General features: G+C 37.3%; 2 protein-coding genes and 1 long non-coding RNA gene across 3 annotated transcripts; all 3 read right to left on the bottom strand.

Annotated features, from left to right (window-relative positions):
- Positions 1–15,317: 15,317 nt before the first annotated feature.
- Positions 15,318–25,120, bottom strand: LOC104212927 (carotenoid 9,10(9',10')-cleavage dioxygenase 1-like). The gene is made up of 14 exons (NM_001319332.1): positions 24,899–25,120; positions 24,123–24,193; positions 23,880–23,894; positions 23,142–23,253; positions 21,318–21,417; positions 21,079–21,141; positions 20,719–20,829; positions 20,174–20,358; positions 19,887–20,025; positions 18,241–18,361; positions 18,061–18,162; positions 17,536–17,787; positions 16,313–16,424; positions 15,318–15,347 (listed from the first exon to the last, which is right to left on the bottom strand). The coding sequence occupies exons 1-14, from the start codon at positions 25,118–25,120 to the stop codon at positions 15,318–15,320; spliced, it is 1,635 nt and encodes a 544-aa protein (NP_001306261.1).
- A 2,006-nt stretch (positions 25,121–27,126) lies between these two features.
- LOC104212946 (uncharacterized) lies at positions 27,127–46,941 on the bottom strand. Its single transcript, XR_011402100.1, has 4 exons — positions 46,286–46,941; positions 39,021–39,096; positions 37,806–37,899; positions 27,127–27,190 (listed from the first exon to the last, which is right to left on the bottom strand). It is a non-coding gene; the product is annotated as an uncharacterized lncRNA (long non-coding RNA).
- LOC104212936 (uncharacterized) lies at positions 36,066–37,482 on the bottom strand. The gene is made up of 4 exons (XM_009762315.1): positions 37,415–37,482; positions 37,232–37,306; positions 36,521–37,164; positions 36,066–36,430 (listed from the first exon to the last, which is right to left on the bottom strand). The coding sequence occupies exons 3-4, from the start codon at positions 37,013–37,015 to the stop codon at positions 36,362–36,364; spliced, it is 564 nt and encodes a 187-aa protein (XP_009760617.1). The 5' UTR covers positions 37,016–37,164; positions 37,232–37,306; positions 37,415–37,482; the 3' UTR covers positions 36,066–36,361.
- Positions 46,942–72,089: the final 25,148 nt, after the last annotated feature.

The following is a 72,089-nucleotide window of genomic DNA, read 5'->3' as shown; positions in this document are numbered from 1 at the left end:
TCCCACCATACCGCAAGGCTTCGAAAGAGTTGAAAGAGTTGAAAGAGTTGAAGGAGCAACTTGAGGAATTGTTAGCAAAGGAGTTTGTGAGACCAAGTGTATCACCTTGGGGTGCACCAGTGTTATTTGTGAAGAAGAAAAATGGGACTACGTGGATATGCATTGGTCACCATCAAGAACAAGTACCCGTTGTTGCGCATTGATGATTTGTTTGACTAGTTGCAGGGGCTAGGGTGTTCTCTAAGATTGACTTGAGATCGGGGTATCATCAGCTGAATATTCGGGACTCAGATGTCCCGAAAACTGCCTTCCATACTAGATATGGCCATTATGAGTTTCTGGTGATGTCCTTCGGCTTGACTAATGCCCCAGTGACATTTATGGATTTGATGTACATGGTGTTTAGGACTTATATTTATTTGTTCATCATTGTCTTCATTGATGACATTTTAATCTACTCACGTAGCCTGGAGAGCACGAGCAACATTTGAGAGTGATGCTTCAAACCTTGAGGGAACAGAAGTTGTATGCTAAGTTCTCCAAGTGTGAGTTTTGGCTAGAGTATGTGGAATTCTTAGGGCATGTTGTATCGGGCGAGGGTATTAAGGTGGATCCCAAGAAGATTGAGGTAGTTCAGAGTTGGCCACGTCCCACTTCGGTGACTGAGAATAGGAGTTTCCTGGGGTTAACAGGTTATTATCGCCGGTTTGTGCAAGGCTTTTCATCCATTGCAGCACCTTTGACTAGATTGACCCAGAAGGGTGCTCTGTTCTATTGGTCTGATGATTGTGAGGCGAGCTTTCAGAAGCTCAAGACAGCTTTGACTATAGCACTGGTTCTAGTGTTGCCTTCTGGTTCGGGGATGTATACGGTGTATTCTGACGCTTCGCGCGTTGGCTTGGGTTGTGTATTAATGCAGGAGGGGAGAGTTATTGCATATGATTTACGTCAGCTGAAGATTCATGAGAAGAATTACCCTGTGCACGACGTAGAGTTAACCACAATTGTTCATGCTCTTAAGATCTAGAGGCATTATCTGTATGGGGTGTCATGTAAGGTTTATACTGATCATCGCAGCTTACAATATTTGTTCAAGCAAATGGATCTCAATTTGAGGCAGCGTAGATGGATTGAGTTACTGAAGGATTATGATATCACCATTCTTTATCATCCGGGAAAGGCAAATATAGTCGCGGATGCCTTAAGCAGAAAGGTAGAAAGCAAGGGTAGCTTGGCATTCATTTCAGCAGAGGAGAGGCCACTAGCTTTGGACATTCAGTCCTTGGCATTTAGACTTGTGAGGTTGGACATTTCATAGCCCAACTGAGTTCATGCATGTGTTATTGCCCAGTCTTCACTATTGGAGCAGTTCAAGGCTCGACAGTTTGATGATCCGCACTTCACAGTTCTTAGAGAGATGGTACTACAGGGTAGTGCCAAAGAGGTTTCTGTTGGTGATGATGGTGTTTTGAGACTCCAGGGTCGTCTATGTATTCCTAATTTCGATGGCTTGAGGTAAAGGATTCTAGAAGAGGCACACAGTTCTCGGTATTCTATTCATCTAGGTGCTACGAAGATGTATTGTGACCTAAGACAGCATTATTGGTGGCGGAGGATGAAGAAAGACAAAGTGGAATATATAGCTAGGTGCCTAAATTGCCAGCAGGTCAAGTATGAGCATTAGAGGCCAGGTGGCCTACTTCAGCAGATGGTTATACCTGAGTGGAAATAGGAGCACATTACTATGGACTTCGTAGTTAGGTTGCCTCGGACCTTGTGGAAGTTTGATGTAGTTTGGGTCATTGTCGATAGGTTGACCAAGTCGACACACTTCATTCCGGTTGTGACTACATATACTTCAGAGAAGTTGGCCCAAATTTATATTCAGGAGATATTTCGGTTGCACGACGTGCCTGTTTCTATCATATAAGATAGAGACTCTCAGTTCACTTCACATTTCTGGAGAGCCGTACAAAGTGAGTTAGGGACCCGTATAGAGCTCAACACAACATTTCATCCACAGGCCGAGAGGCAGTCGAAGCGGATAGTTCAGATATTGGAGGACATGTTGAGAGCGTGTGTGATTGACTTTAGGGGACAGTGGGATCAGTTCTTGCCTTTGGTTGAGTTTTCTTACAACAACAGTTATCAGTCCAGCATCGAGATGGCTCCATTTGAGGCTTTATATGGTCGGCGATGTCGTTCTCCCATCGGGTGGTTTGAGTCGGGCAAGGTTAAGTTATATGGTACTGATTTGGTAAAGGATGCCTTGTAAAAGGTAAAGTTGATCCAAGAGCGACTTCGCACAGTACCGTCTAGACAGAAGAGTTACACGGATCAGAATGCGTGTGATGTATCATTTATGGTCGGTGAGAAGGTTCTCTTGAAAGTCTCGCCAATGAAGGGTATTATGAGATTCGGGAAGAAGGACCAGCTAAGACCCAGATTTATAGGCTCATTTGAGGTGTTGAGGCGAGTTGGGGAGGTTACTTATAAGCTGCTTTACCTCACAGCCTATCAGGGTTTCATCCGATATTCCACGTGTCTATGCTCCACAGGTATCACGTCGACTTGTCGCATATGTTAGACTTCAGCGCTATTTAGCTAGATAAGAGCTTGGGGTATGAGGATGACCCAGTTTCCATTGTTGCTAGACAGGATCACCAGTTAAGGTCCAAGAGGATTTTCATGGTAAAGGTTCAGTGGAGGGGCCAACCAGTCGAGGAGGCGACCTGGGAGTCCGAGGAGGACATGCAGAGCAGATATCCACATTTATTTAGCACTTAAGGTATGAATCTATACACGTTCGAGGATGAACGTTTGTGTAAGAGGTGGAGAGTGTAACGACCCGACCAATCATTATGCTTTCTAAAACCTTGTTACCCTAAATAATATTTCCCCTACTTTCTTTTACTGATTTATGACTTGCGGGGACGAGTAGTTCGAAATTTGGAAGAGTTTGGGTTGAAATCGGAACACTTGGTTCCTTAAGAATGGCTTAAAAGGCCAAGTTTGACTTCAGTCAACATTTTAAGTAAACAACCTCGGAATCGAGATTTGACGGTCCCAATAGGTTTGTATGATGATTGCGGACTTGGGCGTATGCTCAGATCGTGTTTTGGATGATCCGGGAATGTTTCGGTGCCTAATGGTGAAAGTATGTTCTGAAGATTTTGAAAGTTTTTTAAATTTGGTTTGGAGCGGGTTTTTGTGATATCGATTTCCAAATGGAATTCCAAGGCCGGGAATAGTTCTGTACTGTCGTTTAAGACTTGCATGCAAAATTTGGTGTCATTCCGAGTAGTATAAGTATGTTAAGGTGCATTGGAAGTAAATTGAAGAACTTGAAGTTCTTAAATTTGATTCAATTGGTTTTAGGGTGTGATTCTTAGTTTTAATGTTGTTTCGGGCATTCCGAGAGCTCGAGCGAGTCCGTTTTATGATTCCGAACTGGTTTGTACATTCGGGCAGGGCCCGAGGGGCCCCAAGCGTCAATCGGACGAGGCCTAGACCAAGTTGAAAGTTTGGAGCAAGAGCTGAAGCTCCAACTACTGTCATAACCGCACCTGCGGTTGGTCAACCGCAGGTGCGAGCTCACATGTGCGGGCCAGGCCTCACAGATGCGGCCCAAGAAGGGCAACCCAGGTTCTGCAGATGCGACTCCCTTTTCGCAAAAGCAGGACCGCAGGAGCGGAAGCCCGTCCGCAGAAGCGACCCCAGCCAGCCCAGCCAATTCCGCAGAAGCGGACCCTCGTTTGCATATGCAGCCAACGCACCGCAAGTGCGAAAATCGCTTGGGCAGTGCACTTTATTTAATACAGGAGTTAGGCATTTTTCTCCCATTCTTTACACACTTGGGTGCTTGGGGAGATCTCAAAGAGGGGATTTCAACCTAGCTTTTAGAGGTAAGTAATTTCTACCAAATGTGAGTTAAATACCTAGATTATGGGTAGATTAACATGTAAAAATTAGTGAAAATCAAGAGTTTAGAGAAAAACCTAGGTTTTGATAAAAACGATATTTGACCACAAAATTTGTTATGAAACTTAGTAAAAATCATACATTATGTTCCTAAGGTTATGGGTAACGACTTTCTTCAAAAAATTTCGAAATCCGAGCATGTGGGCCTGGGGTTGAATTTTAGGAATCTTGCAATTTGGGTTGGGTAATCACTTTAATAGTGTAAATATGATCTTTTGAGTATAAATTGATTGGTCTATGTAATGCTTGATTAGTTTTGAGCCGTTCGGCATCAAATTTGGAGGTTTGAGCGCATGCTTGAATTGGGAAGTAATCTTTGAGACGAGGTAAGTCTCCTTTCTAACCTTGTAAGAGGCAATTAACCCCATAGGTGAATTAAATAAATTTTTGTACCTATTTGTGGGGGCTACGTACGTACGAGGTGATGAAAGTCCGTACGTAGCTACTAGTATGCTATTGTCCGGATAGTTTAGGATCTACATCATGCTATAATTGGAATGTTTGTGTAACAACCCAATCGGTCGTTTTAGGCATTTATGCTCCTTTCAATTATTTGGAAGTGAGTAGTTTAATTAGGCTTGAAATGGCTAAAATAGAAATTTAAGTTTGGAAGTTTGACCGTGGAGTTGACCTTTTGATATCGGGATCGAAATCAGATTCCAAAAATTGGAATATCTCCTTTATGTCATTTATAACTTGTGTGCTGGGGTCAATCGCACGTAATCTAATAGGTTTCGACAACGGTTATAGAAGTTTGAGGTTTCAAGTTCATTAAGCTTCAATTGGTGTGCGTTTTATATTTTTTGTTGTTGTTTGATGTGATTTGAGGGCTCAACTAAGTTTGTATGGTGTTTAGGACTTGATGGTACCTTTGGTTGAGGTCCTGGAGGCCTCGGGTGTGTTTCAGAGTGTGAGCGAGTCCGGGCATTTCGGCACTTTGATATTGTTCTGGCACTTTTGGGGGTGCGGACCGCACATTTTGGGGTGCTGAGGCGAAGGAGAGGTGCGGACCACACATAAGAGTGCGGACCACAGCAGAAAAGTGCGAACCTCAGAGGAGGAGTGCGGACCGCACAATTCTGCCTGCGGCCGCACTCTAGGGAGATTCTGCAGATTCGCCAGATAAACTAGTTTTATGGTATTATTTCACATTTTGGACCTTGGAAGCTCGGTTTGTGACGATGTTTCGTGGGTTTTTTCAAGAAATTCATCGGGGTAAGTGATTCTAACTTAGATTTGGTTAATATACATGAATATATCATTGTTTTCATCATTTAATTAGTATTTTGAGATGAAATTGGGGGTTTTGGCAAAAAGTTCCATAATATGAAATTTTGAGTTGTGAACACTGATTTGGAGTCGGATTTGAGTAAAACTAGTATGGTTGGACTTGTAATTGAATGGTTTGTCGGATTTTGTAAGTTTTGTCGGGTTCCGAAGTGCGGGCCACGGGTCTGATTTTTAGCCGAATTTGAGATTTGATTTAGGATTCGATCTTTATGAATGGTAATTGATTCCTTGGGCTTTATCTGATGTATTTGAGTTGTTTTTGGCTAGTTTTGAGTCGTTCGGAGGTCGCTACGTGCATGATGGCATTTTTGGAGTACCGTTTGGCTTGCTCGGTGTTGGAATTGGCTTGTTCAAGATAAGTAACTCTTCTAAACTTAGTGTTGAGGGTGTAAAACCCCGAATTACATGCTATGTGATTCATGTGGAGGTGACACACATGCTAGGTGACAGACGTGTGGGCATGCACCCTGTGAATTATGACTCCGTTGTCTTTAAGGCACTGCAAAGTGGCCCTACTTTGTTGATGTCTATGCTTTTCACCATGTGATAAAGTAATTGAGTTGTATATCATGCTATATATCATATTTAGGTTTTATGCTGATATTTTTGGGACCCATAGTGGCCGTTTCTTGCTGTTATCTCATCGATTTTATTGATATTTCGTACTAAGTCGCATTCATGCATTCATATCATATCTTAGTCTCAGTTGTTAGTTATTGATACATCATATCATTATTCCGGGTCAGTTTTCATGACATTGTGAGCGTGTGGGTGAGACTTGAGAGATTGATGATTGAGTGAGGCCGAGAGCCTGATTATGAGTGGCAGTTATAGGATCGGGCTGCACGCCGCAGTGGTTATTCTGATTTATGATAGCGCTTGGGCTGAAGGAGCCCCTCCGGAGTCTATAACACACTCCCAGTGAGCGCGGATGATATTATTGAGGGATGGATTTCTCTGGACATGGATTTGTCCGAAGTATGTGATATCTGGAGATGGATTTATCTACAGAGTTGGATTCTCCTTTTTCCTCGGTATTGGGTGACTTCTAATCAGTGTTGTATATGTTCCGCGATGGATTTCCCCGGGCCGCATGGGCCATATACAGTACCGAGTGGTTGAGCATTTATATATTATTGAGGGATGAATTTCCTTGGATATGGATTTGTCCGAAGTACTTGATACCTGGAGATAGATTTCTCCACAGGGTTGGATTGCCCTTTTTCCTCAGTACTGGGTGATTTATAGTCAGTGTTGTATATATTCCGGGATGGATTTCCCTGGGCCATACAATACCGAGTGGTTGAGTATGATGAGTGAAAAATGTGATATAGTGAGGTTGAGTACTCTGAGAGTGTGAGTACATAATTTATCTCTGAGATACATGGCATTGGCATGCATATATGGCCTACATGCATAGAGACGCATTTTCCTCATGTTGTACGGTATCACATCATTCACGACTTTTTACACACATTAATATGTGATCGTAGAGAGGTATCTCACACTTGCTATTTGGAAAGAAAATGAAACAACTTATTTATTGTGAAGAGGATTTTAGAAAAAGAAATACAGTTTTTCAAACTATCTCATATTTCACAATGATTTCGGTAAATTATTTAGGTTTTCCACTGATATTCTTGAAAGGCTAAACTATTTTTGAAAAAAAAAACTGTGAGAAGGCTGAGCATTTTATCTCTGAGTTACTTCCGTATTTATATGATTTACATTGTTATGAACTTCTATTGGTTATTGGTGTTGGACCCGACCTATGTTTCAGCTCGTCACTACTTTCAACCTGAGTTTAGGTTTATTACTTATTGAGTACATGGGGTCGGTTGTACTCATACTACACTTCCTGCATATTGCGTGCATATTCCGGATGCCGATGTTGCTGTGTTCGATGGTTGCTGGATTTGAGAGTGTACTTGTGTCCCTGTTGTAGCTGCCTCTTGTTCATGGTAGCCATAGATTTATAAAACTCTGTTTATGTACTTTTCAAACAGAAGATGTATTTACTTCATATCAGCTTTATAAACTCTATTCTTAGAAGCTCATGATTTGTACTACTAGTCCTTGGAAATTGTATAAGATTCAGATAACTCATTTGTTTAATTGATTTATTACTATTATTGGAATTGAATAGTTATTAGTTGGCTTACCTAGCGGGTCGGGTTAGGTGTCATCACGATTGGTGGATTTTGGGTCGTGACAGTTTGCGTCCTTACTTGCTAATATAATCACTTAAGCCATGTTAGAAATTTATAAAAAGAATTGTATGAGGTTAAATTCACTTACGTGAAGGTTTGAATGAGATACTTGGCTGTAAATGAGAAACTTGTGTTTTCTTGAAAATAACTATTATTTGTGGATCGGGCTGAGTGCCTTGGTAGTAAATAGATGCATCTATGGTTTGCGTTGTTCGACCCTTCGGCAGTACACACTGCACAGTTTAATATTATGTTGGACCGGACCGTACGACCTCGACATAATTGCGCATGTTAATTATTTGGAACTCTCCGTAATTTATATGCTTAAATATCTTGAAATATAAGTTGTTAAATGATATGACTGAAATTGAAATTATATTGTGAAAGAAGAACTTATCACTTCATGTTATTGAACTGTCAGTATTATTTATGATATCCATGCTTAGCATAACACTTAAATTATATTATTGTTAGCCCTAGTAAGTGTCAAGGCGACCCCTCGTCACTACTTCTTCGATGTTAGACTGAATACTGTCTGAGTACATATTGTTTATGTACTCATACTACGCTTATGTACTTAATTGTACAGGATCAGAGGCAGGTGAATCTAGTTACCCGTTCGGCCCGTATAGTTGATCCCCACTTCGAGACTTCACGGTGAGCTGCCCTCCGAGCTGATCTGCAGCAGTTAGAGTCTTCTTTTATCTTTTACTTTTCTGTCTATTTTCTCTCAGACAGTAGGCTAGTAGAATTCTTTTGTATATTCTACTAGATTGCTCACACACTTGTGATACCAGATCTTGGCACACTCACTAATAGACTGTGATTTTGGGTTTGCTTACATGATTCTGACTAGTACTTATTGCTTCCGTTTATTTATGTTTCACTTGCAAATTTCTAAATCTTTTTAACAAATAAAGAAAGTATTATTACATAATAATTTAATTAAATGGGAAATCACTAGTTGATCGGTGTTGGCTTGCCTAACAATGGTGTTGGGCGCCATCACGTCCTATAATGGAAATTAGATCGTGACAATATATGATGAGTGCAGATTCATATATTTTATATACCTCCAGAAAACTTGACATACAATTAGTTGGTTTTTAAGCTTGTTAGAGCTTAAAATAGAGTGAATGTTAGTTGATCGGTGTTGGCTTGCCTAACAACGGTGTTGGGCGCCATCACGTCCTATAATGGAAATTAGATCGTGACAATATATGATGAGTGCAGATTCATATATTTTATATACCTCCAGAAAACTTGACATACAATTAGTTGGTTTTTAAGCTTGTTAGAGCTTAAAATAGAGTGAATGAGAAATGGAAGGAAAATGATTTTTTTTTGAATTTCCCTCCTTGACAAAGGGACATTGTCCCATATTGGAGGAAGAAAAGAGTTTTGATGGGTATATATATACAATTACACTTCTTCTAGTTCTTAAAGAGTTGAGAAGAAGGCAAGCTTCGCATCGTCGTCATCGTCGCTCGGCTCGGCTTTGGAATTGGATTTGGTCAAATGATTTGATTGATTAATTTTTTGGACAAAATTTATTTGTTAATATTAACGCAATATTAATTAATCCAAATTAGACCGTTTCTATAACGGTAATTTAATTTTCCTCCATTTTAATTTTCTCGTATAATTGAATTTGGCAGTTTGCAGAAATGGCCGTTTTATGAAACAGCCATTTTGAGTTGCAACCTTACATGAAGAGTTGTAAATCTTCAGTATAACCCAACATTTTTTGGCTATAAATACATGAATCCCCCCCCCCCCCCACAAATTTTCCTTACTAAAATTTTGATTTCTCCTTTTTCTTTATGTATTGTTTTAACAGAAAAGAAAGCAGTAAGTGTGATTTACTACTGTTCTTTGTCAGTAGGGTTTGAAGTACCGCTACACCAATGGGGGTAATCCGTTCTATTCTGGGAGGAAATAATTCACAACCTCGGGTACTAAGAATGGGTTAAGTTTCTCAAGGAAACAATGTGAATTCAGTGAGCTCGGAATAATTCTGTTCTTCTGCATTTCTGCTTATATAGCATTTTTATTTTTGAATATATTTTCAAATACAGATTACTAACAATCTTAAGGAACTTAATTTTTTTTTCTGTATTCATCTTATATTCTATTTGTGGGAGACTAAATCCTAGTGATTTCTACTCTCAGTTTGGAGACTAAAATCTTCGGATTTCTACTCCTTGGTTGACATTACGAGATTGAAATCTTTGTGATTTTCTTCTCATTCTGTATTCGCTTTGAAGAAATAAAATCTTCACCGTCGTATTTAATCTGTTTCTATTAAAGTTATTCGGTTTGAAGATTTTAAATACTTCACCGTTAATTAAATTTGTTTCTGTTTTGTTGTTAACAGAAATGACAGAAACAATAACCCCCGTGGTTGGATCTACGAGCAATGTTGCTACTTCCAGTCATTCTGTGCACCACTAACGGAAAAGCCTAAAAACAATTTTGGGATTGATTCTAAACGTTGGCAACAGAAGATGTTCTTCTATTTGACTACTTTAAGTCTACAGAAGTTCATCAAAGTGGATGTTCCGGTTCTGCCAGAATCAACTTCGGATAACGGACATTTTATTGTGACTGAGGCTTGGAAGCGCTCAGATTTCTTGTGCAAGAATTATATTCTTAGTGGACTGGAGGATGATCTTTACAACATCTATATTAATGCAAAAACTTCTAAAAAACTATGGGATGCGTTGGAAAAGAAGCATAAAATCGAGGATGTTGGTGTGAAGAAGTTTGTTGCAGCCAAGTTTTTGGACTATAAGATGGTAGACAGCAAGCCTATCGTTACCCAAGTTCAAGAGCTGCAAGTTATAATTCATAATTTCCTTGCTGAAGGTATAATCTGAATTAATGCTTTTGTTGAAAGTATTAATTTTGTTACTAGTTAGGAATTTTTCATTGAAGTCTTGGTCATCAATGAGGCATTTCGAGTTGCAGCGATGATTAAGAAGTTGCCTATTTTGTGGAAGGACTTTAAGAACTACTTGAAACACAAGCGCAAGGAGATGAAACTCGAAGATCTCATCGTTCGATTGAGGATCGAAGAGGACAATAAAGCTACAGAAAAGAAGACACATGGGAACTCAATAATTATGGGAGCAAATATTGTTGAAACTTTTCCAACTAATCCGAAGAAACGAAGAAGTCTTCTGGACCAAACAATTATCCCAGGAAGAAGAAATTCAAGGGAAACTGGCACAACTGTGGAAAGGTTGGACACAAAGTTGCAGAATGTCATGCTCCAAAGAAAGAAAAGAAAAAAGGTCAAGCAAATATGGTTGAAACAAATGATAATATTGATGACTTGTGCACTATATTGTCTCAATGCAACTTAGTGGGAAATCGTAAGGAATGGTGGATTGATTCCGGTACCACCCGCCATGTTTGTGCTGTTAAAGATGCATTTGCTTCATATGCTCCTGCTGGACCCGACAAGACCATTTTTATGGAAAATTCTGCAACGGCCAAAATTGAAAGTTATGGAAAGATATTCCTGAAGATGACCTCTGGCAAGGTGGTGACTCTGAACAACATTTGTCATGTACCTGAAATACGGAAGAACTTAGTTTCTATTTCACTTCTCGTCAAGAACAGGTTTAAGTGTATTTTTATTTTAGACAAAGTTGTAATAAGTAAGAACGAGATGTACTTAAGAAAATGTTACCTTACTGAGGGCCTTTTTCAAGATGAATTTAATGGTTGTTGACAATAATAAAATTTCAACTTCTTCTTACTTACTTGAGTGAAATGATTTATGGCATATACGTTTGGGATATGTCAATTATAAAACCTTACGAAAAATAATTAATTTGGAAGCATTGCCTAAGTTTGAATGCGACAAATCAAAATGTCAAATATGCATGGATTCTAAGCATGTTAAACATCCTTATAAGTCAGTTGAAAGGAATTCAAATCTTTTAGACTTAATTCATACAGATATTTGCAACATGAAGTCAATACCATATCTCGATGGAAAGAAGTATTTCATAACTTTCATTGACGACAATACTCGATATTACTATGTTTACTTACTTAATAGTAAAGATGAAGCACTATATGTATTCAAGCAATACAAAAATGAAATTAAAACACAACATAACAATAAAATCAAAATGATAAGAAGTGATTGAGGTGATGAATACGAATCTCCTTTTGAAGAGATATGTTTAGAATATGGAATTATTCATCAAACAACAACCCCTTACACGCCCCAATCCAATGGGATTGCGGAAAGAAAGAATCGTTCATTAAAGGAGATGATGAACATATTGTTGATAAGTTCTGGTTTGCCATAGAACTTGTGAGGGGAAGCCATTCTTATGGCTAACATGATACTAAATCGAGTACCCCATAGAAAAATGCAATCCATTCCATATGAAAAATAAAAAGGAAGGAAGCCCAACTTGAATTATTTTAAAGTGTGGGGGTGTTTGGCAAAAATTCATGTTCTTAAACCTAAAAAGGTAAAAATAGGACCGAAAACTGTTGATTGTTTTTTCATAGTATTGGCGACCAATAGTAAAGCATATCGACTTCTAGTTCATAAATTAGAAAATCCCGACATTTATAATAAAAAGGAATGTTAGTCGATTAGTGAAGGATCTAAAAGACCTCGGGAAGAAACAAAAGAAAGTATATATAATCAGGAGGATCCAAGGTGCAATAAACGTCAAAGAATGTCTACTTCATTTGTACCAGATTTCGTGACTTTCTATTAGAAAATGAGCCTCGGACATTTAAAGAAGCTATATCTTCTTCCGAATCATTATTTTGGAAAGAGGCAGTCAATAGTAAAATAGAATCCATACTGAACAACCATACATGGGAATTGGTTGATTTTCCACCGGACAATAAACCATTGGGTTCTAAATGGATTTTTAAGATGAAAATAAAAGATGATGGTACTATTGAAAAATATAAGGTAAGATTTGTGATCAAAGGATATATACAAAGAGAAGGTTTTGACTATTTTGATACATACTCTCCAGTTACAAGAATTACGTCCATACGAACGTTAGTAGCATTAGCTGCGGTATATACTATATAGTCTTGAAATTCATCAAATGGACATTAAAACGACCCTTTTAAATGAAGATTTGGAGGAAAAAATTTACATGGAATAACCTGAAGGGTTTGTAGTTCCAAGTAAAGAAAATAAGGTATGTAGACTTTTTAAGTCGCTTTACGGACTAAAACAAGCACCCAAATAATGGCATGCGAGATTTGACCAAACAATGTTGTCAAATGTTTCAAGATAAATGAATATGATTAATGTGTGTACATTAAAAATGTTACAAATCACATAGTCATTGTTTGCTTATATGTGGATGATATGCTGATAATGAGAATGACATTGTCAACATAAATGTGACTAAGCTTATGCTAACTAGCAAGTTTGATATGAAAGACTTGGGAGTTGCCAATTTAATTCTAGGTATTAAGATCCATAAGACTTCTCAAGGTATGGCATTGTTGCAATCTCATTACATTAAAACAATACTTGAAAAATTCAAGTACTTAGATTTTAAAGTTGCAAAGACTCCAATTGACATGAATATTGCACTTGCGAAGAACAAAAGCCAAAACATATCACAATTTGATTATGCTCGTGTGCTGGGATGTTTAATGCATATCATAAATTGTACTCGACCAGATATAGCTTGTGCTATAAGTAAATTGAGTCGATACATGAGTAATCCAGGCCAATCTCATTGGATGGGGATGAAATGAGTTTTGGGATATTTAAAACATAACCAAGAATTTGTTTTGCACTACAGTAATTATCCTACGGTGATTGAGGGATACTGTGATGCAAATTGGATCACCGGTTCAACTGAATCTAAGTCCACAAGTAGATAGTATTCACTATTGGTGGAGGAGCGGTATCTTCAATGTCATCCAAACAAACGTGTAGGTCGCTCTACAATAGAGGCTGAATTTATAGCCTTACGTAAAGTCGGTGAAGAAGCTGAATGGCTTCGTAATTTCTTGGAAGATATTCCATTTTGGCCCAAACCGTTGGCACCAATATGCATACATTGCGATAGTCAAGCGGCAATCGGAAGGGCTGGGAGCGTTATGTATAACGGTAAATCTCGTCATATACAACGAAGACCTAAAACCGTTAGGCAGCTACTCTCTAGGGGGGTCATCACAATTGGCTACGTAAAGTCAAGCGATAATGTACCGGATCCACTTACAAAAGGCCTAACTAGAGAGGTAGTTGAAAGATCATCGAGGGGAACGAGACTATGGCCGAGGACAAGTCATTGTGGCGGTAACTCTACCTAGAAGATTGAAGATCCTAAGATCTAGGTTCAAGGAGATAAAACAAAGTTATTAATGACGGTTCAACATTGTCAACTAAAATTTTTTGGTCCATTCTCGTGATGAAACAATGTTCAATACCAAGGATAAAGCAATAAGGGTTTTTAATGATTTCTAAATTTGATACGGGATATATCAAAGAGTGTATCTACGAGATGACACGTTGAGAAATCACCTATATAAGTGTGAAGTGTTAGCCGCTTCAGGGAAAATTTTGCAAGGCCAATTCTCTACGCATTTATGAAGCAAGTGGTGTTCATGGATGAAACGAACACAACAATGAGAACTAAAGACAATTGAGGGTTAGTTGTGTGACTTATGGTTGTCTAGGTATACACCAAAGTTCAACGGTTCAAAGATATCAAATCTACCGATTGATCGAGTATATCCGACATAAGTTCACTACGGAAAGTTCAAAGGGAAACCTACTTATCCAGATGCGATTAATCCTTGCTTGTAAATCACACAGTTTTTCATGCATATATCTGTAATATAGCCATTCCCCATTTATGTGGGGGATTGTTGGGTTTTAAGCTTCTTAGAGCTTAAAATAGAGTGAATGGGAAATGGAGGGAAAATAATTTTTTTTTGAATTTCACTCTTTCAGAAAGGGACATTATCCCATATTGGAGGAGGAAAAGAGTTTTGATGGGTATTTATACAATTGCACTTCTTCTAGCTCTTAAAGAGTTGAGAAGAAGGCAAGTGTCGCGCCGTCATCGTCATCGCTCGGCTCGGCTTCGGTTTCGGAATGATGTGATTGATTGATTAATTTTTTGGATCAAATTTATGTGTTAATATTAACGCAATATTAGTTAATCCAAATTAGACCATTTCTATAACAGTAATTCAATTTTCCTCTGTTTTAATTTTCCCGTTATAACTGAATTTGCCGGTTTGCAAAAATGGCCGTTTTATGAAACAACCATTTTGAGTTGCAACCTTACATGAAGAGTTGTAACTCTTCAATATAATCCAACGTTTTTTGGCTATAAATACATGAACCCTCCCTCAAATTTTCCTTACAAAAATTCTAATTTCTCCTTCTTTCTACATTGTTTTAACAGAAAAGAAAACAGTAAGTGTGATTTACTACTGTTCTTTGCGTTCGTTGTCACTGAGGTTTGAAACACCGCTACACCAGTGAGGGTAATCCGTTCTATCCTGGAAGGAAATAATCCACAACCTTGGGTACTAGGAGGGGATTAAGTTCCTTAAAGAAATACTGTGAATTCAGTGGGCTTGGAATAATTCTGTTCTTCTGCATTTATGCTTTTATAGCGTTTTTATTTTTTAATATATTTTCAAATACAGATTACTAGCACAATTATTATGTTTTAGTTAGCAGTGGCAACCTGCTTATAGCAGGTAGCATGAATATAGTTCCATAAATTACAGAAATTGATGATGACAACTGATATAGAGTTGCATGTTGCCGGAAGACTGGCTTGCTGATCCATTCTTCACAAGTGTCTCTCACAGTTTGGCCTGTTCTTGTATTTGTTCCTGTACAGAGGATGATGAACTGAGAGAATGGAACCAAGTATAAACCAAAATGTAAATTAGAAAAATAAAATAAAAAACAAGTCAAAAGAGTCACAACTGCTTGAACTTGCTGCTATGAGGGTCATCAGAAGCAACAAATTGCAAGTCCACAGAAAGTCAAACTAGATCACATGACCAAATCATCTAAAATTTCACACACTCTTTAGGAAAACCAAGAATGAATGGAAAAGGGTGAATGGAAGAACGGAAATTGAGTCTCATGTTTGCTTTGGTTAATCTTTTCAATTTTGTTGATTCCAGAAGCACTTAGCATTATAAGTTTGCGTCCTCTTAACGGAAAAGAATACAGGTTCTTATCTACTCAGGATTTTAACAACAACAAACCCAGTATAATACCACAAGTGGGGTTTGGGGAGGGTAGTGTGCACGCAGACCTTACCCCGACCTTGAGGGTAGAGAGGCTGTTTCCGATAGAACCTCCGCTCAAGGAAAGACAAAGAAATCAGTAACAACAAGCAATACCAACAGCAAATAACATGATAATAAGAGAACAAGCATTATCAACAATAATATAATAAGAAAACATGTAGTAGTAATCAAGGCTGTCAACTACTTAGGAGTTTAGGTTACTGGAAATACTTGGCATCTCATATTTGCGACAGTGAGCGTAAGCTATGAAATTAACACAAGGAAGTAAAGAACTCTTCCTCGAACATTGGGAAACAGAGAAAATCTAAATAACTAACACATAATAAGTTAATCATGATAACATATAAAAACTATTAGCAACTATTTATCAGCAAAAATCTTCATTTAGGCTAAATCCTAGTTTAAGTAAGGCTAGTGATATAAGGAAAACTCCAAATCTAGGAAGGACACCACCCAGATAAAAAGTTAAGGTCACTTATTATACATAAAAAAAATTAACCAACAACCAGCAGAACAAAGAATGTTATGATAACTACCTCTGTGACAAAGAAGGCATGGAATCCATATGGAACTCTTTTGGGTAATTCAACAACTGCTACAGGTTCGGCTGACATTGTTTTCGCGTCAATTACATTCACTGATGACTTTCTGCATAGTGTATCAGAGAATGGAATTGGTCAGAAAATATCTCAAGTTTCTGGCACAAAATAATGTACCTTAAAAGTCACAATTGCTTCCCTGAAAGGGAAGGCATTAGATTGGTCATTCTCCTATTTAGGACTGAGATTTTCTTCAACGGAGAATTCTCCTTTCTGAGCATTTGTATCTTATTACAAGAATAACAGAGAGCCATTTTAGGCTTACGCTAATCTTATATTATGTCCCAGTAGGAACGCAGAGAACCCATTATTGCCAGTGTTATCAAATGCGAAAAGCGCAAAAAAGCTCTAAGGTCCGTTGGGGCTTTAAGCGCAAAGCGCAAATAAAGTGCGGGCTTTAATGAAAAAAGCACAACTGAGAAAAAGTAAAAATATGTATATGTAATCTAAGACTAATAATTATAAGCATGAATAACAAATATATGGACAAAGAAATTGGAAAAGATTTACGATAAAGTGAAATATCAATTGTTAAGTGTTGCCTTATTAGGATTACACTCATTGGCAAGTAAAAGTATGCCTAAGAGCGTTGATGCGATACTAAGCCCACAAAGCGAGGCGGAGCGTTCAACATGTTAGAGCCTCGCTTCAGGGCTTAAGTGCGCTTTAAGCGCGTCTTTGACAACATTGATTATTGCTTTAAAAGACAAATCACTTGCCAGTTTTGCAATAAAGTGAACCCAAATAGAGAGGAATATACAGAAGACTCATAAACCTAACTAGTTCGAGAGTGCAGTGTGTTTAACTGATTGAATGAGACTTTCTTTTATTTTGATAGGATTTGCGAAATCTTGGAAAACTTTCAGCAGGAGGTTACCTAACACGGCATCTTATCGATTTCCAGGCCATGCCACAATCTTCAAATCATAATTGTGAGGCAAGTTGCATTATTATGCTCTTTTACTTAATACTTGGCTTGAAGCAGAAAACTTTGAGATGAAATCTACATTTCCGTTCCCACTTTATTCTTGATTTAAAACAGTAAATTCAACCTAAAGACACTCAATATCTCTATCTTTTGGTCTCAAACAGAAAAGGTCCTTGTTATAAATAATTGTGTATTTTGTTTATGCGACGAAAGAGAGTGGTAGATGAGGTACCCAGTGTTCTCATCATGTACGAACAATATCAAGTAGCCATCATCCTCTTCACATTCTGTCCCAGGCTGACAGGGAACAAATATTGCCTCTGAGCCAAATCTTCCAGGTCCAAGGTCGAAGATTCCAAGAACGTTACCGCCGACTTCGAGCTTTGTTTTTCCAGTCTCTGGTTCCGCATGCAAATCAAATTTGACAACTCCTGTTATCTTGGCCATGTGGTTTAAAATGGTTCCATATACATAGCGTTGCTTCCTAAAGTTTACAAAAGTCACTATCATTATGACGGCACAAGGAAGATTTTCTAAACAAACCTCTAGGCAGACAAGATAAGAAATGAAAATGAGATGATCAAGTCACTACAATTAAGCATTCTCTCAACACTATGAAAAAAAAAAGATGAAGCAAAATAGACAGCCAGCAGATGAAGGTACTACGCAGAACTTTAACATCCATTAATCCACATCCTGTCTATTTTATGTAGTGTAGGAATTTCAGAATTAAACTGAAAATGTTGTAACAGCTGACCTTCCAGTGTAGTTCTCGTTGACCCGTGGAAAATCAACAGCAGACTCTGAAAGTTTCTTCTGTGATGCTAGACCAGTCTTCATATTGAATCTCATCTCATACCTGATAATTACGACTAAAATCAAGAACATTCAAAGATAATTAAAGTCAATTAAGATCATGAGGTTACAGTTTCCCTACAGCTCATTTGTGAAACCGTCACGCTGTTGTTCTTTTTCAGTTCCATTAATCGCATCTAAATCTGGATTCTGGAGACGGCAAGTGATCAAGACCACATCATCTCCTTCCTCCCAAGCATTGGCTGGTAAAGCAATCAAACAAAACTCAGTTTGGATCGGTTCGTAAGACTTTGGCATTTATATCTTGTGACTTGTTGAAGTTACGAATGGTGCTAATAAGAGTGAAACATTTTTTGTGTTTTTGCAGTCTATAACAGAAGTTACTCAAAGCCAGGCAGTCATTATGTCTAATGAGACGATCTGAGAAGTGCAAACCATCTACATTGAGTACAAAGTGTATCCATCTCTTCAAAGCTGTAGAGAAGTATATCAGGAAGCGGGTTTAATGAACTCCGCAGGTTGGTAGCTATGTTCTCGGTTGGTCTGTAGAAATCTGGTTATTCAGAGCCAGCAATTTGCTGACGAATTTCATCCCGCAACTAGAAAAGATGGTTTCGGGGTCCCTGTGGTGTGGCTGAATGTAGCGCAGTCCGCCCACAGCCTTCAGTCAGTAAATTATTTAGAGCTTCGGAAGATGGTCGAGGTAACTTGCTTCCAAGCCACTGCACTAGATAGGCATGTAGTAGTCAGCCCAGAATGCTTTTCTTCTTTACTAAAATACTATTTCTGATAAATGGGGAATTACGTCGTTTTGTGCAGCATAGACCCAGCATGAGGCTTTTTAAGGTATCCACCTACGTCGCTATGGAAATATGTCCAAGGTCAAACATCAGGACTAGAGACACTACAATCTTGGTGAACCCCCTTCTATCTTTCTTTCAGTTTGGTACTTTAGCAAAAGGAAATTTCCATGAAGGTACTCAAATTCCTTTTCCACCAAAGGAATTAATTAAAAACTTAATCGAGCAACTTCTCTTTCAGGAGAACAGTTGTATGCAGATAAATCCGTTTCTTTATAAGTTTCACTTATACCGTAAGTTGCTTATGGGTTAATTCTCAGTTTTCTTCTTATCTCAAGTCCCAGCAGGGCAGCATAGTATCAGTGAAAGGCTCTCTCACAGAAGTTAATTGTAGCCACATGCCAGTTTGAGTGAAGTGAAGTGAGCAAGCACAATAAGATTTGCAAGAAACTATTGCCAAGAAAAATAAGAGAAGTTGTAATGTCTATATTATGCACTCGTAACAGGCCAGTAGCACATACCAAGCCATGCTTTTAATCAAAAGCTTACTTCTTAGGCATAGCCAAAAAATGCATTTCCATTTTTTTTTTTTGGCTTTCTCACTCAAATCTTAATGAGGTTAATTTCAGACTAGATTTATCATCATTAAGAGTTACGGATTTCCTGCAGATATTATCTAGCCATCCAACAACTGTGGAAAACATGCGAATTTTGGCTGAAAGAGCGAAGCACAAAGTGAAAAACTTCATTGGAAATAAACCTGCTCAACATGATAAATTTTTTCCTGTAACCAGTTTAATGGAGATATTCCATAATAGGGATTATCAATTGAAGTGAAACTTGCTCCTTACAAAAGTCAATTGAACTGAATAATATATATATTAAAATCCTGGCTAGAGTCTGTTCGGTTTTCCAATAAAGGGGAACTCAAGGCGAACAAAAAAATTGAGATCTCAAAATTTCATACCATTGTGGAATATGAAGCAGTTAGGAAGCTCGAACCACTTGATTAGGGATTCATTCTTCGCATAGCGTGGAAGAATTCCAAAACGAGCCTTCTTTGTGGGGTCAAAGCTGTATACCAGCTTTTTATTTTTCACCATTTCCTAAAAATACATAACTCATTAATCAGCTGAACTCACTTTCATAATTAATTTTGACTGAAAACATAAGGAAAATTTCAAGTGGTATCAGGAGAGTAAAGCTACTCTCTATAATATAAATTAACAGAAAGAAGCTGTAAAGGTGGCATACCTTTGGTTTGAAGTACAACGGAAGATCCATCATAATTGAATAATTTTCAGTAATAGCAAAATCATGCATCATAACAGATGCTGGTATAGTTATTGGAACAGGATCTTGCATGACACCATCCTTGGATATGACTCTATATGTAGCGTAAGGTGGTGTCTGCGAGTATCCAAAAGTAAACATTTCCCCTGTATGCAAATATATCCAAGTCAAACTATATTCCCATTCCAAAAGAAAACATATATTTTCCAAAATAATATATGAATAAATAAATCATCTTTACTCCCAAGCTTTATTTTACATTCATATTTGGTTTCGTTGTACGCTTGAACAAAATGCAGCTGACACAGTAATAGCATCAAGTGGAGGAAGCCAGCACATGAAATGGAAAGGATACAGGGGAATGATGAGTGATACCCACAGTTGATCGTTGTTCCATTTCTTAAAAGTTTAGCATAGCATTCTATATGAACAAAGGATTGGAAGCAACAATAATGTCCTATTTATTCCCATAATTTGTAGGCAGATTCACACGACTGTTCTCTTACCAGTTACAGGGTCAACCTTCGGGTGAGCAGTAAAGGAATGTTGCAACCTTTTATCATAATCCAGCATGCCAAGCGTTTGAAGGTCTCCATCCTCCAGAACTTTAACAACATCTGTGAACGGGATTTTCATTTTGCCAATACGTAGAAGGAAAACAATCAAAAAAAATCAAATCATTGTTTGGCAGTTTGAATACATATAAAATAATTTCTGAGACTTAAAAGGGTACAATATAAATGGAAAAAAAGTGATTAACTCTAAGATGTCAAAGAAAAATTGACAACATATTCAGGCTAGCAAGCAATTAGATTATAGATAGCTTAAATTTCTCAGTTAATAGATCAAATGGAGAAGAGACTTACATGGTTTATCACCCTCATGAAGAGCCAAAAACTTCCCGTGGTGATATATCATAGCTGTATTAGCTGAAAGAAGGTGAAAAAAGCTCATTTCCTCTTCCTAAGTCTCACACAGGCATACAAAAAACACACATCTATGCATATCATTCTTCAAGAGATTCAGTTCCTTCATAACAAAATGTTGTTGCAAATATAACCAGCAAGATAACAACATCATACAAGCTCAAACCTTGTTGACCTACCTGCGCCATTTCCGTAAGAAGTGTCCAAAACTTTCAGCTTTTCCCTGAGCATGTAAATGTATACTGAGAACAACCCGAACAGCCCTTTAAGATCTCCAATCTGCAAATGCAGTAGTAAAGACTAAACAATATACAAAGAAATTGCTGCTTGACACAGTAACAGCATCAATTTGAAGATTAAGAATGCATCTAACATCAGAATGTTCCAGGTAAGCAATTGGTTCAGACCATTCTAAACATCTTTTTACTCATAACAGGTCAAACTAAGAACAATTTGATGGTTTAACATTGAATAAGAATGCATCCAATTTAGCTATGAGGTGAATCCAGGTAAGTGATTGGATATTCAGAACCATTCTATACGTTTTTTTACTCATAACAGGTTAAATTAATAACAAGTAGACCAAGAACTATGTGTAGGTCATTTCAGTGGAAAATCATTTTAATTGCAAAATTACCATAATACTAATGTGAAGACAGAAATGCTGAAAGTTGTCTCTTTCCATCATTTCATCTTTTGAAGCATAATGATCCTTTTATCTGGGAGAGCAATCTCAATAATCATCAAATTTCAACCAGCTTCTCTTCCCCCGATTCGTCTACTCTGCTTTCTGATTGCCTAACAGGAACTTTCGTTTTGTAAAAATTGCTTTCTAAAACTTGTAGACCGTAATAAAGCACAGCAAATAACTAATACTCACCAACCTAAAAATTTTGGTAGTGTTACTGTTCATCACACCAAGTAAACTTTCCAACATTTAATTTTGGCATTTTTAAGTTTTCTAGTTTTATTGCTCATATTGAAAAGATTGCCAGTAAGACTCAGATGGTTCGGGCACATTCAGAGGAGGAGCACTGATGCACCGGTGAGGAGGTGTGAGCGACTGGCTGTGGTGGGCACGCGGAGAGGTAGAGGGCGACCTAAGAAGTATTGGGGAGAGGTGATCAGACAGGACATGGCGCGACTTAGGATTACTGAGGACATGGCCCTTGACAGGGAATTATGGAGGTCGAGCATTAAGGTTGTAGGTTAGGGGAAAGTTGTGAATATTTCTACAGCACAATAGAGTGAGACTAGCCAGTTAGGAGTTAGACTAAGAATGTCATTGGTCGTCTATTGATGCAGGGCTTTACCTACTAGTTTTACTATACCAGCCATCTATTTCGTATTTCGTATTCTGTATTTCATATCTCTTGTATTGCTGTTATTTTATTATGCATTTTTATGGTACTAATATATCGGCTCATGTTGCTTTTTTGAGCCGAGGGTCTCCTAGAAACAGCCTCTCTACCCTTCGGGGTAGGGGTAAGGTCTGCGTACATATTACCCTCCCCAGACCCCACTTGTGGGATTATACTGGGTCGTTGTTGTTGTTGTTGTATTGAAAAGATTGCCAGTCTTTACATTCTCCTTCAATTGAGTCCCAAAAGAAGAGGTAAAATTTCTTCTTCACTATTCCTTCAGAATATTGTTGACATGCTTGAACTACATTCTCATCCTGTATTCTATATCCTCTTCTTCTTTTTTTCCATTCCCTACTTTTGGTAATGATCCTTATTCGATAAGATGAGGATGACAGAGTATGTCATACAACATCTGAATGTCACATGTTGATTTTCCAATACTTAGTTAACAACTTATGCTAGTTTTCTAGATAAAGGAACCTCAATTATGCAAGAAAAGCTCAATGGTTCAAAAAATAAAGGACAGATGATTACATTAAGTTCAAGAAACTTCAAATGTATATTGTTTGATGTTCCATAGAATAAAAGATTAACAAAACAAAGAAATTTGAGAGTAAGAACTTCAAAACAAATGTACACCTTCATAAACTTAGCTCCTCCAAAGAACTCTTCTTGCTTAAGACGAGATGTCCTCACAAAACGTGAGACATATGTTGCTTTTCCATCCTTAATTTGCAAGCCATGAATCATGCTGAAGGAAAAATAAAGTTAATCAAGGTAACATTTTTCTTGATGTCATACAATACGAGGATATTTTCCTTCACATTCAACATGTGCTCCTCCACATATCAAAAGCAGCATGAAACACAGAAATGTAGATACACCAAACAAATTTTGTTGTCACTGGAAAAAGGCAAATTGAACTAAGATAATGAACAAAGCTGGCCATGATATTAAGAAATGTGCCAATCATCAATCATTTTTATTCAGAATACCTAGCAACAAGCATCTTCCCCTGTATACCATATCTGACTCTGGTTAAAATGACATAGTATTATTGAACTAAAAGTTTAAGGAGCCACACACAAGGTCGACAAATCATACGAAGTTATCACTTAAGAAAAGAGTACAACAACATGAATGAGTTCTTCAAAGATTAAAAGGTTATCAAGTGGGGATTCCTTGCCTCATTAAATAATACCAGGTAGCTGATTAATCACATGAAATGCAATAATCTAATCCAGTTTCAGCAAAATAAATTGACATTGTTCTTGCTCAAAACGAGTGCAAGAGTAGAATACTAGTGGCACTTCTTTTCCAAAATGATTTGTGACAATTTACTATGTAAGTGAAAAGCCAAGTCTGCAAAAGACATACCCATCACCGTCAAACCTGCACAGAGAAAAAGCAAGGATGAGTTTCAATACTAGCAATTTTTAACTGAATCTCTTCACTAACAAAGAGCGCAGAAGAATATAATATATATGTCAATGAACAAGAACGACAAATTCTTTTATTATGTAACCTCAGAGATTGTATTTGTTTTATAGTAGGAAAGGGGGAAGAAGAGAAGGAACGAAAAGATAGTGATGGAAATAGGTTATGAAGCAAAGAAAATACCAGTGATATCCAGCTACTGGAGCAAATTTTGGATTTGGACCAACCCTGACAAACTCACCATTTAGGCACTCCTGTCATGCAAAGTTCATCATGGATTATTAGATTTCAGCGAAGCCAACTAGCTTAATCCATCATATAATGAAGATCTTAGAACTAAAGTTGTTTCGGATATGTTCTTCTTTATAATAAAGATTAAGGAAACAACAATCTGTTCACCCCAATCAGTTTTCATAATGCAAACCTGAAAGAATTATGGGGACAAATGGAAGTGGAGAAACAACCAAAGGATGAAATATCAACTGATTAGTATTTTGTATGAAGTAAAACCTTTTGTTATTCATCTTATTTTTCCACCCTTCACAGCTGATAAATATCAACTGATTCATTGCTACAGCTGAAGTTCTTGGCATGTCACATACTCCCATATTTACAATCAGGTTAGGTTACATTGTTGGTCCTTATTATGAACAAATGGGTCATGAATTGAACTCCCAAAAGCACACTTTGAAAATACAGTTTCAACAAGCTCTTGGAGCAAAGATGCATATTCTGCTACTATGTAGAAACCGAGAGTCTATTACACTCTGCTACAAGTTAACTTCAACAAACTTGTTTTTTCTAAATGGTGAAAACATATTTGGTTTATCTTAACGATATGTCCTATTATATATTCTAAGAATCTTAAATTTCCGAAAATTGCTTAAAGTACGTAAGAATGTAACTAAAGAGAAGGAGCTAGGTGGAATAGGGAAAACTGTGAAATTAACTGAACTGACCGGAAGATGGCCTTTAACGGGGAGGTTGGTAAGAGGAGGAGTTTCATCAGTGGGTGCGTAATTTCCTTGAAGAAAGGGAAGTGGCTTGCTGGAGTCGTGCATCAGCTTCACCATCACCCGCTCTAACAAATCTATGGCTTTAGCAGTTAGTCCAGTTTGGGGCTTTGGGTCAACCACCACTACTCCTCCCTCTATTCTCGCCACTCCATTAATCCTCCCCATTTTACCTCTGTCTCTCTTAGACTCAGAGTGGAATTAAGCTGAAATCCCTGTGCTTATATTATTTATTTATATACGTAATTGCATGCTATGCGTGCCTGTTTATTACTTAATCTTAAATAATTCATATACTATATCTATGATCAATTAACCTATTTTGGTGAATATATTAAGCAAAGGGGTGAAAGTTTGATCAATCATGATGTTCCTCTTGATACCGTTAAGCTGGTGGAGATGCTGCTGCCACGTGTCGCTATTTTCTTCGAATTTGCTAGGCGGAGCTTCGCTGGAGTAACTGTCAGTTTGTCCCCCTAATTTCCAGCTTTTCTTTTATATTTTTCGTTTCCTACGATAACATTTGTAAAATGGTTTAGGGGATAAAAAAAGAGGGAACAATTACTTCAATTTTGGAATTCGGGTGCGTTTTCAGAGGGAGAAAAAAGAAAATTTCCCATAAAGTATTTTATTTTTGGAGATTATTTTTAAATCTCAATGCGTGACTGCCCATTGGATAAAAAATATGTGACACATGGTAAAAATTGGATATTTACACGTCGTTCTCTTTCCTCATGGCATGGAAAATACTTTTAGGTAAACAAAAGGTTGAAAAATTGATTCATCATGGAAAATCTTTTTAGAAAAGTATTTTGTGCCATAATAAACACACTACATAACAAAAAAATAAAAAAAATCTTACTTTACAACAACGACACCAAACCCAATATATTTCTATAGGTGAAAAACTTTTTTCTTGCTTTATTTATCTCAAATGGAGCGACAATTTATCCAGGATTGAATCAACGGAAAATTAAGGACTTAATAAACTAATGCTCTATATATGTTGTATTTTATATATCAAGGATTTTATTAAATACTAAAATATGCAGTACTATTTTCAAAGGTCAAGGATTATTTGCTTTCACATACTCATTTTCATGACCTATCTGTTTGCTTAGATATAGGTAAAAGTCTTTTAAGTAAAATGACATAAACTTGTCATAATTAATCTGGAAAGTAAACCAGATGCAATATCCACATTTATAGAGAAGAAAGAAGAAGACTACAAAGTAAATCATTTTGAGAAAAGTACTTTTCGAAATAAATTAATTTTAAAAACTTGGCCAAACATGTTATTGGTCTGTTACCATAAAAATAATACGCTGCTCAATTCAAACCACTCTAGAGACGAGCAAAAAGAAACTTGAGTAAATAGGTTTAAAATGAAATTAAATAAAATATTTTTCTTCATCAAGTTTTTCCTTTGTCCCCGGCCAGCTTGTTCTATGCTTTGACTACTAGAAAACGTTCGATCTGTTTAGACTTTAGACTGGTTAGGATTTATGTCTTGTGATCTTTATAAAATAGCACATGCATCATTAAAAATTCGAAATGTTTGAGGTTATTTACTTTTATTCTATCGATCATCATAACCACTAAAAGTAACAAGAAAAATAAAGTAAACTACGTACGTGTTAGTATATAACATGAGAATTTATTGTGAGAAAATGTTATTTAGGGGGAGTACTTACAGGTAAGTAGCCTTTAACAGGAAGGTCCTTGCAAGGAGGTGCAAAGTTAGTTGATAGAAAATTTTCAAAGGCACTATTGTACATTAATTTAACAATCACCTTTCGAACCAATCTATGGCTTTTGCTCCAAACTTCTTGTTGTAGCTTTACGTTTGAGCTACGTCTAGCCTTGTAGAAAGTGGAATTGAAGCATATGCTTATTTAATTTGTCTATTTATGAATCTCGACGGGGCTTTAATTTTGGGGAAATCATTTTCCTAATTATTTTTTGTATGAGGTCTATAACTCTAATCTTGCGGTCATTCGATCAGATTATTAGTTAAGTTAGTACTCCTATCTTTCAATGGGAAAAGCACAATTTGTGGAACAAAGAAATAACATGAGACAGGAAAAAAAAAATCCAAGTTGAATAAGTGGAAATTAAACACATGCTTACATAAGTGTAATTAACCATTTGATTTTACCTCAAAAGCTTTTGGCTACAAGAAGTTTTTTCTTTTGTTTGCACCCCATATTTGATATCCACACTGAGGTCCTTAATAACCTAAATTTGAATTGAGATAAAGTTTATAAGTTTGAATCGAGAGACAAAAATATTTTGAATTAATTTAAAAAATAAGATATATTCTTCTCTCTTTCCCTATTTGTATTCGTCTCACTGATCATTATCAATTCACACAAAATAAAAAATATATAATAAAAAAATTATTACAAGAAACATAGTAAAAAAAATTAAAAATCATAACTTTATATTAAAAATAAAATAGAAGAAAAGTCTAATTATTTATTCCATATAATGTAGAAGAAAATATTAAAAATATTGATATAATTTTTATAAAATAATAAAAGAGCATATATTTTGGACGATGTAAAAAAACAAAATTAGTATTAAATATAAAATTATTTAAGTTATAGATTATAGATAAAATACTAAATTTAAGAAATAAAAGACAGTAAATAAATAATACTTAATATATTATTGATAAATTTAGACAATTGAAGAATTAAGCAAGCTTGAAAGTGAAGCCAAGTGGTACTCAAGCTTGATATCAAGATAATATATTCAAAGTTGTCTAAATTATATTAAAAGGCTGGCAATCAATATTTATTTGAAGCCAAGTGGCGTATCGAGAAAAAGTAAAACGAAAAATATAGAATGGTGAGACTTATTTAAATTTGAAATGAGAAAGTTGTATAAGTCGAAATCTGCATTACAATATTTAAGGCAAGGTATCACTAAGGAAAGAATCAGTCGAGGTTGACCAGGAAGCAGCAAGACTCGCGGTCGATATGTCAACAATGGTCGAGGTCGAGCACCGCAGATAGAGCTGTAACGGCTAATTTTTAGAATAGAATATTAAAGAGACTATTCTAGAAAATATTCTCGCCACTTGTACTATTAATTTCGTGCCGAACCAGGTCGAATTGGTAGAAATTCTCATAGGTGAAGCAAATCAAACCAATTTTCAGAAAAGAAAATAAAAAAGAAAAGTATAGTGGCTAGGAAAGCTCCAGAGATTCGCCCCACCATGCTTTTGGCAGCCATCATCGCAGGGATGAACAGATTCCCAAGACCATAACTATAGACTCATTTTGCACTAGCCCACTAATAAAACAAAAGGTGTTTGTTAGGGATATGCCCCGCATAAATAGGAAAAAAGACAATGAATGAGGGCATGTGACATTCACTTGATAAGAACAGACTTCTAATAAAGATTCTCTCTATCCTGTAAAGATACAAAGACTATCTTTTTATCAAGATTCTTGTTCATATTATTTCACACTTTTTCATCATATCCGAGAATAGTCCGAATATTCTATGATTTATATGTCACTCATCATTGTAAGGAGGAATAATCATCTAGTTCATTCTTTATTGGGTGAACCACTTCTCCTATTTACTTAAATGACATTTATTGTTATTTATTGCTAGTTACCTCTCCATTATTGTTCATACTTTTTGGAATATTTAATGAATGCTATTGTCAATCCCCCACTAGATCTGTTTAATGTTAGCCACATTTTCAGAACTCACATTTAGCGATATTATCATTAACTAGGTTTGATCCATTATTACATAAATATAATCATTTTAACAGAAAGTTATACTTTTTGATAAAACAATTTAGCGCCATCTATGGAGATTTACTAGTTAAATTTTTAGTTTCCTCTAGATCTATAACTAACATTGGATTACTAACGTAAAAAAAAAAGCAAGAACAATATCTTTCTTTGCATGCACAAATCCAATATGGCAGGTAACAGAGAAGAAAGAACGAGAATAATAAGTGACCTCTCAACCAACCTCATGAATGTCATCAATGAGAGCTGTGAAACAGCAGACGGAGACACAACGCCCGATGCCTCCCCTAGTCGAGATGGATCACCTCCTTCTCACTGCAGCATCACGAAATCTCTTGGTAAGGGAGTCTTCACATCTATGGCGGAAGAGACGCTTCCAAATGTAAAAAATCTCCTTGAGGCTTGGCTAATTGATACGCTAACCAGCGTCCTCCATAAGCCCGCTCGGGACACAGCTACAGAAAATGCAAGGACTTGAGTAATACAACCAGCAGACGAGCAGCATGACCAATTTCCTCCCCCTCCTCCAACGACAAGTATTACTTACATGTCATTAATAGTGCAGGTGACGACACTCTCACAACCATTCTGAAAAGGATGGAGAAAATGGAAAATAAGAACAAAACATTTCAGGACCAAATGAGAGAACAACAAAAGAGGGTCGATAAGATACCGGGCGCCCCTAAGCTCTTCCCGAAGAGAGATGCCAGTCGATTTGTCGAGTAGCTGTATAGTGTGCCCTACATGCCATACCAAAAACCTTTAAAATGCAGCCCTATCTGAAAATATATGATGGCACGACCGACCCCGAAGACCATAAGACTCACTACGTCATCGCCGTGAAAGGAAATAATCTCGCCAAGGAACAAGTATCCTCTATTTTGTTGAAAAAATTCGGCGAGACCCTCATGGGAGGAGCGTTAACATAGTATTCACAACTGTCTGCGCGTTCCATTGAAACTTTCGAAGAAATGAATGACAAGTTCGTATTGGCCCATGTTGGGGCCAAGAAGGCCAAAGCGAGAGTAAATGACATATTTTCTATTAAACAGTCTCCGGGAGAAGGATTCGGGGACTTCCTTGCCCAGTTCAACTGAGTAAGAATGAACTTGCCGAACGTATCGGAAGGGATGACGGTCACAACTCTTCAGAATGGGCTGAGCAGAAATGGTTCAAGGGCAACAAGAAAGTTATTAAGTCGGCTTTTGAAGTACCCCCCTCCCAACTACTTTAGATGAAATACACAACGCGTATCGTGCCGAGGTCCGAGCAGACGAAGACGACCTCAATGGACCGACTCATCGATTGACCTCAGTACAGGCCGAATCCAGAAAAGATCGAAGAAATGATATCAGAAGGGACCTCACAGCTCTACGACCCAACATGGAACGACATCTACCTTATGTTAGAACCGCCATTGCCTCCTCCACCCGCCACGAAGAGGGCCCACCCAGATCAAGGACAAGGACTCACCGGAACAAAAAAGGTATGCCCTCTTTATTATCCACTCACAAGTTTTGTGTGTCACCTACAGAAATAGTCTATGCCTTGGAGAAGCTCGGACCAAAGGTGAAGTGGCCAGAAAAGATGAGGTCTGACCCGATACTAGAAAATCGGACGCCCTTTGTGAGTTCCACCAAGAGTGAGGGCACAAAACCAAAGATTGCATCACTCTAAGATAGGAGGTCGTAAACATGCTATGACAGGGACACCTCAAAGAGTTGCTGAGCGAGCGGGGAAGGACCAATTTTTCCAGAGGATATGAACAACATCAAGGACCGCCGAAACCGCCCTCGCCAACCCGCACCGTCCACATGATCATCAGTGCCGGCGATGATGTTTCTATCAACACTGTGAAGTTCACCACAACCCACAACCTCAGACGGTCAATCATTCACGAACGATATGATGAACTTGAAGAAAGTATCATCTTCGATAAGTCATATACCAATGGTTTGGTTTTCCTTCACTATGATGCCCTTGTTATCACTTTACAAATTTTTGATACTGATGTGAGGCGCATTATGGTAGACGATAGGAGTGACACGTGCATTATCCATCCTCGAGTACTTGCACAAATGAAACTCGAAGATAAGATAGTGTCGCGTGATACAGTTGAGCGAACATCTGGCAAAATCGCACTCCCCGTCCTGGCCGGTGGTGTAATTCTGGAAACCACGTTGCATATCATGGACCAAGACACAGTGTACAACGCCATAATAGGGTAACCATGGATACACACCATGAGAGTCATCCCTTCCAACTTGTACCAAGTCATCAAATTCCCAACTCCATGGGGAATATTCAGTATACGAGGGGGAAAACACATATCTCGGGAATGCTACCGCATCGCCCTAGACTGCACGGTCACTCAACAAAGAAAAAGAGGCATAGCAATCAGCAGGGTCGAGGTCGATATGTGATGATAGCAAGGACTTCATCAGAGACCCCGATACGGTCTAAGTTGTGGGATCGACCATAAAAGACCTCAACCCCATTCAAATAGACAGTAACGACTACAACAAGAAAGCTTACATCATCTGCAAACTTCAGGAACTAGGTAAATTTCATCAATTCTTAACTGCTAACTGGACTTGTTTGCTTTTAGCCAAGCAGATATGCCAGGTATCCCAAATGAAATCGCCACGCACAAACTGAATGTCGATCTATTCCGCCCCCCGGTTAGGTAGGTGAGGCATAAGTTCAATTCCATAATTAATGACGCGTTAGGCGAAGAGGTGGAAAACTGTTGGAAAATGGCTCCATCAGGGAGTCGAAATACCCCCAATGGGTTGCCGACGTGGTCATGTTGAAAAGAAGAACGGAAAATGGTGGATGTGTGTAGATTTCACAGATTTGAACAAAACATGCCCCAAGGATTCATTTCCATTACCCCATATCGACCAACTCATCGATGTAACGGCCAGGTACGAACTACTGAGCTTCTTGGACGCCTACTCAGCCTATAATCAAATCCTCATGGAAAAAGAGGATCAGAAGAAAACCAATTTTATCACCCATTAGGGGACGTACTGCTACAGGGTCATGCCTTTCGGGCTGAAAAATGTAGGGGCAACTTACCAAAGGTTAGTGACAAGGATGTTCAAAGACCAACTCGGCAAAACAATGGAAATCTACATAGATGACATGCTAGAGAAGACCACATCGACCACCTGAGAGAAACATTCGACATACTCAGACGATACGGAATACCATCGAAGGGATACCAGAGATGACATGCAAAATACTCAGACGATATGGAATACCATAGATGACATGCAAAATACTCAGACGATACTGGTCAATCTTGATCAAATCAAATCCATCGAAGGGATACCAGAGCACTTGACCACCAAAAAACAGGTTCAGAAATTGACCGGCCATATCACTGCCCTTTCAAGGTTTATTTCGCGATCGTCAGATAGGTGCCACAGATTCTTCGGCGTACTCAAGAAGGATAACAGCCTCCAATAGACTTCTGAGTGCGTCCAAGCCTTGAAGGAGTTAAAAGCGTATTTGTCATCACCGCCATTGCTCTCAAAACTAGAATCAGTAGAATGCCTCCTTGTCTACCTTGCTGTATCCGAAGTAGCTGTGAGCGCAATCCTAGTCCGAGAAAATAAAGGTATGCAGTTTCCTATCTGTTACATTAGCAATACACTAGTCGACGCTGAGACGAGATACCCTCACTTCGAAAAAACTAGACCTGGCCTTAGTCATAGCTTCACGAAAGCTTAGACCCTATTTCCAGTGCCACGCCATCTCAGTCGTCACGAATTTCCCCCTAAGAAATATTTTGCATAAACCTGAGCTATCGGGAAGGTTGGCCGAATAGGCCATCAAACTAAGCAAACACGATATCACATATCAACCGCGAATAGCGATAAAGTCACAAGTTCTTGGTGAATTCGTCGTCGACTTCAGCGCAAAAATAATGCCCGAAGTTAAAAGAAAAGCCGCCCAAACTTCTCCCCAAATATAGGACCTTTGGGTCCTGTACACTGACGACATGTCTAATGCAACAGGGTCCAGACTGGGACTCGTACTCGAAGTTCTGACCGACGAAGTGATTTTCCAGTCCATAAAGTGCCCGGACATGACTAACAACGAGGCCGAGTATGAGGCCGTAATTGTTGGGTTAAGGCTAGAACTCAAATACGGGGAAAAATGGTTAAGACTACACTACTATTCGTAACTCGTTATCAACCAAGTCACATGGACTTTTCAAATCAAGGAACAAAGGTTACAAAAATACCAGACTGAAATCTGCAAGCTGTTGCCCGCGTTCGATGAATGTCAATTTGACCAGATCCCCCGATCATAGAATACCGAGGCGGACGACCTCGCCAAATTAGCCGCAGCCACCAAAAACATTACAACCGGAGACAGAAATGTAGTCCACCTATTCAACTCATCAATAGACCAAATCGAGGTAAGAACAATAAATTTGACTTGGGACTGGTGCAAGAGTATTTCTACATACTTGCAGGATGACGTACTCCCAAGCAATAAAAAAGTGGCCAAGAACTTGCGAATGCAGCCAGCCAGGTACAACATCATTCACAATGATCTGTACAAAAGAACGTACGACGGCCCTCTGGCGAAATGCTTGGGCCCAAATCAGATGTGGCGCGTCCTTAAAAAGGTACAGGAAGGCCATTGCGGAGCTCATTCAGGCAATCAGGATTTAGTTAGATGCCTTATACGGGCAGGATATTACTGGCCCACCATGAAAAAAGAGGTCGCGGACATCGTGAAAAAAATGAGAACAATGCCAAAAGTGGGCCCCAATGATTCACCAAGCAGGCGAAAACCTCCACTTAGTCACTTCCTCTTGGCCATTCATCAAATGGGGAATAGACATCGTGGTCCCCCTCTCGGCAGGGCAAGGTAACGTTCGATTTCTTTTGGTTTTAACTGACTATTTCTCTAAATGGGTAGAAGTAGGAGCATTCAGCCAAATACGTGAACATGAAGTGATCGCCTTCATATGGAAAAATATTGTATGCCTGTTCGGCCTCCTTAAAGAGATCAAATGCGACATCGGACCCCAATTTACAGGAAAGAAGGTTATTGAATTTTCAGGAAATGGCATATCAAAGGAATAGTCTCAGCACCATACCATCCCGCGAGCAACGGACAAGCAGAGTCCTCCAACAAGTCAATATTGAACATCATAAAGAAAAAACTTGAAGACGCCAAAGGGTTGTGGCTGAAAATATTACCAAAAGTACTCTGGGGCTACCGAAGACAAGCATAGGAGAAACACCTTACTCTTTAGTCTGTGGGACTGATGCAGTAATCCCAATCGAAGTTGGGGAGCCCGGACTAAGATACTCCCACGAGAGTGGACCAAGGAACGATGAAAGTAGAAGTCAAGAGCTCGATGAAGTCGAAGAACGACGAGACATGGCCTACATAAGGATGATCGCCAAAAACAAACAAGCAGAATGTTATTATAACAAAAAGCCAAAGGTCAGGCCGTTGAAAGTCGGGGACTACGTGCTTAAAGCTAAAACACAAGCAAGCAAAGACCCACAGGAAGGAAAACTAGGAACAAATTGGGACAGCCCATACAAAATCACGGCAACAGCAAACAAATGATCATTCCAAGTAGAAACAACGGAAGGAAAGCTACTACCAAACAACTTGAATATTACTCACCTCAAGTACTTCAACTTTTAGGAGGTAAAACATCCCCAAGTCATACTATTTTTTCCTCACTAGAGTTTTGTCCCAATTAGGTTTTCTCAAGGAGGTTTTTTAACGAGGCGATGAAGGGGACACTTCAAGTCGAAGTACGCAAAGATGGAGGCACAAGACGGCTAGTTCATTGCTCGACCTCTCAAACCTTCTCCAGGTCGACCAATGAAGGGATTAGATAGATTGGGACTGGGGATGGAACGCCAACCAACGCCAAAAAATTTGTAAATTTCCCCAAATGTATGAACAAATCAACAATGCATGAAGATTATTTCTATTTTTTCCAAATGTACAGCAAAAGCAACAATGCTTAAAGTTTACGATGTCGACAAACTCTGCACCTAGAAGCATATCTTTCTAAACATAGGTTATGTTCGACCTTGTTCGAACTAACACCTAATGGCCCTCAGCCATAGCTAAAACATAGGTTATGTTAGACTTTGTTCGAACTAACACCTAATGGCCCTCGATCACAGCTAAAACATAGGTTATGTTCGACCTTGTTCGAACTAACACCTAATGGCCCTCGGCCATAGTCAAACATAGGTTATGTTCGATCTTTTTCGAACTAACACCTAATGTCCCTCGGCCATAGCTAAAATATAGGTTATGCTCGACCTTGTTCGAACTAACACCTACTGGCCCTCGACCATAATTAACATATGACATGTTCAACCTCGTTCGAACCAACATCTACTAGCCCTCGGCCATAGTTAAACGTAGGGTTTGCTCGACCTTATTCGAACTAACACCTACTGGCCCTCAGCCATAATCAAACTTAGGGTTTGGTTCGACCTCATTCGAAGTAACACCTACTGACCTTCGGCCGTAATTAAACTTAGGATATGTTCGACCTTATTCGAACTAAGTGATTATGGCTAAGAAAATCAAGGCAACCAAGCGACAAAATAAAAAAATATACAAGTACGAACCACAGGAAGAGAATCAGGTAGAAACAACAAAGTTGGCATTTCATACTTAGAATATTTTTACAAAGGCTCGTAAAGATGCCTACCAAAAACGCACAAGTTTACAACAAAATAAAAGAAGGAAGAAGAAAAATTACTGGTCGCCGCTAGGATTATCAGTGCCAGCAACCTGACCATCCAGGCCATCTCTATTTGCCCCCTTATCATCACCACCGCCATCGGGGTATGCATCCTCGTACCAGGCATCCTCTTCAATCTAATCCACACCCACATCCCTCTCATCGTCGCTGACTTCCAGCGTAGTAGGATCATACCCGCAAGCGATTCGAGCTTCACGGGCCTTAACATGAGCATTTTCAAGGGCGACCCCAAGAATAGATCCCGCCGCATGCAAATCCCAGAACACATCCAACTGAGCCTCGGCGTGAATCTATTCCTCGTATAGGTCCCAAGAAACGCTTGGGAAATCTAAAGTATAAGAAGATGATGGTTGCGTAAGCATTTCAGTCTTCTCAGCCTCTAAGGTAGCCACCTGGTCCTGAAGGAGGGAGTTATCTCTCTCCAACTCCCCAATCCTCTCATCAAGCCGCTCCTCTTTAAGTCTTTCCATCTCTAAATCACTCTCTCACTCAAAATCTAGAGTCCAGATCACTACCTCTTGGGCCTCTTCAAAGCCGCCAACCGAGCAGACTTCGCCCGCTCCAGCTCATTCTTCTTCTTAGTAATCTCGCATGAAGAACCTCTATCTATAGGTGATACTCCTCCAACTACTTGCGCAGCTCGACCACCTGTGCGTGGATATCGCCACATTGAGAGCTTCCATGGACCTGCTAACCTTGAGCTCTTCCTCTTTATTTCTTAACGTCCTTGAGCTTTTTGATGACCATCACTAGCTCATCATCCTTCTCCTTGAGTTCATCCCGAAGGGCTTGCAAATTGTCGTCTTCACTAAGCTGCCTACAAATTTCTCGGTACTTGCCACGGTACTCGCGGTATTTTCGTTATAACTTCATAAAAATAGCCTTACACCTCTCCTCTCTTCGGGTGCTTTTAAATTCCAAATCCACGGTCTGAAAAAGAAAGAAAAAAACAAACAGAATAAGAACGAAGCCTAAATGTTGAACATAACGAGCAGAAACGAGAAGAGTCAAAAAACTTACCCTAAGAGTGAGGTCGGCTATGCTCCTCGATAAAGTAACATCATCCAGCTCTTGGAGGGTTTTATCCTCCACATTGAAGCAAAGGGGACCGAGGGCAAGAACCATGTTCTCCATAACTTTTAATAAATCACGATCCATGGGGATCGCAATAGTCCGCGTGGAACCCTCTAGTCTCACCTTGAGCTGGGTAAATCCTTCCTCCATCATCCTCATCTCATCAGCATCGAGATCAAAACCCGTCTCGTAGCCATCATCGGCAACGCCCTTGCCTCTCCCATCGGCTGGTGAAGGAGCATCATTAGCCAGCTGTGAATTCAACGACCCATCCTGCCGCAAATTATGAGAAGCCATAGCGACCGACCATTCGGCTCCCACCGCCGCAAACGGAAGATGTACGCCCTCAACTACCTCCGCCAATATCGGAACATTAGATGCCAGCTCGAAGTTATCCTCAAGTATTATAGTCGCTGCCTCGCGGATGACGAAATCATCCATTGCTAAATCTATAGCCCAGGCGACCCCATTACCAACATCTACCGACTTTCACTTTCAAGGAACCAAATTCTCGTCGCTCGATGATGATTCCTCCTCCTCGTCCACAAGATGGAACAAAGGGGAAGCCGAAAACTCTGTTGTCAAAATATCTGCAAGCGAATAAGAAACTGAGGTTGAGGCAACACTAGATGAGCCGAAGATCGAGCAGACCTATACCTAACCGTGGTTGTAGAAGGGATGAATGCCAAAACGCAAGAGGGGGAGCCTTCGACCTCCTCGAATATCCTCGGGCTGGAAAAGAAAGAATCTAAATGAGGTTATCTCCATCATCAAGATCAAACTATAAGAAGTAAGCGACTGAGATGCCAAAGCAACAACAAAATACATAGACGAACTCACCGGTTGAGCAAGGAACTGTCACGATCCAAAATTAGGTGACCGGCACTCGTCACACTATCCAATACGGGTGAACCAAACCTTACAAGAATGTCCATCTATATGCAAAATAAATACATGTGGAAGCCTTTTTGAAAACACAACCATTTTAAATGATTAAAACATACATGAAACAAGATCTTTAAATCCATTATTTTTCAATAATTGAAAAATACAAAAGAATAATAATATTTCTTTCATGCATGACTTACGAATAACTCTTGATTACAACTCCAATAGAATAGCAGTTGTCTATGGAATCTCTAAGACACAATGATGAAGTAAATGCTTGGGACAAACCCAACCAAAAGTAAGTAAGCTCAACATGAAGACTACCATAAAATAGAAGTGGTACCTTGCTATATTCTTCGGAAAGAGAGTCATCCTATTGCCCCATCAGTCATCATGTACCACGTCTCATCCTGAAAACATGTAAAGTATGTGGGACCCTGGAGAGGGCCCCTTGAGGGATAACTACACCACGGCGGTACTTAATAAGTGTCATAGACTCTCTCTAACTCAAGTTCCTGGGACAAGGCTTTACAAAAATAATGCAACCAACATTTGATATAGAATGATACAATTATATCAATTTATGCTCTTTTTCACTTTAAATGAAAAGACTAGAAAGATGTAAATCATGATACAAACTTTTAAAACATTCATACCAACCCATGATTCTAATAAAAATCATGTAAAATTATTTCAACTTCATTAAGTCATTGAAATCACTTTCGGATCCTTAGGCCTAAATATAATAAAATCATCTTTTACCTTTTCACCGGGAGTACTATACCGATACCGACATAATAAATAACTACTAGGTGATCGACCTAGCAACAAGTGTTTGATCCTACTTATCTGGGTGGCTTCCCATAGTGCCGTATGAGTCGACTTAACCTCATTACTTTAAGTAATGATTATTTGCCCTCACAATGGGGGACTTTATCCCACAAACCTCGGCAAAAGACTTGGAATATGTCCCTACACCGACACGTGTAGTTCCATGGTAACGAACTCAACATTCAAACCAATCTCGGTGATCTCCACTAGTAACTCCCAAAATATTTGATATTTCAAAAATAGATTCATAGCATATTAGCCTCAAAGGATCTATTTTTATCAAATCATTTCTCATGGCCAAACTAAACCATTTGAATAAAACTATCAAACATATGCTCTTTTTCATGTTAAAGTCATTAGCAAATTAACATCCATCTTTCAAAGATACAACGAGTACTATCCATTAATCAAGTTTCAAAAGGAAATACTTTTCATAAAAATACATCTTTAGCACTCAAATATTTTATATTCTTTCCAATACTCAAGTTTGAATAAAACTTATAACATTTTCCTCAAGCATCGTTTGACATCAAATCTTTAGAAACAAGATTTTCCAATGGTAAAACAACACAACTTTCTTTATGAAATACTACTCAAAATACATGGTGACATCCTTTCCCGATTGTCCCCACAAGTATGGATGCACATTTACAAACAAACTCACGAAATAACTCAAATATGATTTTAGAGAAAATCCATCAAGAAGAGTAAGTATTAATCAACTTACCTCAAGTCCAAGCTTCAACTATTACTGCGAAGCTCCAATTTGTTTAAAGTCCGCAAATGCCATCACAAGTCGATATCTACATTTATGAGTTCACATAAATCATTAACACGTCACAACAATACCAATTAAACCAACTAAGCGCCTAGCACTTAGTTCCAACTTCACAACTTTCATAAAAATCCTTATTTCACCTGTCACACCTCCTTTTTACCTACAACTCGCGGAAGGGAGTATAAGGGAGTTTTTTCCAATTTAAAGTGACAATCGAAACGGGATTATTTTTATTAAAAATTCAGAGTCGCCACTTGGGATAGTTTATGGTGTCCCAAGTCACCGGTTCAAATCCCGAATCGAGGAAAAGATTGACTCTGTATTATAGTCCGCGAACTAGAAATCCGGGTACAGAATTTTGTTAACCCGGGAGAAGGTGTTAGGTATTCCCGAGTTCCGTGGTTCGAACACGGTCGCTCAGCTGTTATAATTGGCCTATTATCTAATTTTAATACATTTTTAGCCTATGTGCATTTTATCCTTTTAAACCGATTTTATTTAATTATTTTTAGGAGAGATTCAACGTTATCTAAAACACGTCTTGAACCACGTCACATAAATGCACCCGCAGTCAACGACACATTTTATTTAACGTTGTTAGGATTTTGATTTGTGTCACATAAATGCGCACCCGAGTTTAGGAAGGTAAATTTAAATTATGCGCCTGGAGCAACTACGCACTTTTAATTATTCTTCCTAAACTTTGAGATTATTGTGTGGCCAAAAGTATATGAAAAACAAAATTGGGTCAATCTTCTAATTTCAAATCCATACAATTCATTAGACCACCCTACGATCAAATTAACGAATCACTACTAGAATTCGGCCAAAAAGCGACCAAATATTGGCGACCAAATTTGGTCTGTTAAGAAAAGCGACCAAAGTTGGTCGCCAAACTACCGAAAATAATAAAAAAAATATTTGAAATAATTTAGCGACCATAGTTGGTCGCTATTTGGACGCAAATTTAGTCAAGCTGTTGACTGGACTGGTCAGACTTGCTTGGTCAAAGATACACTGAGTTTAGCGACCGATGTTGGTCGCAAAAGTGGGACCCACACAATTTTTTTAAACAATTTTATTATTATTTTATAAAACTTATAAAATATAAATATGTATAATTTAAAACATGCGACCAAAGTTGGTCGCTAACTGAAGGATAAGAAGATAGCGACCAACTTTGGTCGCTAAAGTGGGACCCAGTTATAATATGTTAATAAATATATATTTATGTAAAAAATTTATAAAATATAAATAAATATAATTCAAACTTTAGCGACCAAAGTTGGTCGCCAATGTGGGACCCAGTTCTAACGTTTAACAATTTTTATTATTAATTTAAATATTATATAAAATATAAATAAATCTGATTAAATTTTAGTGACCAAATTTGGTCTCTAATTTAAATTCATGTACATTTAGTGACCAACTTTGGTCGCTAAATTAAATTCATTTAAAGTTAGCGACCAAAGTTGGTCTCTATATGGTCAAATTTAAAAATCACTTTTGTGTTTACTATGTAAATAATATAAATGTAAGTCGTTAATAATTTTGTAATACAAGGGATGAATAGTACTACGAAGCGGGCGTGTGTGTCTATATATACAATATATGTACTTACGCTATACTATGCACTAAGTATAAGTGTATGAGGTAATACCGTATCGAATATAGCTTATATATATATAATATATGTACTTACGCTATACTATACACTAAGGTAAAAGTGTATGAGGTAATACCGTATCGAATACAGCTTATATATATAATATATATACTTACGCAATACTATGAACTAACTATAAGTGTATTAGGTAATACCGTATCGAATACAACTTATATATATATAATATATATACTTACGCTATACTATGCACTAATTATAAGTGTATGAGGTAATACCGTATCGAATACAGCTTATATATATATATATATATATATATATATATATATATATATATATATATATATATATAATATGTACTTACGCTATAATATGCACTAAGTATAAGTGTATGAGGTAATACCGTATCGAATACAGCTTATATATATAATATATGTACTTACGCTATACTATGCACTAAGTATAAGTGTATGAGGTAATACCGTATCGAATATAGCTTATATATATATAATATATGTACTTACGCTATACTATGAACTAAGTATAAGTGTATGAGGTAATACCGTATCAAATACAGCTTATATATATATACAATATATATACTTACGCTATACTATGCACTAAGTATAAGGGTATTAGGTAATACCGTATCGAATATAGCTTATATATATATATATATATAATATGTACTTACGCTATATTATGCACTAAGTATAAGTGTATGAGGTAATACCGTATAGAATATAGCTTATATATATACAATATATGTACTTACACTATACTATGCACTAAGTATAAGTGTATGAGGTAATACCGTATCGAATACAGCTTATATATATATATATATATATATATATATATATAATATATGTACTTACGCTATACTATGCACTAAGTATAAGTGTATGAGGTAATACCGTATCGAATACAACTTATATATATACAATATATATACTTACGCTATATTATGCACTAAGTATAAGTGTACTAGGTAATACCGTATCGAATACAGCTTATATATATATAATATATGTACTTACGCTATACTATGCACTAAGTATAAGTGTATGAGGTAATACCGTATCGAATACAGCTTATATATATACAATATATATACTTACGCTATATTATGCACTAAGTATAAGTGTACTAGGTAATACCGTATCGAATACAGCTTATATATATATAATATATGTACTTACGCTATACTATGCACTAAGTATAAGTGTATGAGGTAATACCGTATCGAATACAGCTTATATATATACAATATATATACTTACGCTATATTATGCACTAAGTATAAGTGTACTAGGTAATACCGTATCGAATACAGCTTATATATATATAATATATGTACTTACGCTATACTATGCACTAAGTATAAGTGTATGAGGTAATACCGACCAACTTTGGTCGCTATTTTGGTCAAACGGTCAGAATATAGCGACCAAAGTTGGTCGCTATGTCTAAAAATTCAAAACTGTTTTACCCACCAAAATAGCGACCAACGTTGGTCGCTATTTTAATTACATAACTCTCAAAACCGGGATCCCCTCCCATTCTTTCTAAAAAATTCCCAAAATCCCTCTTTTCTCTCTCACACTCAAACCCCACCCCCTTCCAACTCCCACCACCAGGCCCCACCCACGCCACCAACGACCACCGCTCAGCTGCCGCCGTCGCCTCTGCCGCTGTTGCGTCTCTCCTTCTCCACCTCCTAAAAATTCAAGGTTAGAATTACAAACCTAGGGTTTCAATTAGTGTTTCAATTGTTTATTGTTTCAACCTAGAATTAGTGTTTCAATTGATTATTTAACATTGTATTTTATAGAAACCTAGGGTTTAGATTGTATTTATCATTATTTAACATTTTATAGAAATCTAGGGTTTAGGGTATGGGTTGAATATTTAGGCTAGGCTTTATTGAGTATTTCTCCTTCAATATTTTAGTAAGCAATAGATACTAATTTAACGTCAAAGACTTGATTCATAGGTAGATATATATTAGGGTATAAATTGAACTTTTAGTTTAATCTTGATTAGTTTATAGGTAGATATTTAATATAGACACATGATAGTATATTTGGATTTTCTCTTAAAGTTCAAGACAATGTTAATGTTTAAGGCCTTAAGCGAATCGTTGCGTGGCTCTTGTTTGAGTACAACGAGTCGCCCACTTTTAGGATATAAATTGAACTTTTAGTTTAAGTTTAAACTCGTAGGATACGAATATAACTTATAGTTTTTAGGTTTTGTTCTTGTGAATTGAACTTGTAGGATATAAATTGAACCTTTTAGGATACGAGTTGAATTTTTAGGATATGAATTGAACCTTTTAGGTATGAGTTGAACCTTTAGGATATAAATTGAACTTAAACTCGTAGGATATGAATATAACTTTTAGGATATAAATTGAAGCTTTTATGTATGAGTTGAACCGTTAGGATATGACTTGAACTTTTGTGGATATAAATTGAACCTTTTAGGATATGAGTTGAATTTTTAGGATATGAATTGAACCTTTTAGGTATGAGTTGAAGCTTTTAGGATATAAATTGAACTTTTAGTTTAAGTTTAAACTCGTAGGATATGAATATAACTTTTAGGATATAAATTGAAGTTTTTATGTATGAGTTGGACCTTTAGGATATGACTTGAACTTTTGTGGATATGAATTGAAGCTTTTATGTATGAGTTGAACCTTTAGGATATAAATTGAACCTTTTAGGTATGAGTTGAACCTTTAGGATATGAATTGAAATTTTGGTTTATGTTTTGGAATTTTAGATTGCGGGAGGATTTTGTAGAAGAGGTTGATGACGTTATTAGACATGCAATGGAACTTCCACCAAGAATAACTAAGATAAAGTACCTGGCAGAATGTGCCTTTAATTGTTATTCTCATTAGCGACAATGATGATGAGAAGGCAATGGCATGTGTTTAAAATAGTGATTGTGTAGGTAGGAATTTAGTATTTCCTAAGTAGATAAAAGAAGAGCTTATAGAGGAATTCTGTACTTCATTTTCCATAAGGAAAAGAAGTTTGATTGAGAGTGACAAGGTTGATGAAGACGGATGGTTTTCCGTTGGTCGTCGCAGTTCCCATAAAATGGGGATCATAAGACTCTATGATGACAGAGATTATAGGAAGTTTTGTACTCAACTTTCTTTCGAGTCTGATCCGTACAAGCTTAATGTGATATTGGTTCGGATTCAGATAATGATTTGACCGACAAAAGTATGGAAATGCTCTTAAAAAGAATTAAAGGTAAAATATTTTTTAGCTTCCTTCTCGACCAAGAAAAACGTTTTACCTTTAATTCTTTTTAAGAGCATTTCCATACTTTTGTCGGTCAAATTATTGTCTGAATCTGAAGAAATATCATCCAATATCACATTAAGCTTGTACGGATCAGACTTAGAAGAAAGTTGAGCACAAAACTTCCTATAATCTTTGTCATCATAAAGTCTTATGATCCACGTTTTATGGGAACTGCAACGACCAACGGAAAACCATCCGTCTTCATCAACCTTGTCACTCTCAATCAAACTTCTTTTCCTCATGGAAAATAAAGTACATAATTCCTCTATAACCTCTTTTATCGACTTAGGAAATGTTAAATCCTACCTACACCGTCACTTTTTTGAAACACATGTCGTTGCCTTCTTATTATCATTATAGCTAATGAGATAAACAATTGATCAAAGACACACTCCGTCATGTACCGTATCCAAGTTATTCTCTGTATCAAAGTTCATCTCGAGTAATAGTACCACGAGGATAATCACCAAAGCCACCAGACAACTTTATGATGCCAATGAAGCAAGATGAGCTATTCAATGAAACTCGTATTATAAAGAAGAAGAAAGAGACTAATTCAGAAAGGAGGGTCGAGCCTCGACTACATACATGTAAGTTTTTTACTTTTCATTAAATCTTTTGATTTGCTTTTATATAAATTTTAAAATACTAATTCAATATAATTTTTCATATAGGTTCAATTCGCTTCACATCTGACGTGGTGGAATTCATACGCAGTCAACCACCTAATGAGCCGAGCGAGGCAATCCAACTTGCAGACGAGGATGATGGAAGAACAATCCTTCAGTACTTTATATACTATTGTGTTAGTTCTATTGTGTAAGAACTAATTTACATTGTGTTAGTTCTATTGTGTTAGAACTAATTTACATACCAATTTACTATTGTGTTAGTTCTCTTTAGTTCGAATGAGCTTGTAATAAGCGTTAACTTAGTTTTGTTAGCTTAATGTGTTAGTTCTATTGAACTTTATTCTTTGTTGCTTTTAATTGCTTTTTATTGTTGTTGTTGTTGGCATAAATGCATATTTAGGAAATTGGTATGGCTCGCAGGTGGTGTAGCTGCAAAAACAGGCAGTTTCTGCCAAAATAATACACAGAAAAGCGACCAAAGTTGGTCTCTATTTGGTCGCTTTTCATGTTAAAAAAATAATTTTCTGGAGAATAGCGACCAACTTTGGTCGCTATTTACCCAGATTTCTACAAAAAGCGACCAAACTTGGTCGCTATTTCATTAAAAAAAATAAAATTTCTGGTGATATAGCGACCAAAGTTGGTCGCTAATATTTAAAAAATAAATTAAATCCATGTATTTAGGGACCAAAGTTGGTCGCTAGTTTAATAAAATAAATAAATAATTGAATACAAAAGCGACCAAAATTGGTCTCTAGTTTCCAGATTTTAAAATATAATATTTGGTTTAGAGACCAAAGTTGGTCGCTTTTTAGTGATTAATAATAAATAAATAAATAATATATTTTTTATTTAGAGACCAACTTTGGTCGCCAAATTTATATTATTAAATTAATAAAGCGACCAAAGTTGGTCTCTTTAGTCAATATCCGGAAAAAATGGGTCCATTTAGCTTAGAGACCAAAGTTGGTCGCTAATTAGCGACCAACTTTGGTCCCTAAATAAAAAGGACCATCAATATAGCTACCAGGCACTTTTGGTCGCTATTTAGCCAAAAAGCGACCAAATCTCTTTTTCCCAGAATTCTAGTAGTGAATTCAGCAATGGCTTTCCTACTCTTTTAGTTCAATCAACCAAATAGCCCAGTGAAATACATTATTGTCCAGCATATCAAAGTAATATAATTTTGGCCTATTTACTATTCAAACTTAGCACCGCCTCTAGGTTGTTATTAGGAACCAAGGACAGAATGATCTTATATCATAAGAAACACAATGAACTCTTAAACAAATTCATCATCAAACATGACATGGCCTCAATGGTCTTTGTATAATATGTGTGACAAGAAATGTACGTAGTCTTCAAAAAGTTCAACTAAGAGAGAGATCCACACAGCATTGTTAACATTTCCAATAGAATCCTTATTACCTCATGCAGTCATACTCATACAAATCACTAGTTTTAATGGCGGCATCCACATTCATGAGAGGCTCCAAATAAACAAAATAATCCACAAAATATAGCTATGAACTACTAGCTCAAACAATCCATACACAAGTAATAAAAAACTGCCAAAATTAACTAATACATGATGTCGAACTAAAATAGTAATGAAGAGAAGATAGAATGGACCTTTTGCAGCCAAAATTCGAAATAAGCCTTTGAATACAACCTGAAGCAAAATCGAACAAAGAACCCGAACAAGACATGCGACAGGAGCACTCGCGCGGCTATCTCGACGACCTCGAAGCTCGCTGGAAACCTCGAACTAAACTAGAAAAATGAAACCAACGAACTATATGATAGTAGCGGGTGATTTGGAGTTGTTTCGGGAGGTTTCTCGGCGAAAATGGCAGCCATTCGAGCTATTGTTCTATGCGAACATGAGGCTGTTTTCTTGTGTTTTCAGCTACTTGTGGTGGAGTTACGGCTGAAAACGACAACTAGCTAGGAGCTGGGTTCAGCGGCAAGAATGGAGTTGACGCCAACAACTCATTTCGGGTTGTTGTGATGAAAGCGGGGTCCGTTTTTGTGTGATGGAGAAGACAGATCCGATCAGGATCTGCGGCGGATCTAATGAAGAAGCAGCAGCAGCTCCAAGTTCTTTGGAAGAAGAAGGAGCTCAACCCTTTTTTGGTCCAAGCCGTGAAGAAGATGACGCTGGGGGGAGCTGGTCGTCTGGTTGAGGAAGACGACGTGGGGGGCGTGTTCTGCGTGTGTTTATGGCGGGAGATGAAGGATGAAGAAGATGAAGGTTAGGGCAACGACTGCTTCTCCATTATCTTAGGTCTTTTAGGTCTTGGGTCTTTTGGTTGGAGAAGAAGCTTCAGAAAACGGCAAAAAAAAAAAAAAATTCTACTTTTTTTTAGGGTGTAGGTACTATTATATAGGAGTAGGAATTAGGTTAGGGGTATGGGCATAGGAATTATGGGTTTGAGAATTATGGGTTAGGTCCAAAATTAAACCTAAAAATGGGTTGCTCGAGCCCCAAGTTTTATCCTCTCCCTGCGAACGAGATTAAAATACGACCTCATTTATTAATTAGTCCTACTTAAATAGAATAGCTATTAAAATAAGACTGACCGTTAAAATAAAATTATTTTTGGTATTTTTTAATATTAAAAATGACTACAAAACATTAATGAACCTATTTTTGTATTTTTTTTTTTAAATTTATGAAAGATCCATACTAAAATATTTTTTGTAATTTTCATTTTTCTTGTAATAAAATAAAGTAAAAGAGTCAAAATGAGTTGAAATAGCTATATTAGGCCTTAATTAAATATTTACGTGCTAAAATATAAAAAATCTTGGGGAGGGTCAAAAATTACATGTCTACAGCTGCCCCTCTTTGACTGAAAATACGAAGTATATTCAGACAAAGAATGACTAGACAGGTTTTTTGACCCGACCCTTATTTGGGAGAGACTAAAACTAAGAAAAAAAGGGAATGTGACCGAGCCCTGGTATCTGAGCTGCCTACATATCCTTGGCTATAAAGGAATCAGGTCACGTGTAGTTCAGAGGTGAGTGAGATGATGGAGTATACCGAGGTGGAGAGCCGGTCGAGGTGCCGTTCCGCCGAGGTTCCGATCTGCGGTCCTGTTATTACATCAAAATCAAAAATGAAAAAGACTAACTAAGTCTGTCAACTATGAGTTACAAGATTCCTATCTATAAGTCTTCTGAAGCTTGATCTTGAGTCTTGAGTGGTTCTTCATGCAGACTTTAGATTTGAACCTTGACGCTTGCTAGTTGTAGGTGCTAGTTCATCCTTCTTCAGCTTTTCGGATCAAGACCAGGTATGCAATGCTTGTGACCTCGGCCATGTCTTGAGCAACCCATATCTTTCATCAACTTTTGCATTTGGATTCAGTTCTTGCCTTTTTTTTTCTTATCTTTATTGTGACTAACTTCTGTTGATCACCTCGGACTGTTGACTCGCATTCTTTCCGCGAGCCTCTTTTGTTGCTCACTTGAGTTGCATTCTGAAGCTTTTCCTTTTCTCTAGGTGGACGCCTGATTGCCGAACTGGAATTATAATCTGAGACTACTATGAAGCTGTGATTTCACTATTGCTGCTGCTGCTACTACTGCTTACTAAACCCCTTATTACACCATGATAAAATAAAAGAAGCTAGATTAAACTATGATCTATGAATTACAAGAAATCCTATCTATATCCTAAACTTGATCTTGCAGCTCTTGTTGCCATGTTGACTTGTATTTTCCCGGTGGAATTCCTTTGTTGTCGACTTGAATTGTAATCTGAGATGTTTTCCCTTTCTCCAGGTGAACGCCTGATTGCTGAAACTTGAATGTATTCCCTTGTTCTCCAGGTGGGCTCCTGATTGCTGAACTTGAAATGTATTCCCTTGTTCTCCAGGTGGGTGCCTAATTGCCGAAACTTGAACTCTATTCCCTTGTTCTCCAGGTGGGCGCCTGATTGCCAAAACTTGAACTGCATTTCCTTGTTCTCTATTTGGGTGCTTGATTGCCAAAACTTGAAAGTGTATTCCCTTGTTCTCCAGGTGGGCGCCTGATTGCCAAAAACTTGAACTGTATTCCCTTGTTCTCCAGGTGGGCTCCTGATTGCCGAAACTTGAACTGTATTCCCTTGTTCTCCAGGTGGGCGCCTGATTGCCAAAACTTGAACTGTATTCCCTTGTTCTCCAGGTGGGCGCCTGATTGCCGAACTTGAACTGTATTCCCTTGTTCTCCAGGTGGGCGCCTGATTGCCAAAATTTGAACTGCATTCCCTTGTTCTTCAGGTGGGCGACCGATGTCATTAAAACAAATGAAATTTTCTGCCCCAGTTTGCACTAGGAAGATTTGTGAGTTGTTAGCAATATTATAAACCACTTATACTATTGATGCAATGATGAGAGTAAACTAATGACTAGACCAGGATGTGCGTCTCCTATGAGTAAAACCAAAAACTTTGGCTAGCAAATGCGTCTGCTAAAAATAAAACCTGAATGAACCAAACTAGGAAGTGCGTCTCCTAGGGGTGAAACCTGAATGAACCAAACTAGGAAGTGCGTCTCCTATGAATGAACTCTCAATTTAGGAAGTGCGTTTCCTAAAAGAATAACTTGAAAGGTCTTGATTAGGAAGTGCGTCTCCTACATATAACTTCAATGAACTAGACTAGGAAGTGGGTCTCCTGGGGGAAAATCTCAATTTAGGAAGTGCGTCTCCTAAAGCAAAATATAACCCAAAAGACCCAGATTAGGAAGTGCGTCTCCTAGGGGTGAAACATCAGTGACTCAAACTAGGAAGTGCGTCTCCTAGGAATGAACTTAAATGAACCAAATAAGAAGTGCATCTCCTAGTGGTAAAATCTCAATTTAGGAAGTGCATCTCCTAAAGAAAAAATATAACCCGAAAACCTAGACTAGGAAATGCTTTTCCTAGTAGTGATGTGTGATCTTCTCAATAGCCTTTGCGTAAGCAGAATTGGGGCATTACACCTGAAAATTTCAACCTTCCAAGCTTTGATATGAACATAGCTTTCGTCCCTATTTCAGACAAAGAAAACTTGTGAGTTTAAACATGGTGGTTGGTTTGTGGCCTTGACTTTGCGGCGATTGCTCCTTCACTTACCATGATAACTTTGATTTCACCTTGAAAGACATTGCTTGCTTATTGACTAACCAATTTCTCTATCACCCTTATCACAGAAAATACCTCTTCTCCGTTAGACCCAATACCCTCTATCTGTTGCATTGCTCATGAACTGACATTTACCAAACCTTTGTGTTTCATATGAATCCCAAAACACGCCAATTGCCACCCACTCAGTGCGTATGTTGTTCTTTCTTGACTTAAACCACTGGCCTTGGCCTTGAGGCCTTTTACTCATTCACTTGCCATGATAACTTTGATTTCCGCTTGGAAGACCTTGCTTGTCTTTGGTTAACCACTTTCTCTGTCAACCTCATCACAGAGAATACCTTTGATCTGTTCACCCAACATCCTCTATCTGTTGCATTGTTCATGAATTGATATATACCAAACCTTTGTATTTCGCATAAATCCCAAAGCATGTTGACTGTTAACAACTCAGTGCGCACGTTGTTCTTTCTTGACTTATGTCACTTTGATGTGCTAGCCAAATTCCGTTTTGTACAATTGGAAAGTTGGTAGAAAATTTTGAAGTCATTTCTCACTTGTTCTAACCAAATAGACTTAAGAAGGGTAAGTAAACAAAACAAAAGGAACAGAGTAAGGACAATGGAAAGAGATGATTCCTAACAAGAAAACTGAACACTTATCAGATGTAGATACCAACTCTAATGACCGTGACATGCACCTTTGGATTAAATGGCCTAATCTGCCAAGCAAGTCCGATGTTCAACCCTTATTGTACCTCTTCGCCGTGAAACTGGGTTTCAATGCTCTGATTTTCCAATCTGATTCATGATCCTTACTCGACTTGTAGTGCCCGAAGGGTTTTCACCATCAAGCCTCTCTCATTTTGTTCTTTCTCTCAACTTACTGTCGCCTTATGGTGCCTGTGAAGGTTTTTACCGATAAGACTCTCTCATTTTTGTTTTCCTTGTGTAGAACAGAGTGTTGCCCCTGATATGAATCATACCTCTAACTCGCTTGCCTTGGCCCTACATAAAGATTAATCGGAAGGTCTTTCTTTGGACCGTAATGTGGGCTTTTGGATGGGGTTAGAAAGAAAGGGTATCATAAAGGCTCAAAAACAGCTTAAAAGGGCTCAAATTTACAACTTTTGGAATCAGATCTCTTACGACAACTACAACTTTTGCCCCAGTTTCTTTGCTTGGGGACTTTTGAATTTTTATTTTGATGGGACCGAACCTTGAGGCTGCCTATGTATCCTTAAAAGGAATCAGGTCGAACGTTGTTCATGGAAACTTTTGTTTTTGTTTTTCCTTTTTGTTCTGTTTTCTCTTCCTTTTTTTTCTTTTCTTTTTCCTCTCTTTTTTCATTTTCTTTTCTTTTCTTTACTCTTTTTCCATTTTTCCTTCTCTTTTTCTCTTTTTTTTCTCTTTTCTCTCCCTTCTTCTGTATCACATTTCTAAACTCTGCTTCTAATTCCAAAAGAGGGATGTGAAAGAAAATAAATAAGGCTCAAAGGGGTGATAAAGGATAAAGTGTTTTTAGATAGCAGAATAAAATGTCTTCGTCATTCCTATCTTCAAAGCATGCCAAACACAAACAACACAATTAAACAAACCAAAGAAATCATACATAATATCTTTTGACTTCATCAGAATTGATAGTTATATCTACATATTTGCCTTCTATATCTGTTAAATACGAAGCACCATTGGACAACACTCTCATTACGATGAATGGCCCCTGCCAATTTGGGGCAAACTTGCCTTTAGCTTCAACCTGATGCGGCAGGATGCGTTTCAATAGTATTTCTTTTATTCTATCTGCCCCAATTTCACAATTCGGGCTTGAAGTGATCTCAAAATGCCTTTACTTTTTTCCCTCAAATGTCCCTATCATCTTCAAAATTATTTCATTGCTTCATGACTAAACTAACTTTTTAAGACCAGGCTGAGAATTACGAGTGCATGTCATGTCACTAGAGTCAACAGGAAAATGACTATAAAAGGAAAAAGGAACTAAACAAAAATGACTAAAAATAACAGAAAACAGAAAATTGCATTAGACAGATGGTGAAAGGGTTTAAACAACAAAACAAGCAAACTAAACTGGGTTACAACCCTGGAACAAACCTAGACAACACTAAACGAGTTACTACAAAAAATAAACTAGGCAAAATAAAAGGATAGAAGGGTTTGAATCACAAGTCAATATCCGGATTACAACCCTGAAAATAACCCGGACAACAGAAATGACAACAAAATAAACCACCAAGTTTCCTCTCCAGCTAGCCAAGAGATGAAGCGTCTTTCCAATTACCAAGCACGACATCTTAACCACTGGGTTCCACATCAATATTGCCAAAACCATTAACAACTTCAATATCATTAACTTCAGTCCGCAAGTTCCCATGAGGATTCGCATGCTCCCTGTCACTGTCATTGATCACAATTACCCCTTCTTGAATCATTCTTTCTATTTCCCTTTTCAAAGAACGACAATCTTCAATGTATGCCCTTGGACATTAGAGTGGTACATGCATCGTACAGTAGGATCAAAGCCTTTTGCATATGGGTTTGGAGTATAGCCGAGGAGCGGCTCAATCAGGCCAGAATGCTTTAACTTTTCAAACAAGCTTGTGTAGGACTCCCCAATTGGCGTGAAAGTATTTCTTTGCCTTTGTTCCCTTCCCTTCCCCTGTTTTCTAGGGTTGTTGGGTGCTCGAAAATGTTGTGAAGGCAAGAATGCATTATACGGTGCTGGCGCTCGTCATTGGGAGTGACCTGGTGGTTGGACATATCACCGGACATTATTTGGAGGATAATACTGAGGTGGATTATGTGGAGCTCGGGGACAGGTTTGGGGTTGGAGTTGAGGCTGGGTATATTGGTGAGGCGAACCTTTTGGTCCAAGTCGTGACTCTGAAACAACCATGGCAAAATCATCATGTTCCTTCTGACCCAGCAAGTTCCTGTGTCATTCTGAATTGCTTGTGTTGTGGCTTTTAAAGCAGAATAACTCATGATATTGCTAGACTTCAACCCATCTTCTACCATTTCTCTCATTTTTACCACATCATTAAAAGACCTACCTACAGCTGCGATTAAATGCCCAAAGTAAGTTGGTTCTTGAGCTTGAAGAAAGAACTCGACCATCTCTTTTTATTCCATGGGAGGATTGACTCTGGCAGTTTGCTCTCTCCATTGAGCCTATATCCCCTAAAGCTTTCATTAGGCTTCTTTTCCATCTTAGCGAGGGACATGCGATCTGGGACAATTTCTATATTGTACTTAAAGTGCCTGGAAAAGGCCTAATCCATATCATCCCACGTGTACCACCTGCTAGCATCTTGGCGGGTATACCAATCCAAAGCTGCCCACTCAGACTTTAACTGAAATACACCATCAATAATTTGTCTTTCTCACCAACGCCTCTCATCTTACTGCAGTAGCCTCTCAAATGGGCCACGGGATCTCCATGTCCGTCATATAAATCGAACTTTGGCATCTTAAACCCATTAGGCAGTTGGACGTCAGGAAATAAGCACAAGTCTTTGTAAGCCACGCTCATCTGGCTCCCTATCCCTTGCATGTTTCTTAAAGACTGCTCTAAGATTTTCACCTTCCTGGATATCTCATCTTGCTCCAATATCTTATCAGGCTTTTCAGTTTCACCAGGCGGCTCAGAATGAGGAATGTGAGAATATGGATCCGAGACTTTGAAAGTTGGTTATTGAGCACAGTGTTGGGCATTGGGGACTTTGAACAGAGTCTCATTAGAGGATCAAGAAAAAATAGCTGGAGGAGGAGCTACAAGAGCATGAGTGGCCAAAGGAGCGGGATATGATGTGCTTTTGAGGGGTGGAGTATGAAAAGGTTGTGGGGAGATATCAACAGCAGTGGGAACCTGGACTTGTGATAGTGATGGGATAGTTGCAGGGTTTTCAGTGTAGTTAGTGGGGAATGAAGGTGGAGGATGCCCCTGATCCAAGACTGATACATTTCTGCCATCTGCTGTTTCACCCTTTGGACCTCCTCTTTCAATTCAGACTCCGACTCCACAAACTTCCTCGACGGGTCAACAACTCTTGTGCCCAAGTTTTTGTTAGTCATGGCTACCTTGCCCTTTGGCCTTGTGTTGAATGGATGAGTTACCTTAAGAACCACAAACCAACCAACTTTCTGCTATAATGAGGAGAACAAAAAGAAACAAAATGAAGTCATCATGTTAGCATTAGAGCATTTAACAGCTAAAAATACCACACTTCGTGCCATGCACCTAGCAATAATTAATGGTCCAAGAACGACTTCGAGGGTCACAATGTCACTTGACATCATCTCAATTTGTCCATTTGAATCTTCTCTTGTCTTTTCTTTCCTCGCATTTCTTAGCTTGCTCATTTTCCTTCTTTTTTTTCTTTTTGATTATCCTCTTTTCTTCCCTCTCATTTCTCACATCCCATGATTTCATCTCCTTTTTTTGGTTTTTTTTTGTTGTTTTTTTTTCATCATTTTTTCTCTTTTTTTCTTTAATAAAAAATAATGATTCGATCGAACCATATGTAGGTTGCCTACGTATCATGACGCCGCATGAATCAGATCTTTGCGTAGCTGGGGAGGATCGGGAATAAAGTAAACAAACTAACATTTTTATTTTCTTTTCTTTTCTTTTCTTTTCCTTTCTTTTTTAAAACAGATACTCTATGAGAACTTATCAAGGAAAAACCCTAAAAGAGAAAAATATTTTTTGATTCTTTTTTTTATGAAGGAAATCTAAGGAATAAACAACAGAAAAATATTTTGAATCTTCATTTGATATCCTGACGCAAGATTTCGAAGCGAACAATGAAAAAGATAAAACATAATATTTTTGGATTTCAATTTTGATTGCCTAAAGGAAAATTTCTAATGATAAACAAAAGATAAAGTATGTTTTTTTCTATGTACAATATCCTAAAGTTCTAATGAAAATAAAAAGTTTTTTTTCATCATTCATTAATTTCCCAAAGAAACACCTCACAAGAAAAATCTTTTTGGATTTTGGAATTAATGCCTTAAAGAAAACCTTTAAAGAGGTACTAAAAGAAAATTCTTTTTTTTTTCTTTGTTTTTTGAATTTTGGTCCTAATATACTAAAGGAAGTATAAAAGCAAAAAAAAAAAAAAAAATTAAAAAAAATCTAGATACTAATTTCCTAAAATAAAACCACCTCAAACTTTTTTTTTTCTTCTTGATTTCTAGGAGTAGTATTTCTGAAGAAAATTCTAACGGAAATATAAAAACACAAAATATCTTTTTATTTTATTTTTGAGTTACACCACACCTTTTAAAATACAAAATAAAAAGTACAATAACCAAAAAAACTCGACATTGCTGTACAAAACTAGAAAGTAAAAGGCAACATAAAAAAATCTACTCAAAACATAAAAATAAAATAAAAATAACAAATATAAAAATCTCCTTAAGCAACTTCTGAATGCGGTGGTCCTGGGGTATCTGTCATGCTCAAACTCCGGTAAGTGGATCCACACCTGTATGAGAAAACTTAAACCAACACTATGTGAGACAATAACATTCCCTACTAGACACATGCAAGACATGATTGAGGCTATTTTTGCAAAATGACTTATTTGGCCAAAAGGTGGTTAGAAGTGCAAAATTTGGCTAGACCCCGCAAAGCCAAGAACCTAAGATTTACTAGGAAGACCAGACCCTATGTGGGTTGCCTACGTATCACGCCCCGAAAGACGAGAATCAGGTATGCGTAGTTCGGACAGATTGGATAGGGGCGAGAACTAAAAGAAAAATAACTAATTCAGCGAAAATATGTTTTTTTTTTGAAAAAATGATGAAACATGTAAAATCTTTTTGGATTTTTTTTCCTTTTTTTTTGATTTTCTGATTTTCGGAAAATGATGAAAAAGTGCAAAATCTTTTTGTTTTTGAATTTTCAAGCTCTTTTGTTTCCTTAACAAAAATGTGACAGAAAACATAATTGGGCCCCACTCGCTTTATCTTCACATTTCACCCTCTCTTTTTTTTTCTTTCTTCTTTCTTTTTTCCTTGTTTTTTTTTTCATTTCTTCATTTACCCTCAGCTATCATTGGTCCGCCAAATAACCCTTTTACCCTTGAATAAATGCAACATGTAGCACATAAGATGCATCAGGATGGTCTTTTTTTTTAGGTATACCTGTCCTAAGCGGACCCAACCCCTGTATTGAGTTCCCTAAGTCAGATGCACGTGATGCAAACAAGCGTTCCTATTAGGGATCCGACATGAGGCTGAGTTATTCTAGGTTCAAAACCTGGGTATGTGTTCTAGACTGTGTACTCGAGCGGACAACTCGAGTCGAGGAGGGGGCTACGTATCGGGAACCAAAAGGCCATCCGGCTTAGTAACTTGTCCGAGCCTCTTTCTTATTTCAAGGTATGACACTAACAGAATAAGGAGTATCGACCAGCGAGCACATCCCCGAAGATGAGAAGAGAAGGGTTTCGTAGCAGTTTATATACAGTTCAGATAATATCAAAGCGGTAAAAGCATCATTTAACACATTAGGCCCAAGCATGTAATCAGATAACAAATAAAGACAAATACAACAATTCATCTAAGCTCGAATTCTGAACCCTGAACCAGAGATTCTGGGTTCGGTCCCCAGCAGAGTCGCCAAAGCTGTCACACCTCCTTTTTACCTACATCCCGCGGAAGGGAGTATAAGGGAGTTTTTTCCAACTTAAAGTGACAATCGAAACGGGATTATTTTTATTAAAAATTCAGAGTCGCCACTTGGGATAGTTTATGGTGTCCCAAGTCATCGGTTCAAATCTCAAATCGAGAAAAAGATTGACTCTGTATTATAGTCCACGAACCAGAAATTCGGGTACGGAATTCTGTTAACCCGAAAGAAGGTGTTAGGCATTCCCGAGTTCCGTGGTTCTAACACGGTCGCTCAACTGTTATAATCAGCCTATTATCTCATTTTAATACATTTTTAGCCTATGTGCATTTTATCCTTTTAAACCGATTTTATTTAATAATTTTTAGGAGAGATTCAACGTCATCTAAAACACGTCTTGAACCACGTCACATAAATGCACCCGCAGTCCACAACACATTTTATTTAACGTTGTTAGAATTTTGATTTGGGTCACATAAATGTGCACCCGAGTTTAGGAAGGTATTCTTAAATTATGCGCCTGAAGCAACTACGCACTTTTAATTATTCTTCCTAAACTTTGAGATTATTGTGTGGCCAAAAATATATGGAAAAAAAAAATTGGGTCAATCTTCTAATTTCAAATCCATACAATTCATTAGACCACCCTACGATCAAATTAACGAATTCAGCAATGGCTTTCCTACTCTTTTAGTTCAATCTACCAAATAGCCTAGAGAAATACATTATTGTCCAGCATATCAAAGTAATATAATTTTGGCCTATTTACTATTCAAACTTAGCACCGCCTCTAGGTTGTTATTAGGAACCAAGGACAGAATGATCTTATATCATAAGAAACACAATGAACTCTTAAACAAATTCATCATCAAACATGACATGGCCTCAATGGTCTTTGTATAATATGTGTGACAAGAAATGTACGTAGTCTTCAAAAAGTTCAACTAAGAGAGAGATCCACACAGCATTGTTAACATTTCCAATAGAATCCTTATTACCTCATGCAGTCATACTCATACAAATCACTAGTTTTAATGGCGGCATCCACATTCATGAGAGGCTCCAAATAAACAAAATAATCCACAAAATATAGCTATGAACTACTAGCTCAAACAATCCATACACAAGTAATAAAAAACTGCCAAAATTAACTAATACATGATATCGAACTAAAATAGTAATGAAGAGAAGATAGAATGGAGCTTTTGCAGCCAAAATTCGAAATAAGCCTTTGAAAACAACTCGAAGCAAAATCGAACAAAGACCCCGAACAAGACCTGCGACAGGAGCACTCGCGCGGCTATCTCGACGACCTCGAAGCTCGCTGGAAACCTCGAACTAAACTAGAAAAATGAAACCAACGAACTATATGATAGTAGCGGGTGATTTGGAGTTGTTTCGGGAGGTTTCTCGACGAAAATGGCAACCATTCGAGCTGTTGTTCTATGCGAACATGAGGCTGTTTTCTTGTGTTTTCAGCTACTTGTGGTGGAGTTACGGCTTAAAATGACAACTACCTAGGAGCTGGGTTCAGCGGCAAGAATGGAGTTGACGCCAACAACTCATTTCGGGTTGTTGTGATGAAAGCGGGGGACGTTTTTGTGTGATGGAGAAGACAGATCCGATCAGGATCTGCGGCGGATCTAATGAAAAAGCAGCAGCAGCAGCAGCTCCAAGTTCTTTGGAAGAAGAAGGAGCTCAACCCTTTTTTCTCGTTTTTTTTTAGGGTGTAGGTACTATTATATAGGAGTTGGAATTATGTTAGGGGTATGGGCCTAGGAATTATGGGTTTGGAAATTATGAATTAGGTCCAAAATTAAACCTAAAAATGGGTTGCTCGAGCCTCAAGTTTTATCTTCTCCCTGCGAACGAGATTAAAATACGACCTCATTTATTAATTAGTCCTACTTAAATAGAATAACTATTAAAATAAGACTAACCGTTAAAACAAAGTTATTTTTGGTATTTTTTAAGATTAAAAATGACTACAAAACATTAATGAACCTATTTTTGTATTTTTTAAAAAATATTTATGAAAGATACATACTAAAATATTTTTTGTAATTTTTATTTTTCTTGTAATAAAATAAAGTAAAAGAGTCAAAATGAGTTGAAATAGCTATATTAGGCCTTAATTAAATATTTACGTGCTAAAATATAAAAAATCTTGGGGAAGGTCAAAAATCACATGTTTACATCACCATTTGAAGTTCAATCCTTGAATGTCAACTTGAATTCATCCATTAAATATGTTATGGAATCTAGTTGTTCCATTATAAACTCAAAATGACGTCATTCATATAAACCCAACACTATTTATCTTCCCTACCAACAAGCTTTTCAATGTCAAAGCTAGGGTTCATCTATTCCACTCTTTCAACTACTTTTCTAACTCATAAATAATATTAAAACACTCATTTATACTCCATATATAGGTTTCAAGTAGTGAGAATTACCTTTAGAAGCAAACCCTAGAAAATACCTTTTTTGGTGTTCTTGGTGGATTTGATGAAATCTAGCAAACCCAAGGATGTTGCAATGTTAATACTAGTGTTTCTCAACATTAATTAGCAACAAACATGAATAAAAACTCACCTTGGAGTGTATGGAATGCACATGGCCAAGAGCCTCTCGCTTTAGAACCTCAAAACCTTCAAAATCTTCTTTCATTTCTCTCTCCTCGAACCCCCGATTTTTATAGAAAATAGCCCGCGTAGGTTGGCTGCGTAGCCTACGCAGCTTAAGTCTTCCTCCTCACTTTCATTGTGTTTTTCCCTACGTAGCCTGGGTAGGCTACGCAGCTCTGCTGGAATCCATTCCTCCCACTTTGCTCAATCATTCCAAGATATGCCTTTAACCATACAACTTGAGTACCTTAAATCCATCTTACTTTCATGCCCAAGTATTGTTGTCACACCTCAACCTAGGTGAGACATGGTTGTCACTTGGTGTCGTATTGGATCGAGTGAATAACTTTGTAACTCTTGAATGCTCGATATAACCTAGAACATACATAGGCCAACATGGCCGTAATTCTTAATATATCATAGGCGGCCAAGCATCATATCAGCTAGCCATCATACTCATAACATCAATGCATGTTCAGGCCGAGAAGGCCACTATAAGTATCAATAATGAATAACCTAGAAAGAAAACATAAATGAGGGCTGACAAGGCCACTAACATACTGTACATACTGAACCTGTGTCTACAAAGCCTCTAAGAATATCTAACATTAAAATATCATCGGGATAGGGCCCCGACCTACCCGTAAGTCTATAACAAAATCTGATATCATGACCTCTAGACTCGGCAATACTCCGGAAGAGATGGAGTCTTACCGATTTCCAGATGAATATCAATCTTGTCTACTTTGAGGGCTCGTAAAACAAATTACTTGCACATGCAGGCATGAAGTGCAACGGCCCAACAATGGGATGTTAGTACAATGAGATGTACCAAGTATGTAAGGCAGAAAGCAATACATATAAATAAATTCTGAAAACTTAGAAGCATGAATGAATACAAAAATAGTCTAATGAATGATAAGAATAAAAGTGAGCTTACGACGTACTGTAGATCGACTTGCTAGATCGCTATCTATTGGACCACTCGGTCCTTCAATCTAATTGAAAAGCTCAACCTATCATAAGAATCTGAACTATTTCTATCAACTGTTGCTTAGTGATCTCTTGTTGAATCGTCGTTGTTAAATATTATAAGAATACAATGTGGCTCTTACGCATAGCAAGGTAGACCGTTCGTAAGGCACACTATAACGTTGTCATCTGGTGGCACGTATGTGTAGCAAAGTAGACCGTTCGTACGACTCAAAATATGTGGGCCGGGCTATGTGCACATATGGGACCATCCATAGCCAACCTTTATCTTACCTATGTGTTTCATAGGCCGTTCATAGGTTAACCTTCATTGTTCCCGTACGCGTTCATAGACCGTCCATAGGGAGCATACTTATGCATAAATAACATTACCACAACATTCAACAGTGAATATCTTACAAGCTACACACCTCGTGTCTATAACGTACAACTTCTTTTAGTACTTTTGGTATCTTTCAGTTCGTATTCGATAACTCGTAATCCATACTCAGTAGCTTTAAGGAAACTCATGACTACTCTTAGATTTACACATCCGTCGTGACATACTAGTAAAAGGATTTCGAGATTCATATAAACTTGCCTTTACAAATTCATTTGGTACATCGGAGGGCTCGTATTTCATATTCTTTCAAGCAACTCATCACATTTGTTAGCTCAATCTCTACTTCTTTTAATGTACGGAACATCATTACTATTTCCGCATGCGCACAATTATTCTAGTTAGGTAGTACAATGAGTTTCATAACTTATTTAAACTTATGTTCTTCTACATATGATCTATTCTTCATTCGTTAGTTTACTCATTCACAACCTTGTTAAGCAACTAGTGATATCTCTTAATTTACATATCTCTCTCTCTCTCTCTCTTATTAGCATTAGGGATCTTCTGTAGCTACCTTCACTAGAAAATGAAAACTACTTCGGTCATTTGATACGATCATAGGCTCTATACGTAATTTCTAATTGTGAGCCATTTATAATTTACCATTAAACGAAGGTTATACTTCTCGCCGTAGACTCAACATAAGTTCTTTGAGGTCTCTACTTATTTCTAGGAATTATCCATAGATTACAACTACGAGTATCTCTTTATCTATATTCACTTTTGAACTATTAGAGGCTCTTAACCCATCAACATAGAACATACGCTAGGACTCGTCCCCTTGAACCTCTTATAAGGGTGACATCACTACGGAATCATGCTGGAAGAAGTAATGGAAAGCCATACATTCCTTTAAGTTGATCCTTCGACGAAGATGGTGGTAAAGTCTTCTCTTCAATCTACTATAAACAATAGTAACACATCAACTAGCTACCACGCGACGCGCTTGTTCTACAGCAAATCAGACATCATCTCCCCCGTTTCTTTCTCCTCCCTAAAGGTTACAACATTAACAATAATAGGACACCCTTAATAGATATATCAGAAGCTTAACAATACTAGACCTTCCCGACAATACCATATAACAACAACAATAGGTCCAACATTAAGCTTAGAAATAGCTAGCTTACGATACATCGGACGACAAGCTTGGTCCATAAATAGCAACAAAATACTAATCTACATTTATTATTCTCAACAAGTTACATTAACAACACACACACACACACACACACACACACACACACACATATATATATATATATATATATATATATGTAAGCACGTGATTTTTGCCCAATATGAGAATTACTCCCAAAAAATCCAAAAATAAAATGATTTTTCTTTGGTGTTCAATTTTGTGATATTTTGAATAATTATTTGTATTTGTCTGTGCATGTTTATTTGCTAAATTAATAAAAAATACAAAAATATGTCGCATTTTGCATGTAGGATTTAATTCTACAATTGTTAGTAATTAAATTTGTTTTACAAAAATTAAAAATTACAAAAATAGGCATCGTTTGCATTTTTAGCATTTAATGTCCAAATATACAATTTTATGCTTAATTAATACTTAATTGTGCGTTAATTGTTATTGGGAATTAATTTGCGCTTTTATAACTTAATTTAGTTCTTAATAATAGTTTAAGTATTTTTATAATTTAGTTTTAGAAAAATAAAAGAAGAAAAGAGAGCAAAAATATAAGGAAAGTCGGAATTGGGCCTCTTCTTCGATTTCAAGCCACAGGCCCAAAAAATGGCCCAATCTTCCCTACGACCCAGTCCATTTCGAACTGGGTCGACCCAGTCCATAACCCAAATCCTATTGTCTTACATTTTACAAAAAAAAATAAATAAATAAATAAAACAAAACAAAAACCCTAAAAACCTAAAACTACCCCATCCGCCACCCCTCCTATCTTCTTCTTCTTTCTCAAACCTTCATCCCAAGCCTTGGCAAACCATGGTTGCCTCCCCATACACAACATGCACACACGCAGCAGCCCATCCATGGCTGCTGCTTCTTCATCTTTCTCGTTGCACAACTCGCCATGGCCAGTCGACGCTCGTCGAGGCTCGTCGACGCTGCTACTCCTCCTAGCTCCATAAACCAGTCGTAAAACCAGCTCCAGTTGCACGAAAATGGTTGCTCAAACCCGTCGCGCTTCATCTTCCTCACCCTTATCGGAACTCGAGCAGCCGTTGCTGCGTTGTCCAAACTCAGTCACGTCCAAACAACCCCGTCGCGACCAACTGCTCCTGTTCTGCGAGCTTCATCTTCTACGAGCTTCATCTGCTCCGAGCTGCCGCTCCGTTCCGTCGAGTTCGTCGTCGTTTGGTCGAAGCTTCATCTTCTCCGAGTTGCTGCCTTGTCTTCTGTTTCAACGACTTCCATGGCCATGCTTCGGTTCTTTCGTTGCCATGGACACAGCTAGATTGCTGCGCACGTTGCCGTTTCTGCTGTTCCTTCATCTTCTTCGTGCTTCATAGTTGTTTTAAACCGATTAGTTTGGTTTTGAGTCTATTTCGTTTTTATATTTTTCGAAGTAAAAGTCGATAAATGTTCGATCCTTGTTTTGTTCATGTCTATGGTTAGATATTTGATTTTTGGTTTTGTTCATGTTCATGTGCTTTGTTAAATTAATTTTCAGATTTCAAAATAGAAGTTTAATTAGTTGTTTTCATATTCATTTCATGTTTGTATTATTGTTTAAGTGAATATTTGTTAGTTTGATGTTTGTTAGATTCAAATTGAAATTTAATTAACTATTTCTTCAATTTGTTTCATGTGTTTATGTATTGTTAGAAATTGTTAATATTGTTAAGTTCAAGCTTAAGTTCATAATTGTTTATTCGTCGATCTTGTTATTTGTCTAAAAAGAATTTAGTTGTGTTAAAGGAAATATATTGATTTAATCGTTTTAATCCGTCATGTTTGTTGTGTTAAAATAGATTCATTCATGTTCATACTTTGTTTGGATGATCTTGAATCCGAATTTTGTATAGTTTGATTTCTTGTTTATCATTTATGATTATTTCTTGAATTTGTCTCATAATCTTGTTTAAGTTTAATATAGGAATTGTTTGTTGTAATGTTGTTAGAGTAGTTGATTTTAAGTTCAATATTATTGAATTTAGAAATCTAAATATACTTGTTTGTTGTTGTTGTTGAATCCGAAAATAGGATTGTTTGTTGCTAAAATATTGTTCAATCAAATTTTAGTTGTTCTTTGTTGTTCAATTTGTGTTCATGTGATTTGTTGTTGAAATGTTGTTGAAATCATGTTCATGTGATTTGTTGTTGAAATGTTGAAGAAATCATGTTCATGAAATTTGTTGTTTGAACATTGTTAGAAATTAATCATATTGTCTATATTTTGGTTAAGTTTGATTAATTGATGTGTTATAGCTGATGGGTAGTTTGGTAATTTGTAGTACGTTCAGGGGTAGTTTGGTAATTTCAGTAAGGTCGGAGGGGTAGTTTAGGAATTGTACATTTTGTAATTGTTTATATGAAGCATGGGGGACAAAATGTAATGGGGTGGGTTGTGATATAATTATTTAATATAAAGGGGGGACAAGACAAAATTTAGTGGGGGGAATCTTGTATTATTTTATGTTAGGCATGTGGAACAAAATATAATGGGGTGGTGTGATATATTTATTTAATGTAATGGGGATGAGTGAGAAGATAATGGGTTGGGTAGAGAAAAAGTATTGATTTTAATTAATGGAAAGATTTATGGGATGTGTTATAAGAAGTCTTGAAATCAGAATAGAAAGAGAAGAGAGAGATACGGAGAAGAAAATACACAGACAGAGAATAAGAACGAGAGAGAAACGAATCTGAAAATAAGAGAGAGAAAAAAAGGGCTGAACATTTAAGAGAGAGAAAATTCCGAAAAATATTTAAACTTTCAAATAAAAAAAAACTAAAAAATTATTCTGCTTTCTTTCATTGTTTGAAATCAGAATTAATTGTTGTTTCATCAAAGCTTGAAGCTTTTGTTTTTGGGATTACTGCTCTACTGGTTTGCAAACTCTTTTCCTGGGTTGGTACTGTTGCTGGGTTGTTGCTGCTGTGCTATACTGTTATTACTGTTGCTGATTCTCATCTTCATTTTTTTGCTTCCAATATCAGGTACACAACTGAAAAGCTGGTTATTGTAATCCGAAATATGAAGCATGAATACATATGAAGAATGAAATTTTGAAGTTTTAATTTCGTTTTTCTTTGTTTCCTTTTGTTGATTATATTTAAGCTATTCCATGTATTACTAAATAATAACTGGAATAAAAAAATAACTTAAGTTAGTCTTTAATGAATCAGTTCGGCAAAACAGGTTAATTCACTAGTTATGAAGGTTTCAAGATTATCAACAGTAGGTTAATCATGAATAACTAGCTAAATTTAGCTAAGACATGAATTTAAATTAAAACTTCGTAAATTAGGCATTAAGGCATGACTTGAGCTTAATCAAGGTTAGAAGAACGTTTAAGCCTAATAAACTTTCTAATAAGCTTTAGTAATTATGGTTAAATCAAGTTTCAAATGGTTGTGAATAATTAATCTCAATAAATTTTTTTTAACAATGCTGAGTTTTAATCTAGCTATATTTGATTCTTTTGGATATTAGTTGTTGAACTTTTATTTTATTTATAATTTCGAAATTAAGAATAAAATTCCTTTTTCATCAATATTTGTATTAATCAAGCAATTAGCATGTCATGTTTTCTTAATAATAATAATAATAAATAAATAAAAAAACGTAATTAATTAGGATTTTCTTTATTCATTTTAGAGACTAATTTTAAATAGCAAAATGTAGTCGCTTTAAGATTTGTCCATTTAAAATAAATGAGACGAGCCTCGCTAAATAAAACACACAAATTGCGGGGCCCTCGATAAAAATTTAATTGATTACTTAAACTTCGGGATGGGCCGTTTAGCAAATTTCACGGCCTTCCCCAAAGTAATAAAGCGCTAATCGCTTTAGGCGCGATATAATAATAATACATTCTTAAACACGGGTACGCATTTATGCGACCCAAATCCAAATCTCAAAACATTGAATAAAGATATGTTCCGGATCGTGGATGCATTTTATGTAACGCAATCCAAAAGACATGTTTTTAAACGATGTTCACATTCTTTAAAAATATAATAATAACAATAAAAGCGGTTAAAAGTTAAAATTGTACTATAGTTTTTTTTTTTTGAACATGTATTAAAATCAGATATTTTAGCCATTGCAACAGTTTAAGCGACCGTGCTAGAACCACGGGATTCGGGGGTGCCTAACACCTTCCCTCGGGTCAACATAATTTCTTACTTAGAATTTCTGGTTCGCAGACTTCATTTGGAAAGTCGAATATTTTCCTCGATTTGGGATAAAATTGGTGACTTGGGACACCCTAAATCTCCCAAGTGGCGACTCTGAAATAAATAAATAATCCCGTTTCGATTGTCCTTTAATTGGAAAAAAAACTCCCTTGTACCCTCGCGGGGGCGAAAAAAGGAGGTGCGACAATATATATATATATTATCTCCCAAAACTTCATCCACAACAACATCATAAAAAATACCTCAAAATAGTCCAACATGGTATCGCAACTTCTATACGTCTTTTGACCATCAACTCATAACTTCTAGCTTCAAACAACATAGCTAGGGCTTAGATATGATAAAACATATGTAGGAGAAGAAGAGATTACCTTTAAAGAGCAATAAAAACTCCAAGAACAACTCTCCTTAAACATGAAAAAACTCACAACACATCAACAACATCATATAAGTGATCTCCACCACTTCTACAATACTTTTGATGAAGAACTTAGGTAGTTTGGCCTTGGATTTGTGTATGAATCATTAGGATATGCTTAGAGAGAGTTTAGAGCTGTTTGGAGGTCTGATTTTATTCGAAAATGATCTTTAGAGACGAAATTTATCACTTTATATAACATGGTAAGTTTCCACCGACTTTGTAGGTCCCAAGGAAGCTGCTTGCTCAATCTCGCAAAAACGCGAATATCTCTCTATTTCGACATTGTATCGATGTACGGTTTAATGATATGGAAAGTAGACTTGTATATATTCAATTTGATGGGTTTATCTCCCCGTAACTCAAAGTATAGTTAGAGAAAAGTTTAGTGACATTAGACTTAAATTTAGGTTAAATTATAAATGTACTTGCGATAACTTTTGTCGTGTTTTGTTTTACAATTTGTTTGACTAAAAAACTAAACATACAAATATTGTATGATTCAATTACCTTAAAACATAACATCCTTAGGATATTAAGCACTCCTAGTTTACCCCAAAAGTACGGGTTATAACATCTTCGATTCGTTTAACCTCTAACCCCCACGATACTTCCTTAACACTTGTTTTAACCCATCATTATCTTTGTAAAGGTTATTAGGATCTCCATCTTACATTGGTTTACTTAAGATGAATTGTAGAATGAAAGTATGGGGTGTTACATCCTCCCTCCTTTGGAACATTCATCCTAGAATGTTAACTCTTAGAGACTTGCGAAAATTTTTCCAAAGCCTCCTTTGAACACTTGACTAAAACCAACGTGCATGCAACCAGAAAAGACACTATACATGCCACACAAGGCCAATATCTGTAAATGGTAACACTTGGCCTCACACGGCCATTTATCATGAATAGAGCAAGATATAAATACAAGTTCATTTCAACATTCACCGTTTATGCTGGCAGGGTTGTGAATAATATCTAACTATGGAAAAAGGTCAGCATCTTATACCATAATATTATCATCTTCGTTGTGATTGTTGTTTTCCATATACTAGAGCCTTCATATAGGGACACTACCAACTTATGGATATTTCTTCTAACTGATACTCACGCTCCCCTAAGTCAATCATATTCAATACATTCTAATACCGTTCAATATCTATAAATACATCTCCCTCTTGGCCCTCTAACTCAGGATCTTTATTGCCTTACTTATTGAGCTTTCAATCTCACACCTCCTTAAGAAAGGTTATCATCCTCATTATTAAATCTACATTGGTCATTGTTTAGTAAACTTACTGCATTTACGCAACATAGTTCTTACTATGAATTATATCCCACTTCGGGAGTTCAAAGATGTCTAAGCCACGCTCGTGTTCATTACCTTATCTAGCCTTTCTGTCTTTTAATTCTACTTTGCAACAATTTGCCTTAGGTATGACATGCTAACTATATATATATATATATATATATATATATATATATATATATATATATACCTAGTAGCACAATTACATATACTCTCATTCTAAAATAGGTAACATACCTAATTGCCTCTAAGATGGGGGCTCGAAATCCCACTGACCTCCTAATGCATACTTCTGATTCTAGGTCCCTTTTAATCCTAGCACTCTCTTTCTACCTCTTCCCAACTAAAATGATGGTACTGAGCCCCTAGGCTGCCTTGAATGACTGCTACCCTCATAACTCAACATCAGATAGTTCTGTTCCATATGATATGGGGTGACACATCTAAAACATGCATCCATACCTCGTAAGCACAGTCCCCCGTGTCTCCTTCTACAATACTCACATCGAGGTGGTTTCATTTGTCCAATACTCTGTTGATCTTACACTCTTTGTGCCCTTGGTCCATGACTTGTTCTCAATTGAGGACTTTGAGAATATTGGGTCTCCTCAGGCCCAGATAAATTGTCCCCTGTCTGACCTCGTCTCTTCTGTGACCTATTACTACTCACTGCCCCTACATACTCGTCAACTTGTCTATCTTTCTTATCTTGTTGCCTTTCTCGAGCTTGTTCTAGTTGTTATCGCTATTTATGCTCCTCTAGATTATGGGTGAAAGCCTGAATCCAAGATATGTCCATACTGTCATTCAGTAAGGCTGTGGTACAAGCTTCAACTAACTTTGGTGCTAGCCCTGCCACAACTGGTATCCTGGCTCGCATCGTATCAACCAAAGATGGGGCATACCTGGCCAACGAATCAAACCTGAGGCTGTATTGGCAAACACTCATGCCACCTTGCTGTAGGGCTAAAACGGATTAACCTTGGCTTCCCGAATTTCCAATGGTAAGTAATGGTCCAGGAGGGCTCTGGAGAATTCTCCCCACTTTTCTGGTTATGTATTTTGCCCTCTAGATAATTCCCATGAAACATACCAATACACAACTATATCTCGCAGCCTAAAAGCTGCTAACTTCACTGCATCCATCTTGGAAGCATGCATAACTTGAAAGATCCTGTAAACTTGGTCAATAAAATCTTGGGGATCCTCATACTGATCTATCCCCATGAACTCTGGAGGTCTCACAGCAATAAACTCGCAGACCCTCAAACTTTCGATCCCCTTAGAAGGTCCCACACTAGCTGGAACTCTAGTTTGTCATTGTATAGCTACTAACTGGGTCAAAAGATACACAGAACCCCTAAGATCCTAATCAGTAGGGATTGGTGGCGGTATTGGAGCTATATGAAGCTCCTCTGGTGCTAGTAAAGTAGTGGATACTCGGGAAGGTGACTCAACTCAAACCTTTGACAGATCTACATAAACTTGTGTCGATCTACTAATGCCTCCCCCTCAACAACTTTACCTTTCTGACTAGTTATAGCCATTCTTGTATCAGGCATCTTTGTACAACACATCGAATATGAGTTAGACATTCACTCCTTATGACTTAACTCTATACCGTACGATCTGGATCAGAAAGACGGGTAACCAATCCTAAATGCCTTGCAGCTTCCTATTTATAAATGTGGTGCACAACACATCCATAAACAAGAGTCTACTAGACACGGCATTGTAGACTCCCTAGGACAAACCTGCTCTGATACCAATTTGTCACACCCTAACCTAGGTGAGGCGTGGCTGGCACTTGCTGTCGTACTGGCCCGAGCAAATAACTTTGCAACTCTTGAATGCTGGTGGTAACCTAGAACATACATAGGCCAATATGGCCGCAACTCTTAATATATCTTAGGCGGCCAAGCATCATATCAGCTAGCCATCATACTCAAAACATCAATACATGTTCAGGGCGAGGAGGCCACTATGAGTATCAATATTGGACAACCTAGAAAGAAAATATAAATGTGGGCTGACAAGGCCACTAACATACTGTACATACTGAACATGTGTCTACAAAGCCTTTAAGAATATCTGACATCAAAATATCATCGGGATAGGGCCCCGGCCTACCCATAAATCTATAACAAAATCCGATATCATGACCTCTAGACTCGGTATACTCCGGAAGAGATGGAGTCTTACTGATTTCCCGCTGAATATCAATCCTATCTATTTGAGGGCTCGTAAAACTGATTACTTGCACTTGTAGGCATAAAGTGCAGCAGCCCAACAATGGGACATTAGCACAATGAGATGTACCAAGTATGTAAGGTAGAAAGAAAATACATATAAATAAATTCTGAAAATTGAGAAGCATGAATGAAAACAAAAATAGTATGATGAATGATAAGAATAAGAGTGAGCTTACCACGTACTGTAGATTGACTTACTAGATCGCTATCACTTGGACCACTTGGTCCTTTAATCTAATTGAGAAACTCAACCTATCATAAGAATCAGAACTATTCCTATCAACTATTGCTCAGTGATCTCTTGTTGAATTGTTGTTGTTACTTATTATAAGAATACAATGTGGCTCTTACATGTATCAAGGTAGACCATACGTAAGGCACAATATAACGTTACCATCTGGTGGCACGTATGCGTAGCAAAGCAGACCGTCTGTACGACTCAAAATATTTGGGTCAGACTATGCATACACATGGGACTGTCCATAGCTAACCTTTATCTTACCTATGCATTTCATAGACCGTCCATAGGTTAACCTTTATTACCCCCCTACACGTTCATAGACCGTCCATAGAGAACATACTTATGCATAAATAACATTACAACAACATGCAACAATCAATATCTTACAAGCTAGGTACTCGTGTCTATAACGTACAACTTCTTCTAGTACTTTTGGTAACTCTCAGTTCGTATTCGACAACTAGTATTCCCTACTCATTAGCTTTAAGGAAACTCATAACTACTCTTAGATTTACATATCCATCTTGACATACTAGTAAAAAGCTTTCAAGATTCGTATAATCTTGCCTTTACAAATTCATTTGGTACATCGTAAGGCTCGTATTTCATATTCTTTCAAGCGACTCATCACATTCGTTAACTCAATCTTTACTTCCTTTAATGTATGGAATATCACTACTATTTCCGCATGCACATGATTATTCTAGTTAGGTAGTACAATGCATTTCATAACTTATTTGACCTTACATTCTTCTACATATGGTCTATTCTTCATTCGTTAGTTTGCTCATTCACAACCTTTAAATTTACTGGAAGGTTCTTGTTAAGCAACTTGTCACATCTCTTAATTTACATCCTCTCACTTATTAGCATTAGGGATCTTTCGTAGCTACCTTCACTAACCAGTGAAAACTACTTCGTCCATTTGATAAGATCATAGGATCTATACATAATTTCTTATCGTGATCCATTTATGATTTACCATTAAACGAAGGCTGTACTTCTCGTCGTAGACTCAACATAAGTTCTTTGAGGTCTCTACTTATTTCTAGGAATTATATGTGTATTACAACTACGAGTAACTCATTATCTATATTCACTTTTGAACTATTAGAGGCTCTTAACCCATCAACATAGAACATACACTAGGACTCATCCCCTAAAACCTTTTATAAGGGTGACGTCACTACGGAATCATGCTGGAAGAAGAAAGGGAAAGCCTTACATACCTTTAAGTTGATCCTTCGACGAAGATGGTGGGAAAGTCTCCTCTTCAATATAATCTGCACCAATGAAGATAACACTACTATCAACAATAGTAACACATCAACTAGCTACCACATGGCAAGCTTCTTCTACGGCAAATCGGACAGCATCTCCCCCGTTTTTTTCACCTCCCTCAAGGTCACAACATTAACAATAATAGGACACCTTTAATCCATATATCCAGAAGCTTAAAAATACGAGAACTACCCAATCATACCATATAACAACAACAATAGGGCCAACGTTAAGCATAGAAATAGCTAGCTTACGATACATCGAGCGACAAGCTCGGTCCTTAAATAACAACAAAACATTAATCTACACTTCTTCTTCTCATCAAGTTAAATATTAACGAAACACACACACGCACATATATATTATCTCCCAAAACTTCATCCACAAAAACATCATAAAAAATACCTCAAAATAGTCCAACATGGTATCGCAACTTCTATACGTCTTTTGACCATCAACTCATAACTTCTAGCTTCAAACAACATAGCTAGGGCTTAGATATGATAAAACTTATGTAGGAGAAGAAGAGATTACCTTTGAAGAGCAATAAACACTCCAAGAACAACTCTCCTTAAACATTAAAGAACTCACAACACATCAACAACATCATATAAGTGATCTTCACCACTTCTACAACACTTTTAATGAAGAACTTAAGGAGGTTTGGCCTTGGATTTGTGTATGAATCATTAGGACATGCTTAGAGAGAGTTTAGAGCTGCTTGGAGGTCTGATTTTAGTTGAAAATGTTCTTTAGAGACGAAAGTTATCACTTTATATTACATGGTAAGCTTCCACCGACTTTGTGGGTCC

This window comes from Nicotiana sylvestris, chromosome 9 (genome assembly GCF_000393655.2).
Source record: "Nicotiana sylvestris chromosome 9, ASM39365v2, whole genome shotgun sequence".
In the NCBI taxonomy this organism is placed as follows: domain Eukaryota; kingdom Viridiplantae; phylum Streptophyta; class Magnoliopsida; order Solanales; family Solanaceae; genus Nicotiana; species Nicotiana sylvestris.
The sequence above is the reverse complement of the archived record's forward strand: the minus strand, read 5'-3'. Positions and strand labels throughout refer to the sequence as shown.

Bases quoted from the DNA above. Each gene is read 5' to 3' on its own strand.
- LOC104212927 (NM_001319332.1), bottom strand. From the start codon at position 25,120: ATGGGGAGGATTAATGGAGTGGCGAGAATAGAGGGAGGAGTAGTGGTG. The intron at 24,194-24,898 runs GTCAGTTCAGTT...TTTGCATGACAG, and splicing joins CCGTTAAAGGCCATCTTCCG to GAGTGCCTAAATGGTGAGTT. The intron at 20,830-21,078 runs GTAAGTCTCTTC...TCCCGTTCACAG, and splicing joins TCATGAGGGTGATAAACCAT to ATGTTGTTAAAGTTCTGGAG.
- LOC104212936 (XM_009762315.1), bottom strand. From the start codon at position 37,015: ATGGATGATTTCGTCATCCGCGAGGCAGCGACTATAATACTTGAGGAT. The intron at 36,431-36,520 runs GTAAGTTTTTTG...TTTCTTTTTCAG, and splicing joins TAGCCGACCTCACTCTTAGG to ACCGTGGATTTGGAATTTAA.